The following is a 67,435-nucleotide window of genomic DNA, read 5'->3' as shown; positions in this document are numbered from 1 at the left end:
CCCTCCTTGCAACACCCTGTCCTCGTCTGCTGCGACTCTGTGCCCGCTGGGACATCGGTCTCTGTGCGAGAGTCTGGGGGCAGGTCCGTTAATTGCTTCGTATCAGAGCCGGGAATGGCAGCTGTGTGTGGTGGCTGCACCTGTGTTCCAACAGTCAATAATCAAGTTACAAAGGGCAAAGGTTAAGGGTCAGGGGCCAAGGCCCAGGTTGGTCTGTTTATATGTTATAAACGTGACAGAAATTCCCCTCCTGGCTAATTGTAATTGTAGGGAAGAAGGAGCAGTCAAATAAGATCTTTGATGTCCTCATCCTGAGGTGCTAGTGAAAGTCTGCGTGAAACTTGAGTACTAGCTGACAGCAAGAACAGGCGTGTTGGAGGTGCAGTGGAGTGTTAATACACCTTGTGAAGCAGCTTCTTTTTCCTCCCCTGATCTGTGTGTCGTGGGGCTGCAGGAGGACTGAACCCCACTCTGGTCTTGTCCAGTTTCTCTCTCCTCCCCTGATCTGTGTGCCATGGGGCTGCAGGAGGACTGAACCCCACTCTGGTCTTGTACAGTTTCTCTCTCCTCCCCTGATCTGTGTGTCGTGGGGCTGCAGGAGGACTGAACCCCACTCTGGTCTTGTACAGTTTCCCTCTCCTCCCCTGATCTGTGTGTCGTGGGGCTGTTGAATGGGAGTGGGGATGAAGTGAGTCCTCTCTTGTGTGTGAGACACTCTGTATGTGAAATTAATTACCTAACGAGGTGATCTGAGCAGTTGGGGAAAGAGCACACTCAGTCAATGTGAGTGGCAGCTCACTGCATTGATAGGATCAGGCGCTGACAGATGGTAACCAGTGGTTTTCTGATGCACTGCTTTTTGGTGTTTTTTCCATAAGTGTTCAGTGAAGCATGCTGTAAAATCTTGATGTGTCTTTCCAGCCTTTCTCCTAGATTCTGGCTCAAGGATGACTGTGCCTTCCCTCTCTCCCTCTCTCCCCACCTCTCTATCCCTCTATACCTCTATCTGTCTGTCCTACTCTCTCTTTCACCCTGTCCCCCTGTCCCTCACACGTCTGTCCCTCTGTCTCTCTCTCCCTCTATCCCTCTCCCTCTGTCCCTCTGTCTCTCTCCTTCTCCCTGTCCCTCTGTCCCTCACCCCTCTGTCCCTCTGTCCTTCTCTCTCCCTCTCCCTGTCCCCCTGTCCCTCACACGTCTGTCTCTCCTACTCTGGGCCCCCAGACTGCAGCAGCTCAGTCTTATCAGAGCTCTCCTGTGGTCTGACAGTTGGTCCCCGTTTGAACGAAAGACCAAATTTTATCTCCAATCCTAACCGGAAATTTAAGCTGTAAACTGCTGTAATAGACAGACGTTTATGTACGCAAAGGTAATCTGTCCCATGGAGCGGAGACAAGTCGCTGCAGGTTGTGAGAGACGGAGAGGACACACATTGCCTGAGGCAAGCCTGCTGACACCAGACTGCCACACACAGCTCCCAGCATTGCTCAACACACACCGACACACACACGCACACACATGCACCTGCTTGCAGGCACGCTGCCACATAATAATATCCTCAGACTTACATACCACTTTCCTGGACACTGCACTCAAGGTGCTCTACAGGTAATGGGGATCCCCTCCACCACCACCAGTGTGCAGCCCCACCTGGATGATGCTCCAGTACGCTCACCACACACCAGCTCTCAGTGGGGAGGAGAGCAGAGTGATGAAGCCAGCTCAGAGATGGGGATTATCAGGAGGCCATCATGGGTAAAGGCCAGGGGGAAATTTGGCCAGGAAGCCGGGGTTACACCCTTACTCTTTTTGAGAAACGCCCTGGGGTTTTTAATGACCACAGAGTCAGGACCTAAGTTTTACATCTCATCTGACAGATGGGCTCTTTTTTACAGTATTGTGTCCCCGTCACTATAATGGGGCATTAGGACCCAGACCGCAGGGTGAGCGCCCCCTACTGGTCTCACTAACACCTCTTCTAGCAGCAGCCTTAGTTTTTCCCAGGAGTCTCCCATCCAGGTACTGGCCAGACTCACACCTGCTGAGCTTCAGTGGCTGCTGGCTGGGAGTTGTAGTGATAGAGCCTGATAACACGCACAAACAGGCACGTGAGCACTCTGACAGTGACACATGCACACACACTGACAAACACACACAGACTCACACACTGACACACGCTCTGACAAACACACAGACTCATACAGACACACACACTGACACACACACACGGACTCACACAGACATACGCTCGGACAAACACACAGACACACATTGATACACAATCTGACACACACACAGACCCACAGACACACACGCTCTGACAAACACACACTTTGACACACACAGACCCACAAAGACCCACACAGACACACACGCTCTGACAAACACACACAGACACACACACACACTGACTCACACGGGTACACCTACACTGACACACGCTCGGACACAAACACACACAAACACGACACACCGAAGAGAAATGAAAAACTTCATGTCTGGACTCTGAAGCACAGCGAGAGACAAGCTGTGTGTCTGTGCCTCCTGTTCTTTCACATCCTCAGCTGCACTCTGCTCTGTCCCTCTATGGAAACATCGTTTTGTCCTCGATGAGGCGAGTTTGTCAGTCCTCTGCAGGAGCAGGATAAAGACACAGACACCGAATGCCCCAGGGAGTGGGGCTGAAAGTAATGGATTTATAAACACACACACTGCGCTCACTTTCTTTTCTGAAAAGAAAAACATGATCAATCATGAGGCCGGCATGTCAGGGGCAGAGCGCCACAGCCCGAGGCGCTGGGAATATTGCTCAACTCGGTGCGACTGCAATCAATAAATCTACAGGTACACCTGCTCTCAGGGCCATGGCAGTCTGCCATACACCTGCTCCCGCAGAACTGCCTTCACCCAGACAGCGGGAGTTCTGGAGACTCAGAGTCACAGGGTCACTGGGGAACAGAGTCAGAATATCAGAGTGTCACAGAGTCAGAGTGTCATGGAGTAAGAGAGTGTGAATATCAGAGTGTCACAGAGTCAGAGTGTCATGGAGTAAGAGAGTGTGAATATCAGAGTATCAGAGAGTCAGAGAGGCACAGTGTCACAGAGTCAGAGTGTCACACAGTCAGAGTGTCAGAGTGTCACAGAGTCAGAGTGTCAGAGTGTCAGAGTGTCACAGAGTCAGAATATCAGAGTGTCACAGAGTCAGAGTGTCATGGAGTAAGAGAGTTTGGATATCAGAGTATCAGAGAGTCAGAGAGGCACAGTGTCACAGAGTCAGAGTGTCAGAGTGTCACAGAGTCAAAGTGTCAGAGTGTCAGAGAGTCAGAGAGGCACAGTGTCACAGAGTCAGAGTGTCAGAGTGTCACACAGTCAGAGTGTCAGAGTGTCAGAGTGTCAAAGAGTCACAGAGTCACAGAGTCAGATTGTCAGAGTGTCAGAGAGTCACAGAGTCAGAATATCAGTGTCACAGAGTCAGAGAGGCACAGTGTCACAGAGTCAGAGTGTCAGAGAGTCAGAGAGTCAGAGAGTCAGAGAGTCACAGAGTCAGAATATCAGAGTGTCACAGAGTCAGAGAGGCACAGTGTCACAGAGTCAGAGTGTCAGAGAGTCAGAGAGTCACAGAGTCACAGAGTCAGAATATCAGAGAGTGAGAGATGGGGAAAAGAGAGAGACAGAGAGAGCGAGGGGGAGACGGGGAACATGGAGAGACAGAGGAGACAGGAGAAGACAGAGACAGACAGAGAGGCCAAAGACAGAAAGAGACAGGAGAGACAGGCTGAGCCCGAGAGAGACAGAGAGAAGGAGAAGACGGGGAGACAAACACAGACAGAGAGGCGAGAGACAGAAAGAGACAGGAGGAGACAGGAGCAGACAGACACAGACAGAGGAGACAGACCCCTGCTTCCTGAAGCAGTAGTAGTTGTAGTGACAGTGTGGTCTCAGGACAGTAGTTGTAGTGACAGTGTGGTCTCAGGACAGTAGTTGTAGTGGCAGTAGTAGTTGTAGTGGCAGTGTGGTCTCAGGACAGTAGTTGTAGTGGCAGTGTGGTCTCAGGACAGTAGTTGTAGTGGCAGTAGTAGTTGTAGTGGCAGTGTGGTCTCAGGACAGTAGTTGTAGTGGCAGTGTGGTCTCAGGACAGTAGTTGTAGTGGCAGTAGTAGTTGTAGTGACAGTGTGGTCTCAGGACAGTAGTTGTAGTGACAGTGTGGTCTCAGGACAGTAGTTGTAGTGGCAGTAGTAGTTGTAGTGACAGTGTGGTCTCAGGACAGTAGTTGTAGTGGCAGTGTGGTCTCAGGACAGTAATTGTAGTGGCAGTAGTAGTTGTAGTGACAGTGTGGTCTCAGGACAGTAGTTGTAGTGGCAGTGTGGTCTCAGGACAGTAATTGTAGTGGCAGTAGTAGTTGTAGTGACAGTGTGGTCTCAGGACAGTAGTTGTAGTGGCAGTGTGGTCTCAGGACAGTAGTTGTAGTGGCAGTAGTAGTTGTAGTGGTAGTGTGGTCTCAGGACAGTAGTTGTAGTGACAGTGTGGTCTCAGGACAGTAGTTGTAGTGGCAGTAGTAGTTGTAGTGGCAGTGTGGTCTCAGGACAGTAGTTGTAGTGACAGTGTGGTCTCAGGACAGTAGTTGTAGTGGCAGTAGTAGTTGTAGTGGTAGTGTGGTCTCAGGACAGTAGTTGTAGTGGCAGTAGTAGTTGTAGTGACAGTGTGGTCTCAGGACAGTAGTTGTAGTGGCAGTGTGGTCTCAGGACAGTAGTTGTAGTGGCAGTAGTAGTTGTAGTGACAGTGTGGTCTCAGGACAGTAGTTGTAGTGGCAGTAGTAGTTGTAGTGGTAGTGTGGTCTCAGGACAGTAGTTGTAGTGACAGTGTGGTCTCAGGACAGTAGTTGTAGTGGCAGTAGTAGTTGTAGTGACAGTGTGGTCTCAGGACAGTAGTTGTAGTGACAGTGTGGTCTCAGGACAGCCGCCCCTCCGGTTACCCACAATGCTCTGAACGCCTGCAGCTGTGGAGCTGTCCCTGCAGCTCATTTAGTTTAGTTGGGGTGGGGGTGCCCCCTCTCAGCCTGGGTCAGACGGCCTGGTCACCCGCCCCGGTGAGTCAACCCCAGGCGTGGGTGCCCTGCCCTCTTGGGACTCGGGAATGGCTCGGGAATAACGGGACTGCAGGTGGAGTGTGCCCGGGGCGTGAGGCGGCAGGCCGCTGTTGACAGGGTAAACACAGCGGCGATCCGCGCCAGCCCAAAACACAGCGAGAGGTGTGCCACCCCCCAGAACCCCATCACCTGCCCCCCCCCACCTGGCCCTCTGTTGTGAATATCAACAGCTTTATCACCTCCATCTGAAGCACACGGCACGCCAGCTCGGGGCCTGCAGCCTGCAGTCTGGAGCTCCTCAGCAGCAGGAGGAAACCTTCAGAGAGAGAGGAGAGAGGAGAGAGACAGAGGAGAAAGAGACGAGGGAGAGAGGAGAGAGAGGAGAGAGGAGAGAGGGGAGAGAGGAGAGAGACAGAGGAGAAAGAGGAGAAAGAGACGAGAGAGAGAGGGGAGAGAGGAGTGAGGAGAGAGAGGAGAGAGGGGAGAGAGGAGATAGACAGAGGAGAAAGAGAGGAGAGAGAGAGGAGAGAGAGGAGAGAGGAGAGAGGAGAGAGACAGAGGAGAAAGAGGAGAAAGAGACGAGAGAGAGAGGGGAGAGAGGAGTGAGGAGAGGGAGGAGAGAGGGGAGAGAGGAGATAGACAGAGGAGAAAGAGAGGAGAGAGAGAGGAGAGAGAGGAGAGAGAGGGGGAGGGGGGAGAGGAGAGAGGAGACAGAGAATAGACGAGAGAGAGAGGGGAGAAAGGCAAAGTCAACCAAATCAAAGCACAAGCCAAGCACCACTACCTCACCCCCTGGGACACACACACACACAGGGACACACACACAGGGACACACACGCTGCCAGCAGAGAGAAGAAGAGACAGAGATGCACTTTCTGCTGCACTGTGAGAAATACTCTGGAATGACACAAACATTCCTCCCTGAAATAACCCATCTAATCTGGGAATCTGGGATCTGGGAAATCTAATCCCAGAATTCCCACTCCTGCCAGAATCAGCTTCTGTTCCTACTGGGAGAGGAAACTCAAGAGAGCTGCAGCCCAGCGTGTGATCTCCTGTCACAGCCTGAGGACAGACAGTGAGCCTGTCTCCCAGTACTGCTCTATGTGCTGTATGTAAATGTTGTATCATGTCGGAGCTGTAAATGTCTGTAGACTTTGTGTTGATTCTATTTGCTTTAAAACTCTTAGAAGGTGAGTGTGACTTTGAGTGGCGAGAGGGGAGGCAGGTGGCTGTACTGTCAGTGTCTGGAGATGTGTTCATTGAATCTGCTTGGTCCACACTGTAGCTCACAGCGCGTAGCTCCCAGACCCGTCCAGCGGTGCAGCGGAGGGGGGCTCTGAGCCTTAGGGAACAGCCCTGCACGGCCTGTCCGCGGGCCCGGAATCCGCCGAGGTGTGGTAACAAGCGGGGCGTCCTGACGCGGCGCCAGGGCCTGAGACACGATGCCCACTGGGGATCAATCCACCAGCACCTCTCAAACACACACACACACACACAGGACTCAAGAATGAACGCGGAGCTCCAGGAAGGTTTCTCCTTTATTCGGTGACACAGTCAGGGCCGTGTGCCCCCCGGCCTGGCAGACACCCCCTGCTCTGCTCTGGGGTTCCCGGACAGGGTGGGGCGGGGCCCGCGTGCCAGCCTGCCTCTCCACGCTGCCCCTCAGCGCCGCCCAGGACACCCAGGGTAACGGGGTCCCTCAGGGAGCTCCAAGCTGTGGTGTGAGGTGATCTCCGCTCTCCTGCTCCCTGGGCTGAGGCTCTCACTCCTGGAGAGCACTAAATATTCTATTCTCTGATCTGGAGCACATCCTCCTGTTAAGTATTATTATTGTAAGAATTATTATTATTGTAATGGTGGACTGCTGTCCCGTCCAGCCTGGATCCTGCTTTGTGGCCGTTGCTTGCTGGGACTGACTCCGGCTCCCACGCGACCCTTTACTGGACAGAGTGGACAGAAGATGGAGGAGTGGATTGGTATTATTGCTGTGTCGATTATCACGCTCTCCACAGTCTTTGCTGCTCTGGGTACATTAACATCTGGGGATTCCTGCCATCTCTCAGATCTCTACACCACTGCACACCCCACAGGCATCTCCACGCTGCTCTGCTCTGTCCTGCTGGAGTGTCACAGGGAGGGCAGCCTGCTGGCACTGGATGAGCAGACGGACAGGCTGACGGACTGTCCAGTGAGATCGAGGTGAGATCAGGGTAAAAGCACAGTACAACACAGTAAAGCCCAGTGAGATCAGAGTAAAAACACAGTACAGTGCAGTACAGCCCAGTGATATCAGAGTAAAAACACAGTACAGTGCAGTACAGCCCAGTGAGATCAGGGTAGAAGCACAGTACAGTGCAGTAAAGCCCAGTGAGATCAGGGTAGAATCACAGTACCGTCCAGTAAAATACAGTGAGATCAGGGTAGAAGCACAGTACAGTGCAGTAAAGCCCAGTGAGATCAGAGTAAAAACACAGTACAGTGCAGTACAGCCCAGTGATATCAGAGTAAAAACACAGTACTGTGCAGTACAGCCCAGTGAGATCAGGGTAGAAGCACAGTACAGTGCAGTAAAATACAGTGAGATCAGGGTAGAAGCACAGTACAGTGCAGTAAAGCCCAGTGAGATCAGAGTAAAAACACAGTACAGTGCAGTACAGCCCAGTGATATCAGAGTAAAAACACAGTACAGTGCAGTACAGCCCAGTGAGATCAGGGTAGAAGCACAGTACAGTGCAGTACAGCCCAGTGTGATCAGGGTAGAAGCACAGTACAGTGCAGTACAGCCCAGTGAGATCAGGGTAGAAGCACAGTACCGTGCAGTAAAATACAGTGAGATCAGGGTAGAAGCACAGTACAGTGCAGTAAAGCCCAGTGAGATCAGAGTAAAAACACAGTACAGTGCAGTAAAGCCCAGTGAGATCAGAGTAAAAACACAGTACAGTGCAGTACAGCCCAGTGATATCAGAGTAAAAACACAGTACAGTGCAGTACAGCCCAGTGAGATCAGGGTAGAAGCACAGTACAGAACATGTGAGACCACGGTCTGTGAGCACAGGGAGAGCGCTGTACCTGGCAGAGAGAGGCGCTCCGATCTGCCTGGGAGAGCGCGGTTCTAGTGCCGGAGGCGCGTCTGGACCCGGGCCCGTTCCCGCCGAACTGCGCTGCCTGGAACCTGGCCTGGCTCAGCGGAGGCCCCTGGCTGGGGAGGGTCATTAACTTTAAAGGCCCTGTGCGGAGATGTAATCAGCGCGCCGGGCTCTGCCAGGGCCCTAGTCCAGAGGGCTGAGCTGGGCCTCTGCTGAGCACAGGACTCAGGGGGGACACTCGCACCCCGAGGCAGGGCCAGGGTGACCTGGGGGGCAGTGCACCTCCTCCCAGATCAGCTACAGCGAGCCTCTTCCAAGACTCCCAAAAACAGCTTTCCCCCAGTGCAAGGCAACAGAACTAGTCCAGGGGTCCCACTCTGTCTCGGACCCCTCCTGCAGGAGGAGCTGAGATGGGAAGAGATACACAGGGACCGGGCCTTGCCTTTTCCTTAAATATGGTCCTGACTCCAGTATTAAACATGAACCCCTTTTCTCTAAACTAGAGCCCTGACTCCACTATTAAATATGAACCCTTTTCTCTAAACTAGAGCCCTGACTCCACTATTAAATATGAACCCTTTTCTCTAAACTAGATTCCTGACTCCACTATTAAATATGAACCCTTTTCTCTTAACTAGAGCCCTGACTCCAGTATTAAATATGAACCCCTTTTCTCTAAACTAGAGCCCTGACTCCAGTATTAAACATGAACCCTTTTCTCTAAACTAGAGCCCTGACTCCAGTATTAAACATGAACCCTTTTGACTCTGGTGTTGGATCTGGGTTCTCTCCTGCACCCTTGACCTCCGGAGACAGGGGAGAGGAGGCCCTGTGTCGTTCTGGCTGGCACCAGCGGAGACAAGCCCTCCAGTGGGTTCTGCTCCTCCCAGTTTCTCCTCGGAGAAAGAGGAGCGAGTTCCAGGTAGAGGCTGGGCCGCCAACCCAAAACACAAACACACGCTGCTCGCGCCGAGCTGTTTACCCAACACCGTCCTCCGTCCCCGGCTCGCCCGCCTGTGTTTAGTAAACTGAGCGGAGCTTAGATGTCAGGCCATGCAGGCAGACCGGCGGCCCTGGGCTCGGCCCTGACCGCACGCCGCGTTGTGTGTAAACACAGACGCACGCAACCGAGCGCGTCAGGGACAGGCAGGCTGCCCCCGAGAGCACGCACAGCTCCCGTCCTCTCTCCTCTCCCTCTCCCAGTAGGACCGGGACCTGTTCTGATTCTGGCAGGAGTGGGAATTCTGGGATTCGATTTGTTATTTTAGGGAAGAATGTTTGGCTGATCCCAGAGTTTCTCACAGAGCAGCAGAAAGTGCATCTCTGTCTCCGTTTCTATGGGCAGGCTGTGGTCACTGAGCCTGTCCTCTCTGGACAGTCAGGTCTGTCTGAGTCCAGTTTCAATGGCCAGGCTGTGGTCATTGAGCCTGTCCCCTCTGGACAGTCAGGTCTGTCTGTGTCCAGTTTCTATGGCCAGGCTGTGGTCACTGAGCCTGTCCTCTCTGGACAGTCAGGTCTGTCTGAGTCCAGTTTCTATGTCCAGGCTGTGGTCACTGAGCCTGTCCTCTCTGGACAGTCAGGTCTGTCTGTGTCCAGTTTCTATGGCCAGGCTGTTGTCACTGAGCCTGTCCTCTCTGGACAGCCAGGTCTGTCTGTGTCCAGTTTCTATGGCCAGGCTGTGGTCACTGAGCCTGTCCTCTCTGGACAGTCAGGTCTGTCTGAGTCCAGTTTCTATGTCCAGGCTGTGGTCACTGAGCCTGTCCTCTCTGGACAGTCAGGTCTGTCTGTGTCCAGTTTCTATGTCCAGGCTGTGGTCACTGAGCCTGTCCTCTCTGGACAGTCACGTCTGTCTGTGTCCAGTTTCTATGGTCACTGAGCCTGTCAGGTCTGTTGCTCTTTGCTGTCTCTCACCCTGGTCAGATACTCACCAGTCTCCGCCTCTCTGCGATCTGGAGCAGCGCAGTTCTGGAGGGTCCCCTGGCTGGACGGTCAAACTCTCCCAGTGCAGGCTGGCAGGCCTGTCATCTCTGTATAAAACCAGCACCTCTCAATGAGGAGGGGGTTTCTGGGGAGCCCTGGGGGGGGGGTCTCTTGCACAAACACACACACACAGGAGGGGGAGACACAACAAACACCACTTGTCACCCCATGATCTGAAACCCCTCTGTCGGTCACTGCCCACCCACAAGTACCCAGAGAATCCCTCCGCTGCTGGGGACCAGGATGAGTGAACATCCCAGAAAACTGTCCCGAATCCCACCTCAGGCCTGGAAAGATCCGGCTCCTCCTCAACCCTGCTGTGTGACCTCAACCCTGCTGTGTGAGTCCAGAAGGTCACAGGAAGAGCCAGGAATGAAGAATACCTGAACAAACTGTCCATGTGATTTCCAGATTTCTGGAACGAGCTGGCTGCAGTCCTGTCCTGTCGGAGTCCACAGGCCCATGGAGACAGCAGGGCATGACCTCTGAACTCTCCCCAGGCGGTCCCAGTTCAGGGGAACACCGCACAGGAGGCGGTCCCGGATCGAATCCCTGGTGGACGCCCAGATTCCCGAGGGGAGGAGAATCCCCAGTTTTCCAGCCACGCCAGACTCCAGGGTCTTCCGAAAGGGAATCCCAGCAGACCCTCCAGTCCGACTCCAGTCCCTGCTCTCCCTTTCCTGAGCAGATCTGTGCTGCAGAGCCCACTCTCTCTCGGGCTTATATACAAGATTGAGGGAAAAACACAACAAACAAGAAAAAATCCTATTTGACCATAAAATATTTGAGATGTCAACATCGAATAAACAATTTTCCCAGCCCTGGCCTTGGTGTGGATGAGGAGAGCTGTGCGGAATGGGACACAGAGGCCAGCTGGATGCTGGCAGTGTCAGTGGTACCAACTGTTTATCAGTTTCAACAGCTAACACTGGGTGTTTCTTCACTAAATACAGGAGCCTGGGCACAGGCAGAGCCAAGGAGACAGAAAAGCAGAGCCACAGAGTGATATAAGGAGAGTGCAGGCAAGATGTTGAGAAAAGGCGTCTGCTTTTTTTAAAAAAAAAAAATCAAACCTTTTTCAGGGGAATTCGGAAGAACAGCGCCCTCTTGTGGACGGACATGGCCGGTGGTCGCAAACAGGCGGTGCTTGCTCGCCGGTGGGACGCCACTGCCACCCAGTGGTAGAAAAGTGGAACTGCACCACCTGCTGCCGAGTGACCAGGAATGCTCACGGGAGGCTCCCGCAGTGCAGCTCATTTTTCAGAAGCCCTTAGTGTACATTGAGACCCCACGTCTCCTCTCTTCATTTGCCGTTAGCGGTTTCCACCGATCCAGCTGTCCTGTGCCGGTTTCTCAAGCCAGAACAGTCCTGCTCACGCAGTGACCCCAGTGTCCAGCTCTCTGCAGGCTACGGTATGGGACTGTGGAGTAGACCAGCAGACTGCACCAGGGGTCAGTGCTCGAGCCTGTGGTCCAGAGGGTCCCAGGCTCGAACCCCAGGCTGAAGCATCTTGTACCATTGGGCAAGTTGCTTCTCCGAGGCTGCATTAAAGAGCCTGCTAAACTAATGCGTCGTGTTGTCAATTTTACAGAAACATGTTACTCAACTGCATGTAGCTGGTTAAACTGGGCATCAACCGAGGTTTTACCGAATTTACCTGCCTTAATGGATGGTGGGAGTGTGGAACAAGACGTTGAAGCTGATAGCCTGGCTCCCCTCACCAATCAGCTGGATGAGATCCTCCAGTCAGAACAGTTGGCTCTTCCTTACACAGAGAGTGGTGGGAGTGTGGAACAAGATGTTGAAGGTGATAGCCTGGCTTCCTTCACCAATCAGCTGGATGAGATCCTCCAGTCAGAACAGTTGGCTCTTCTTTACACAGAGAGTGGTGGGAGTGTGGAACAAGATGCTGAAACTGATAGCCTGGCTTCCCTCACCAATCAGCTGGATGAGATCCTCCAGTCAGAACAGGAGGCTCTTCTTTACACAGAGAGTGGTGGGAGTGTGGAACAAGATGCCCAACCATGTTATTAAGGCAAATACCCTGAAGAGATTCTAAGAAACAGCTGGATGAGACCCTTAGAATGATCATGAATAAAACTGGATTTCTGACTAATAATGGATTAGAAGAGGAAAGGGACAAAACACGAGTGTTTTTTCTTAAAAACAAGTGCAATTTGACATTCAAGATCCTTGTGTGCTAGTGGAAAAAGCATAAATGTTGCAAGAGTAGTTCAGGTAGGTAGCAGCGTCAGCATGCGTAGGCTGCATTTTCCCCTGCAACAGGGCTCACTGTATCACCAGCAAGTACATAAATAACACCACACTCATTTTCACATTTTGTTTTTCAGAAGCTCACTGGGGCCTGGGCACTGGGCACTGCACAGTAGTTGTATCCCGAAACTGAGTCGTTCAGGTTAAACATTGTCACCAAGCAAACTGAAGAGCTTTGATCAACGGTCTTGATTGTTTCCCACTCTTACCTTTAGGTTTGGGGAACAAGTCAAAATCCATAGATCGCAGAAATGCTCAGTTGACACCCGAGGTAGGGTCAGGGTTAGCATTCACAAACTACTTAGACAATATTTAAGCTCAGTGCTGGATTTTTTTCCCAGAACTTTCTTGGGCCCGGGTGGTGCAGTTCCACCTCAGGACCATTCCTGATCACTCGGATGACATCTTGTACCTCCAGCAACCTCGTTTACTGTATCTCCTGCAGTAAATGCCCAGCCGTCCACACTGGGGAAACAGGAAGGAGACTCGGAGACCGCTTCAGAGGACGTGTTAGGGCCACGAAGACTAAAGATCTCTCCAAGCCCATAGTTTCTCATTTCACCTCAGACGGCCATGATCACACTGATCTCTCCATCTCCGTTCTCAAAGTAGGGTTTAACTCCCATAGCAGAAAGACATCAGAAACGAAAATGATCCTGAAACCTGGCTCACACTTCCCCCTTCTCTCAACGACAGATTGTTTTCTTCCAATCCTCTCTGTTCATCTGTAGGTTTAGTTTCACCCCTCTCCTCACCCCTCTCGGCCTCACACCACCTGACTGGCCACTCTGCCTCCCCCTGCTCCCGCCTCCGCTCTCCTGGCTTGTGTTTTCCCCAGATCTATTATAATAATAATAATAATAATAATAATAATAATTGTTTACACTTATATAGCGCTTTTCTGGACACTCCACTCAAAGCGCTTTACAGGTAATGGGGTCTCCCCTCCACCACCACCAGTGTGCAGCCCCACCTGGATGATGCGACGGCAGCCATAGTGCACCAGAACGCTCCCCACACACCAGCTCTCAGTGGGGAGGAGAACAAAGTGACGAAGTTCAGTCCAGTTCAGAGATGGGGATTATTAGGCCATGATTGGTAAGGGCCAATGGGAAATTTGGCCAGGACACTGGGGTTACACCCCTACTCTTTTCGAGAAGTACCCTGGGATTTTTAATATCCATAGTCAGGACCTCGGTTTTACGTCTCATCCGAAGGAAGACGCCTGTTTACAGTAGTGTCCCCGTCACTATACTGGGGCATTAGGACCCACACAGACTGCAGGCTGAGCACCCCCTGCTGGCCCCACTAACACCTCTTCCAGCAGCAACCTTAGTTTTCGCCAGGTCTCCCATCCAGGTACTGACCAGGCTCACACCTGCTGAGCTTCAGTGGGCTGCCAGTTGTGAGTTGCAGGGTGATATGGCTGCTGGCGATATCACCCTGTAACTATGTGGGAATCACATAGATATGTGATAAATATCTATGTGGCAACCCACATAGATATTATCTTTGCTGACTGCCCTGTCTGTCTCACACACAAAGAAGGCTCCACAGCCGAAACGTCGTGTTTTCTTTCTTCTCTTTTCAGCATGGAATAAATCTATTACTTGTTCCAATGTTGCAAGAGACCTTACTTTTAACTTTATACCCTAACACTGGTTACGGCTTCAGCAGCAGAGTCAATATTAACACCAGGTCTTCAACAACAGTACAAAGACTAAACACTGGATCTTTATTGTGCAGGAAGGTATTTTAAAAAAGTAAGGAAACAGTTAAATGCTGTCCAACACTTGCTCATGAACACACATACAGGGGGGGCAGAGCCGCAGTTCCTCATAGCGGCCAGCAGGGGGCAGAAGGGGGCTGAAGTTCCTATTGCTCTGAGTGTCCAGTTACAGAACTTGAATCCCAAAGGAGCTTCATGCCTGGATTCCAGCCCGGGAATGGAGCCCTGCACCCGGCTGCACTGGGACAGACACAGACAGGCGTCCCGCCCGGAATGGAGAAGGAAAAGGGGACAGAAAGAGGTGGGAGATGTTGCTGCTGTTCACCACCAGCCAGCCACGCGCAGGGGACAGGAATTTTATAAGACTGGTGATAACGCGAACGGACTGGCTTTCCGCACTCCTCAAGAGCGTCCTTGTCAGGCCCCGTGAAAAGCACACAGGGCAGCGCTGCGGTGTTGGGGTCTGCTCCTTCGCGTGCTTGGTGTTGTGCCACAGCTGTGCTCTCTGTGCACAAGCCACTGTTCTCACAGAGAGAACCCGGACCGAATCGCAACAGCTAGGGGAAGGGAGGGGGGGGCAGGGCGTGTCCCGGGCAGGCTACTGGGGGGTGTGGCGCGGTCAGAGAGGCGCAGGAAGAGAGGTCACCTCCTCCAGGCACTCGTCATAGGCCTCCTGGTAGTCCTCGTGGGGCTTGATCATTATCACGCAGGTCGGGCGCTTGGAGCCAGCTGAGGTGCCCAGATCCTGCAGAGAGAGAAACGCAGGCTTGAATACCCACAAGTGTACTGGACTCCACAGGGACTGGAAGAGTCTAGAGCCCTGTGACTGGGCTGTGTCAGTGTACTGGACTCCACAGGGACTAGAAGAGTCTAGAGCCCTGTGATTGGGCTGTGTCAGTGTACTGGACTCCACAGGGACTGGAAGAGTCTAGAGCCTGTGACTGGGCCGTGTCAGTGTACTGGACTCCACAGGGACCGGAAGAGTCTAGAGCCCTGTGACTGGGCAGTGTCAGTGTACTGGACTCCACAGGGACCAGAAGAGTCTAGAGCCCTGTGACTGGGCAGTGTCAGTGTACTGGACTCCACAGGGACTGGAAGAGTCTAGAGCCCTGTGACTGGGCTGTGTCAGTGTACTGGACTCCACAGGGACTGGAAGAGTCTAGAGCCTGTGACTGGGCCGTGTCAGTGTACTGGACTCCACAGGGACTGGAAGAGTCTAGAGCCCTGTGACTGGGCTGTGTCAGTGTACTGGACTCCACAGGGACTGGAAGAGTCTAGAGCCTGTGACTGGGCCGTGTCAGTGTACTGGACTCCACAGGGACTGGAAGAGTCTAGAGCCCTGTGACTGGGCTGTGTCAGTGTACTGGACTCCACAGGGACTAGAAGAGTCTAGAGCCCTGTGATTGGGCTGTGTCAGTGTACTGGACTCCACAGGGACTGGAAGAGTCTAGAGCCTGTGACTGGGCCGTGTCAGTGTACTGGACTCCACAGGGACCGGAAGAGTCTAGAGCCCTGTGACTGGGCAGTGTCAGTGTACTGGACTCCACAGGGACCAGAAGAGTCTAGAGCCCTGTGACTGGGCAGTGTCAGTGTACTGGACTCCACAGGGACTGGAAGAGTCTAGAGCCCTGTGACTGGGCTGTGTCAGTGTACTGGACTCCACAGGGACTGGAAGAGTCTAGAGCCTGTGACTGGGCCGTGTCAGTGTACTGGACTCCACAGGGACTGGAAGAGTCTAGAGCCCTGTGACTGGGCTGTGTCAGTGTACTGGACTCCACAGGGACTAGAAGAGTCTAGAGCCCTGTGATTGGGCTGTGTCAGTGTACTGGACTCCACAGGGACTGGAAGAGTCTAGAGCCTGTGACTGGGCCGTGTCAGTGTACTGGACTCCACAGGGACCGGAAGAGTCTAGAGCCCTGTGACTGGGCAGTGTCAGTGTACTGGACTCCACAGGGACCAGAAGAGTCTAGAGCCCTGTGACTGGGCAGTGTCAGTGTACTGGACTCCACAGGGACTGGAAGAGTCTAGAGCCCTGACACAGCCCAGTCCCTGTGGAGTCCAGTACTGGGCTGTGTCAGTGTACTGGACTCCACAGGGACTGGAAGAGTCTAGAGCCTGTGACTGGGCCGTGTCAGTGTACTGGACTCCACAGGGACTGGAAGAGTCTAGAGCCCTGTGACTGGGCTGTGTCAGTGTACTGGACTCCACAGGGACTGGAAGAGTCTAGAGCCTGTGACTGGGCCGTGTCAGTGTACTGGACTCCACAGGGACTGGAAGAGTCTAGAGCCCTGTGACTGGGCTGCATCAGTGTACTGGACTCCACAGGGACTGGAAGAGTCTAGAGCCCTGTGACTGGGCTGCATCAGTGTACTGGACTCCACAGGGACTGGAAGAGTCTAGAGCCCTGTGACTGGGCTGCATCAGTGTGCTGGACTCCACAGGGACTGGAAGAGTCTAGAGCCCTGTGACTGGGCTGCATCAGTGTGCTGGACACCACAGGGACTGGAAGAGTCTAGAGCCCTGTGACTGGGCTGCATCAGTGTGCTGGACTCCACAGGGACTATCTGCAGCATTTAGTGTTGCCTTCAACACTAGAACCATGCAGATGTTACAATCTTGAGGACTGCGTTGAGGAGGGTGTAATGATGGCATAACGAGGGATTCTCACCACTTTAGAAGGGACGTAGGCGTAGGGCAGGCTGCGGTCCTCACACATGACAGGGATGTGACAGTACACATCGATAGGCAGTGTGTCCCCGGCCAACACCACAATCCTGCACAGTGACAAGAAGTCAGGAACACAGCATCACTCACTCTCCCCACACACACACAGCATCACCACAGTCCTGCTCAACAACACTCCCCACCTGACCCCCACACACAGCATCACCACAGTCCTGCACAACAACACTCCCCACCTGACCCCCACGCACAGCATCACCACAGTCCTGCACAACAACACTCCCCACCTGACCCCCACGCACAGCATCACCACAGTCCTGCTCAACAACACTCCCCACCTGACCCCCACACACAGCATCACCACAGTCCTGCACAACAACACTCCCCACCTGACCCCCACACACAGCATCACCACAGTCCTGCTCAACAACACTCCCCACCTGACCCCCACACACAGCATCACCACAGTCCTGCTCAACAACACTCCCCACCTGACCCCCACACACAGCATCACCACAGTCCTGCAACACCAAACACTCCCCACCTGACCCACACACACAGCATCACCACAGTCCTGCAACACCAAACACTCCCCACCTGACCCAGACACACAGCATCACCACAGTCCTGCACAACAACACTCCCCACCTGACCCCCACGCACAGCATCACCACAGTCCTGCACAACAACACTCCCCACCTGACCCAGACACACAGCATCACCACAGTCCTGCACAACAACACTCCCCACCTGACCCAGACACACAGCATCACCACAGTCCTGCTCAACAACACTCCCCACCTGACCCCCACACACAGCATCACCACAGTCCTGCTCAACAACACTCCCCACCTGACACCGACACACAGCATCACAACAGTCCTGCAACACCAAACACTCCCCACCTGACCCAGACACACAGCATCACCACAGTCCTGCACAACAACACTCCCCACCTGACCCACAGCAACACATTCGATTCAACCTGACACACTCACACCAAAGTCGCCTCTGACTTACCCCTTCTCCCCCTTGTTGATGAACTTCTGGACCTCCTTCACCCCTCTACGGATCTGCTTCTGCTTGGAGGCTGGGATAGAGTGAGAGAGTAAAAACTCTTGAATTACACAATTGTAGCTTCCGATCCTACTGGGAGAGGAAACTCAATAGAGCTGCAGCCCAGCGTGTGATCTCCTGTCACTCAATAATGCTCCATATTTAAATGTCTGTAAACGTGTTAGTTGTACGTGCTTTGGCATCACTGTAACTCATCGGCCCCGCCAATAAAGCTGTTTGAATGTAGGAGGAGTGAGACGGAGAAGAGTTGGGGAGGGAGAGAGAAAGGAGAAGGGATAGAAAAGCGAGCAAAATAACCAGTCTGCTCATTATCGCCAGTAGCCGTTCATTAGCACAGCTAATGAACAGCGCATTCACTCCGACGTGCACGGTACCCCGTCTCGGACCCCGGTGTCCGGCAGGCCCGGAGAGGGGCGTCCACACTCATGTTAGCAGCAGCAGCGAGGCGGCAGTGCTCCTACCCTTCTTGACGCACTTGTACAGTTTCTTCGTGAGCTTCCGAGACGCCAGCGGCTGGGCAATGGCGTTGATATTGGCGATGAGGTCCTGATACGTGTTCTCCGTGCTGCCGCTCTCCTCCTCCACCTTCTCCTTTTTCGCTTTGGTCATTTTTTAAAACAAATTCTGCTTATTCTGTTACTCGCGTGAATTGCGCCTGCAATGTTCAACCTTCTGGCTTTAGAGACGCGGTCTGCAGCCACAACACGTGTTGTTACTGGATCCTTGACGTCACTTCCCTTTCCTGCTTGATTTTTAACTCGCCATGTGGCCCGAGGGATACTCGCGCCCTCTGGTGCTACGGAGGAGTATTGAACACGAAACGGACTTTCTCGAGACGAACCGTTACATTCACTGAACAGCTTTTACCATAGCATTTTACAATTACATTTACAGTCCCTGAACAGCAGAACACGTTATGACAGGGGCTACAGTTCCAGTGCCCAGTCTTAGTACAGTGAACAGTTTTGTTACAATAGGAGCTATAGTCCCAGTGCAGTAGAACAGTCCTGTTACAATAGGGGCTACAGTCCAGTACAGTAGAACAGTCCCGTTACAATAGAGGCTACAGTCCCAGTACAGTAGAACAGTCCTGTTACAATAGGAGCTACAGTCCTAGTGAAGTAGAACAGTCCTGTTACAATAGGAGCTACAGTCCAGTACAGTAGAACAGTCCTGTTACAATAGGAGCTACAGTCCTAGTGAAGTAGAACAGTCCTGTTACAATAGGAGCTACAGTCCAGTACAGTAGAACAGTCCTGTTACAATAGGAGCTACAGTCCTAGTGAAGTAGAACAGTCCTGTTACAATAGGAGCTACAGTCCAGTACAGTAGAACAGTCCTGTTACAATAGGAGCTACAGTTGCAGTACAGTAGGACAGTCCTGTTACAATAGGAGCTACAGTCCCAGTGCAGTAGAACAGTCCTGTTACAATAGGAGCTACAGTCCCAGTGCAGTAGAACAGTCCTGTTACAATAGGCGCTACAGTCCCAGTACAGTAGAACAGTCCTGTTACAACAGGAGTACAGTAGAACAGTCCTGTTACAACAGGAGTACCAGATCCCAGCTCTCACATGGGACAGCTCAATCCACACAGGTCATATAGAAAGAACATTTTTAATATTTCTTTATTACAACATTCAGTAGTACATTAGCAAAAAAATGAAAATTGAAAATATGTACACAAGGGCAGTATGGTCTGTGCACACACTTGTGCCAACAGGACAAAATTCTCTGCACTCCTACAATCAAACAACAACAACAACAACACAACAGAGGGAGGAGACATCCCGGGACAAAGCGAGGGAGGGAGCAGGGAGACGTCCCGGGACAGAGCGAGGAGTGGAGGGAGTCAGTCAGGGAGGAGATGTCCCGGGACAGAGCGAGGAGTGGAGGGAGTCAGTCAGGGAGGAGATGTCCCGGGACAGAGCGAGGAGTGGAGGGAGTCAGTCAGGGAGATGTCCCGGGACAGAGTGAAGGAGCAAGGAGATGTCCCGGGACAGAGAGGAAGAAACAAAAATAAGTCACTTAAAAAACAAAGTGAAACAGGGAATTGGAGAGAAAACTGCATGTCCCAGTCGGGGCCCAGGCCAGAGGAGGAGAGCGAGAGGGGGGCAGCGAGACTGGCGTGAGGAGCGTTCTCCCCCAGAGCAACACTGTTCCAACGGCCCGCCGGCGCCCCTCCGCCTCTCTCTCCTCCCCGCCCACTCTCACTTCTTCATTTTCATGTCAGCTTCAATGGCACACCTCCGGCCCCTGGTTCCTCCGTCCTGAACAGGGCAGAGAAGAAGGAAATCTGAGCCTGCTGTCTGAAAGGCTTTGCCACCCTGCGGTGCACAAGGGCTGAAACAGTGACCAGCTGAAATTCACACGATTTCCGAGTCCCTCACACCCGGACCTAGACTGATTGACTGACACGCTGGCTTGTCAAGGAGTGTCAACACGCCACTTGCAGGGCTCTCTAAAACTTACTTGCATTATGTGCAGAGTCTGGCATTTAGCCTTGCCATGTGCAAGTGATCACACCACTCCTGTCCTGGAATCCCTGCACCGGCTTCCTGTCAGGTTTTGAACTGATTTCGAGATCCCTTTGCTTATATTCAAGGCTTCACATGCCTGGTCTCCCCCGGATCCATTCGTTCCCCTCCACCTGACCTTTGCTCAGCTGACTCGGGTTAACCGTGCGACCCCACCTTACGCGTCTCCACTCTGTGGGTGCAGGGCCTCGTGTCGCTGTACCCCAAAGCTGTGGAGCACCAACTCAAAAGAGACTAGAGACTCACATCAAGTGCTTTGAAGACAGGAAATGTTTTTGGAGTTGTTTTTTGTGACTGGTAATGTCCAAATTCCATAATAAGAAGAAGTTTAAAGCAGATGGCTTTTACAGGCCATACATGTACATAAGTATAAAGGTTTCCTATCCTAACTGACTGGCTCTCCAACTGGAGGTACATACCTCTCCTGCCCCTCTGTCTGTGCTGACCCTGTCCTGAAGACTGCTGCTGCCCTGCCTGCTGTCTGTCCCTCTTTCTGATCAAGGCAGAGCTCCTGCTCTGTCCCACCTCTACCCTGTCTTTCCACAGAGACGGATCTACTGACCCCCGTCTCTTCCAGGGACACTGACCCGGGTAAACAGAACACAAACAGGAGGGAAGGATGGTCAGGGAATGTTTGTCGATCTTCCTCTAATACCTACGCCATATGTACGCATAGCTGGATTACAGACTCTTACTGGAGACTCTGTACAGAGACACACAGCTGGAGTACAGACTCTTACTGGAGACTCTGTACAGAGACACACAGCTGGAGTACAGACTCTTACTGGAGACTCTGTACAGAGACACGCAGCTGAAGTACAGACTCTTACTAGAGACTCTGTACAGAGACACACAGCTGGAGTACAGACTCTTACTAGAGACTCTGTACAGAGACACACAGCTACAGTACAGACTCTTACTGGAGACTCTCTACTGAGACACACAGCTGGAGAGTCTATATGATATAGCATGGTAAGCTCTGTTCTGTAGCAGAGGAAGCTTTACTATGGTCACAGTGTCAGTATGATCTTCAAAAATGTTCACTTTGTTGCAGCCCCTCACAATCATAATTTCACAGCACACTGACAGCTGTAAAACTGTACTCTAAAATCACTGCATTCGGAAAACAACCTCACAGCACAAGACACTATCTGCTTGCATTTTCTATGACTCTGTATAAGTTTGTGTACAATGTAAACTGGTAATGTACGTAGGGCAGCTCTGTGTCGGGGTGATGGGCTCTGCGCCGCGCTGTGCGAGAGGGAAGGGCTCTGCGCCGCGCTGTGCGAGAGGGAAGGGCTCTGCGCCGCGCTGTGCGAGAGGGGAAGGGCTCTGCGGTGCGCTGTGCGAGAGGGAAGGGCTCTGCGCCGCGCTGTGCGAGAGGGAAGGGCTCTGCGCCGCGCTGTGCGAGAGGGAAGGGCTCTGCGCCGCGCTGTGCGAGAGGGGAAGGGCTCTGCGCCGCGCTGTGCGAGAGGGGAGGGCTCTGCGGTGCGCTGTGCGAGAGGGGAGGGCTCTGCGCCGCGCTGTGCGAGAGGGGAGGGCTCTGCGGCGCGCTGTGCGAGAGGGGAGGGCTCTGCGGTGCGCTGTGCGAGAGGGAAGGGCTCTGCGCCGCGCTGTGCGAGAGGGAAGGGCTCTGCGCCGCGCTGTGCGAGAGGGAAGGGCTCTGCGCCGCGCTGTGCGAGAGGGAAGGGCTCTGCGCTGCGCTGTTTTGGGGGCGATGGGCTCTGCGCCGCGCTGTTTTGGGGGCGATGGGCTCTGCGGCGCGCTGTGCGAGAGGGAAGGGCTCTGCGGCGCGCTGTGCGAGAGGGGAGGGCTCTGCGGTGCGCTGTGCGAGAGGGAAGGGCTCTGCGCCGCGCTGTGCGAGAGGGGAGGGCTCTGCGGCGCGCTGTGCGAGAGGGGAGGGCTCTGCGCTGCGCTGTTTTGGGGGCGATGGGCTCTGCGCCGCGCTGTTTTGGGGGCGATGGGCTCTGCGCCCTGCGCCGCGCTGTTTTGGGGGCGATGGGCTCTGCGCCGCGCTGTTTTGGGGGCGATGGGCTCTGCGCCGCGCTGTGCAAGAGGGAAGGGCTCTGCGCCCTGCTGTTTTGGGGGCGATGGGCTCTGCACCGCGCTGTTTTGGGGGCGATGGGCTCTGCGCCACGCTGTGCGAGAGGGAAGGGCTCTGCGCCGCGCTGTGCGAGAGGGAAGGGCTCTGCGCTGTGTTGTATCACACTGAAGGCTGCAGTCAGTACAATGGGCTGTGCATACAGAGTGATACTTACAAAGAGAGAGAGAAGGAAGGCAGGAGAGGCCATGGGCACACTGTCCTGTGAGAGGACAAACGACACAGTCAGAGCTGGAAATACACTGATACAGCACACACACTCACTGAAACGCAGTGACACAATGATACACACAGGGACACACACTGAAAACACCCTGATGCACTGACGCAAACCGACACGCCTGGTGACACAGCGACATGCCGTGCCGTCCCACAGGCAGGGCACCAACGGGCATGCAGACCGAAGGTCCCCCTCGTCGCTCCCGACAGGGAAGGGGGACATCCCGCAGGGCCGGAGAAACCATGCATGGGGGTGTGCTGATGGCAAGGGGGATGAGGAGGAGGGGCAGATGCCGGGGACGGAGGGCAGTGCGGAGTGAAATGTGTAGGGCAGTGCCCGCTCGGCAGCAGTGAGTGTGGACGGGCCTCACTGCAGATCACTGCGTGGGCCTGACCGGGCCGACGGACACACACGGCCACAAGCCACAGGGGGACACCCCGCCTTTCGGACTTCGGGGCTCGGAATCCGGATGAATGGGAACGCAAATTTAAAGCGATGCACGGGAACACGCGTGTATGCACATACACACAGGTGTAGCCGTTCTCTTGTCTTCCTCGCTCACCTTGTCGGACGAGTCCTGTTTCCGCGTGGAGTCCCGCCCTCTCAGGCTCTTGGCGCTGATCCCCGACTCCGAGGTCTGCATGATCAGCTGAGTGGCCAGGAATTGCTGCACGAGACAGAGGGCAAGGCCGATCATGCAGGGAAGGAGAGAGGAAGAGGGGAGAGAGGGGGGCAGGACAGAGAGAGGAGGTGATGGACAGGGGGACAGGTAAACGGAGAGGGGGCCAGGCAGAGAGAGCAGAAACACTGGGACACAGTACGAGGCAGCACTCTCAATCTGTCACTGCGTGACTCCCGGTCACAGGTCAGGTAGGAGAAGTTAGGAAATTGCTATATAAGGGTCTTATCCCCTGTAACACTACTTCAATCCCCCCAGAATCATGTCCCCCACAACACTTGTAACCACCCCCCCTTCCCCTCTACAGTGACTTTTATTTTGTCACTTCAAATGCATTTTTAAATGAACAAAAAAGTGTGATATCAATATCTGCTCAGCACACCTCCTGAATACACTGTAAAATAATAGTCTCCACATTGCCAAAAATTTCTCCTCTGGAACGACTGCAGAGAAGACCACCCAGGTGCAATCCCAGTTTTAAGGGAGTGACAGGCTAAAACTTCTTTAGTCTTGAGCAGAGAAGGCTGCAGGAGGACCCGATACAAGTCTTCACAATCCTCACGGGCGCAGTTACACCAGAGGTCTTCTTCAGAACCAGAGGAGCGTTTAACACGGAGAACAGGAGGCACTATTTTACACCATGGGAGGTGGGAGTGTGGAGCAAGCTACCAGGCCACGAGGCTGAAGCTGATACCTGGCTTCATGCAAGACAGAGCTGGATGAGGTTCCCAGATCAACGAGCTCCTAATGGCCACACCGACAAGATGGGCCAAGGGGCCCCCGTGACCTTGTGACCTGTGACCTCTCTGAGGTCACCGTGTACCTGTATCTGCTCCAGCACGTCCCTCTGCATCTCCAGCGCCATGTGGTAGACGTCGTGGTCGGAGCTGTTGTACATCACCGCGTTCTGGAACATCAGCATGATGTCCCGCTGGAATTCGGCCGTGGTCCGGATGAGCCCGTTCTCGATGTTCTTCTTGATCGTGGACAGATCCATCGGTCTGGAGACAGAGAAAGACACGCGCACGTTCACATCCAGGAACACCAGCAACGGATGCTCTCAGTGCATTCGTTCACATGCGGTGGTCATCCTCATATTCACACAGCATTTGTCTCTTCTCCCCACTAAGCCACTGTTTTCACTCTCCTCCCAGGTAACAGGCAGTCAGCCGGACCAACCTGTGCACAATACTGTGGTATCCTGGCGCAATGTCATCCGTCACAGGCTGGAGAAACACGTTGGCATACCTGGGCATGGAGAAATACACAGAAATCACTCAAAGTGGAAACAGCTACAATAGAGGCTACAGTCCCAGTACAGTAGAACAGTCCTGTTACAACAGGAGCTACAGTCCCAGTACAGTAGAACAGTCCTGTTACAACAGGAGCTACAGTCCCAGTGCAGTAGAACAGTCCTGTTACAACAGGAGCTACAGTCCCAGTACAGTAGAACAGTCCTGTTACAACAGGAGCTACAGTCCCAGTGCAGTAGAACAGTCCTGTTACAACAGGAGCTACAGTCCCAGTACAGTAGAACAGTCCTGTTACAATAGAGGCTACAGTCCCAGTACAGTAGAACAGTCCTGTTAGAATAGGAGCTACAGTCCCAGTACAGCAGAACAGTCCTGTTACAATAGGAGCTACAGTCCCAGTACAGCAGAACAGTCCTGTTACAATAGGAGCTACAGTCCCAGTACAGCAGAACAGTCCTGTTACAATAGGAGCTACAGTCCCAGTACAGCAGAACAGTCCTGTTACAATAGGAGCTACAGTCCCAGTACAGCAGAACAGTCCTGTTACAATAGGAGCTACAGTCCCAGTACAGTAAAACAGTCCTGTTACAATAGGAGCTACAGTCCCAGTACAGTAGAACAGTCCTGTTACAACATGAGCTACAGTCCCAGGGCAGTAGAACAGTCCTGTTACAACATGAGCTACAGTCCCAGTGCAGTAGAACAGTCCTGTTACAATAGGAGCTACACTTCCAGTGCAGTCGGACAGTCCCAGTACAGCAGAGGGTGGACACAAGAGACGGGGCTCACCTGTGATTGGCTGCAGCTCGCCACACCAGCATGATGGATTTCTTCCAGATTTTCTGGGCCTGGATTGCCTCCTGATCCTCACTGCACATGGAACTGAGAGAGGGATATTTGGAGAGGGTAGCAGATATGAGAGATACATCTAAAAATTCAACCATGGGAAAAATACAAAGAAGAATAAAAATAAAATTAACAATTTTAAATCTTCAGCTGCTAGTCATCAGGAACTGACAGCACGTGTCAGAGCACATTGATGGTGTGTGTCAGAGCACACAGCCAGGATCTATCAGTGTGTCAAAGAGCACAGTGTCAGAACCCAGAGTCAGGGAGTCACAGAGCGTATGCACAGAGTCAGGAACTAATAGTGTGTGTCAGAACACAGTGTCAAAGCGTGCCAGAGCATGTGAACAGGGTCAGGGACTGACCATGTGCCCAGAATCAGGACCTGACAGTGTGTGGAAGAGCAGAGTGTCAGAGCACAGACTCAGGTCCTGACAGTGTGTGGAAGAGCACAGAGTCAGGTCCTGACAGTGTGTGGAAGAGCACAGAGTCAGGTCCTGACAGTGTGTGGAAGAGCACAGAGTCAGGTCCTGACAGTGTGTGGAAGAGCACAGAGTCAGGTCCTGACAGTGTGTGGAAGAGCACAGAGTCAGGTCCTGACAGTGTGTGGAAGAGCACAGAGTCAGGACCTGACAGTGTGTGGAAGAGCACAGAGTCAGGACCTGACAGTGTGTGGAAGAGCACAGAGTCAGGTCCTGACAGTGTGTGGAAGAGCACAGAGTCAGGTCCTGACAGTGTGTGGAAGAGCACAGTGTCAGAGCACAGAGTCAGGACCTGACAGTGTGTGGAAGAGCACAGAGTCAGGTCCTGACAGTGTGTGGAAGAGCACAGTGTCAGAGCACAGAGTCAGGTCCTGACAGTGTGTGGAAGAGCACAGAGTCAGGTCCTGACAGTGTGTGGAAGAGCACAGAGTCAGGTCCTGACAGTGTGTGGAAGAGCACAGTGTCAGAGCACAGAGTCAGGTCCTGACAGTGTGTGGAAGAGCACAGAGTCAGGTCCTGACAGTGTGTGGAAGAGCACAGAGTCAGGTCCTGACAGTGTGTGGAAGAGCACAGAGTCAGGTCCTGACAGTGTGTGGAAGAGCACAGAGTCAGGTCCTGACAGTGTGTGGAAGAGCACAGAGTCAGGTCCTGACAGTGTGTGGAAGAGCACAGAGTCAGGTCCTGACAGTGTGTGGAAGAGGAGAGTGTCAGGTCCTGACAGTGTGTGGAAGAGCACAGAGTCAGGTCCTGACAGTGTGTGGAAGAGCAGAGTGTCAGGTCCTGACAGTGTGTGGAAGAGGAGAGTGTCAGGTCCTGACAGTGTGTGGAAGAGCACAGAGTCAGGTCCTGACAGTGTGTGGAAGAGCACAGAGTAAGGTCCTGACAGTGTGTGGAAGAGCACAGAGTCAGGTCCTGACAGTGTGTGGAAGAGCAGAGTGTCGGGTCCTGACAGTGTGTGGAAGAGCAGAGTGTCAGATCCTGACAGTGTGTGGAAGAGCAGAGTGTCAGGTCCTGACAGTGTGTGGAAGAGCACAGAGTCAGGTCCTGACAGTGTGTGGAAGAGCACAGTGTCAGAGCACAGAGTCAGGACCTGACAGTGTGTGGAAGAGCACAGAGTCAGGTCCTGACAGTGTGTGGAAGAGCACAGTGTCAGAGCGTGCCAGAGCATGTGAACAGGGTCAGGGACTGACCATGTGCCCAGAATCAGGACCTGACAGTGTGTGGAAGAACAGAGTGTCAGAGCACAGACTCAGGACCTGACAGTTTGTGGAAGAGCAGAGTGTCAGAGCACAGAGTCAGGTCCTGACAGTGTGTGGAAGAGCACAGAGTCAGGTCCTGACAGTGTGTGGAAGAGCACAGAGTCAGGTCCTGACAGTGTGTGGAAGAGCACAGAGTCAGGTCCTGACAGTGTGTGGAAGAGCACAGAGTCAGGTCCTGACAGTGTGTGGAAGAGCACAGTGTCAGAGCACAGAGTCAGGACCTGACAGTGTGTGGAAGAGCACAGAGTCAGGTCCTGACAGTGTGTGGAAGAGCACAGAGTCAGGTCCTGACAGTGTGTGGAAGAGCACAGAGTCAGGTCCTGACAGTGTGTGGAAGAGCACAGAGTCAGGTCCTGACAGTGTGTGGAAGAGCACAGAGTCAGGTCCTGACAGTGTGTGGAAGAGCACAGAGTCAGGTCCTGACAGTGTGTGGAAGAGGAGAGTGTCAGGTCCTGACAGTGTGTGGAAGAGCACAGAGTCAGGTCCTGACAGTGTGTGGAAGAGCAGAGTGTCAGGTCCTGACAGTGTGTGGAAGAGGAGAGTGTCAGGTCCTGACAGTGTGTGGAAGAGGAGAGTGTCAGGTCCTGACAGTGTGTGGAAGAGGAGAGTGTCAGGTCCTGACAGTGTGTGGAAGAGCACAGAGTCAGGTCCTGACAGTGTGTGGAAGAGCACAGAGTAAGGTCCTGACAGTGTGTGGAAGAGCACAGAGTCAGGTCCTGACAGTGTGTGGAAGAGCAGAGTGTCGGGTCCTGACAGTGTGTGGAAGAGCAGAGTGTCAGATCCTGACAGTGTGTGGAAGAGCAGAGTGTCAGGTCCTGACAGTGTGTGGAAGAGCAGAGTGTCAGGTCCTGACAGTGTGTGGAAGAGGAGAGACAATGACTCACAACTGAGAGGAGGCTGGGCTGCTGGGGATGGAGTCCGCTGTCGTGTGCAGCTGCAGCGAGGTGTTGTGGACACTGTAGCCATCCTCGCTCTCGCCTTCCGCCCGCTCCATCTCCGCCTCGGACAGGTACGCCTCCCCGCCCTCGCTCTCCTTCATCTCCGACATGCTGCCCTCTGCCTCGCTCCCGCCATCCTCCTCCTTCACCTCCTGCACGGGAGAGCGAGAGCCGCGCGTGAGAGGCGGCCAAGTCAGGACAGGGGCCGAGGAATGAGGACTACGACGATGAGGGGAGATGGAAGGATGAGGATTCTGCCAATCGGGGAAATAGGGGTGGGGAGATCAAATGGAGAGATGAGCAATGAAAGAATGAAGAGATGGAGGAGGAGGAGGGTGAGATGGAGGGATGAGCCATGAAAGAATGAACAGATGGAGTAGGGGGAGGATGAGATGGAGGCATGGGCAAAGGAAGAATGAAGAGGTGGAGTAGGGGGAGGATGAGATGGAGGGATGAGCAATGAAAGAATGAACAGATAAGAGTAGGGGGAGGATGAGATGGAGGGATGAGCAATGGAAGAATGAAGAGATGGAGGAGGAGGATGAGATGGAGGGATGAGCAATGGAAGAATGAAGAGATGGAGGAGGAGGATGAGATGGAGGGATGAGCAATGGAAGAATGAAGAGATGGAAGAGGAGGATGAGATGGAGGGATGAGCAATAGAACTATAAAGCGATAGAGGGATGAAGAGAAAGGAGGATAAAGAAATGGAGGAGGAGAATGAGATAGAGGGATGGGGAGATGGAAGAGGGAGGAATAGATGGAGGAAGTGCATTACTTTTGCATGCTCCTTTCCAGATGCCGAGCTGTCCTCTGTCACAGTTTCTACAAGAGACAAACACAGCGTTAATGCTCACACAGTGGGGGACAGAGGTCGGTGGTCAGTCCTGTCAGTGTGCTTCTGAGGCGAGTCAGACCCCAAGGGTGTCGCCGTGTCAGACTCTATCGAACCCCAAGGGTGTCGCCGTGTCAGACCCTGTGTAACCCCAAAAGTTTTGCTGTGCCTGTGACTGTGCTAGGGATTCTGCGTCAGACACGGTATCTAAGTGTCCGTAAGCAGGTCGCAGACTGTGCCAGTGTGTCAGAGTCCTACACTCACCTGCACAGTGGGAGTGTGTCTCGGGTCCAGGCTGTGTCCAGTCGTCACTCTCACACTTGATGTTGACTATGGGGGAATGGGCTCTGGGAGAGACCTTTGGAACAGACAGACAGATCATTCAACACGATGTTACAGCACAGGGCTGTTCAGTGTGTAGTAGTGTGCTCCAGACAGCACAGCACAGGGCTGTTCAGTGTGTAGCAGTGTGCTCCAGACAGCACAGCACAGGGCTGTTCAGTGTGTAGCAGTGTGCTCCAGACAGCACAGCACAGGGCTGTTCAGTGTGTAGCAGTGTGCTCCAGACAGGACAGTACAGGGCTGTTCAGTGTGTAGCAGTGTGCTCCAGACAGCACAGAGCTGTTCAGTGTGTAGCAGTGTGCTCCAGACAGCACAGTACAGGGCTGTTCAGTGTGTAGCAGTGTGCTCCAGACAGGACAGTACAGGGCTGTTCAGTGTGTAGCAGTGTGCTCCAGACAGCACAGAGCTGTTCAGTGTGTAGCAGTGTGCTCCAGACAGGACAGTACAGGGCTGTTCAGTGTGTAGCAGTGTGCTCCAGACAGGACAGGGCTGTTCAGTGTGTAACTGTGTGCTCCAGACAGCACAGAGCTGTTCAGTGTGTAACTGTGTGCTCCAGACAGCACAGTACAGGGCTGTTCAGTGTGTAGCAGTGTGCTCCAGACAGCACAGTACAGGGCTGTTCAGTGTGTAGCAGTGTGCTCCAGACAGCACAGTACAGGGCTGTTCAGTGTGTAGCAGTGTGCTCCAGACAGGACAGGACGGGGCTGTTCAGTGTGTAGCAGTGTGCTCCATACAGCACAGGACAGGGCTGTTCAATGTGTAGCAGTGTGCTCCATACAGCACAGGACAGGGCTGTTCAATGTGTAGCAGTGTGCTCCATACAGCACAGGACAGGGCTGTTCAATGTCTAGCAGTGTGCTCCAGACAGCACAGTACAGGACAGGGCTGTTCAGTGTGTAGAGATATGATCAGACAGGGTGGAGAGATATTCTTTACCTCCTCTCTGACGAGACGCTCGGCTGCCTCCTGGCTCTCAGCTCTGTGAAGTGTCTCTGGGTTGCTGCCCGAGGAGGCGAGGGGATTATCAGGGGTGACAGGGGGAGGCAGAGGGAGAGAGGGGGCTGTGGTGGAGGCCGTGCTGTCCTGAGCTGGAGGAGGCTGGGCTATCTGCGAGGGAGGGGGAGAGCTGAGCATCCTGCTCCCAGCCCCTGCCTCTCTTCCCACCTCCTCCTCGATCAGCTCTTTCTTGACCTCCAAGCTGCTGTGCACGGAAGGCCCAACAGGGGGCGCCGTGGCAGGGTCGGGGGCCTTGAAGGAGGGCTCCCAGGGGCCTGAGAGGGAGTGGGAGTCAGCAGCCTCTTCACACAGAGACAGGGCCGCCTCCACGGCTGCAGCATCCAGGGCCTCAGCATTGTCATCAACCTGGAGAAAGGAGAGGATAGGAGGGACGAGGAGAAGAGAGCAGGAGAGGAGAGCAGCGCAGGGCAGGAGAGGAGAAGAGGAGAGCAGGAGAGGAACAGAGGAGAGCAGGAGAGGAGGGCAGGGCAGGAGAGGAGAAGAGGAGAGCAGGAGAGGAGGGCAGGGCAGGAGAGGAGAAGAGGAGAGCAGGGCAGGAGAGGAGGGCAGGGCAAGAGAGGAGGGCAGGGCAGGGCAGGAGAGGAGAGGAGAGGAGAGGAGGGCAGGGCAGGAGAGGAGAGGAGGAGAGGAGAGCAGGGCAGGAGAGGAGGGCAGGGAAGAGCAGAAGAAGTTCAAGCCGACAAAAGAGGCAAAAGAGGAGAGGGTGGAGAAAGACAGAAGGAGAACAGAAAAGAAGGGAAAGGCGAAGCAATGGGAAGAAAGTGTGAGTTTGTCTCCATGCAGCCCGACTCCATTTCATCTCGGAGCGAGCACGCAGCAGCTCCTCACCCACCTTCTCCTCGATGATGGCGATGATGTCCCCCACTGTCTCCAGGTCCAGCTCGTCCCCCATGTAGGACACGGCCACCAGGTCCTCCTCCTCTCCCAGCTCGCCCTTGACCTCGCCCGGGGCGGGGCTGCCCTGGAGCTGCCCGCTGGCCCCCTCGTCAGCACCTGCACCCACACAACACATGCCGTCACTGGCGCTGCCCCGGCCTGCCCTCCGCTGAGGCCTGACCCCAGGTTCACGCGGCCCTGCACCCTGTTCGGGGACGGGCACCCCGACACCCAAACTGGCACAGCGAGTAACTCGTCGAGCCCTGAGCCCGGTCCACGCCAGAGACAGAGGGAGGGCGCAGACGGACAGACAGATGGGGGAGACGGGGAAAGACACAGGGACCAGGCACCCAGACAAGGCTGACGGAGACCTGTGGCGCGCGTCTCGGGGGCGTCCGCAAGGTGGGTGGAGGGGTCCGGCTGCGGCAGCGAGGGCACAGCGCTGGCAGCGCCGGGGGGCTCGGCGCTGGTGGGCAGGGTGGAGCCGAGCTGCACGGTGAAGTGGGTGGGGCCGGCCTCCAGCAGCCGAGACAGCGTGGGAGCACCTGACACAGAGCAGAGCAAGCAGTCAGCAGGCCAGCAACACACACACACACGCACGCAACTGACACAACAACACAGCTACACAAGACAGCAGTGATTCTAGTTAGCACGCAGAAGAGCAAGATGGCACGCAGGCACACTGACAGCAGTCTCAGCATCCAGGAGGCTGGCTGGATCACAGCAGAATCAGCACTGACCGGAGGAGAGACAGGTCTCACTGACAGCACTGTAGGATCACAGTAGAGTCAGCGCTGACCGGAGGAGAGACAGCTCTCACTGACAGCACTGTAGGATCACAGTAGAGTCAGCACTGACCGGAGGAGAGACAGCTCTCACTGACAGCACTGCAGGATCACAGTAGAGTCAGCACTGACCGGAGAGACAGCTCTCACTGACAGCACTGTAGGATCACAGTAGAGTCAGCACTGACCGGAGAGACAGCTCTCACTGACAGCACTGTAGGATCACAGTAGAGTCAGCACTGACCGGAGGAGAGACAGTTCTCACTGACAGCACTGTAGGATCACAGTAGTCAGCACTGACCGGAGGAGAGACAGTTCTCACTGACAGCTTTGTGGGAGCATAGTGTTTTCTGTGCTCTTTTGTGGAGAAACAGGTTCTGACCCCAACCAGATGGTGAATGGCTGATTTGGTGGGATTTTAAAGCAGTATTTTCTTGGTTGGAGTTAGCCGAATATAGTCTGAAATCATTGTGTTGCTGTGGGTCGTTGGAGCAAACGTCTTCTGTGTTATGCTTAAACAGATTCTGGCCTGGATCACACATTTCAAGGTTGACCCGTTTAATTGCTGACATGTTTATCATGTAATTCTGCAGCACATTGCTGAATTTGGACTTTGCACTTTTAGAATCAAGGTTTCCAAAATTCTGATGGTGTAGATTTAGTGTGGACAGCAGTGTGTGGAGCTCGAGTGTACCCGCTGTGAGGGAATGACGTCGGCATGGTTACCTGTGGCTGCTTGGGATGCTGGGATAGCAGGACCGTTGACCTGAAGATCTGCCCCATGCACACCTGCTCCAGTCATGTGACCCGCAGGTACGTCTCCGTCCCCCACCTGTGGAACAAGCACATGATAATATCCCACCAGGAACAGAGAGAGGTGGACTGCCAGCCTGCGCTAGTGACCCTCTTCAAACTTTCCCGTCAACCCACTCCTCCTCTTCCTCGCTCACCTCCTCACTCGCCAGCCACGTTCTGCCACTAGCCCTCCTCCAGGGGCTCAGACAGGAGGCAGACTAGGCTGAGCATCAGAAGAAAAGTATCGCTCGTGCCTACAGCACATTTACTATTACTATCAGGAACATCACAGTCTTTTGTAGCAGGTGCTCTTGAACAGGCATGGCAGGTTAGCATGTCACAGCAGTGATGATCACCAGGGGCTCCCTGCTGTGAAAATGGCAGCACGGGGCTCCTGCTGGAATCAGCTCAAGCTGTAGGTCTGTGACTCGCACTTTGTGTCTGGTTAGAGATGTTGTGCTGTGGGACTCTCTCCTACCCTGGGCCATTGTGTGAGCCCCAGGACTTGATCAATATAGCACCCAGCCCTCAAGTTGCTCTTGCTCACTACAGGTGGGGTTTCGGTGGGGATCAGACACTTCTGCTCAAATGTTCACACTAGAACCTCCCTATCGGCGGTCAGCTGTACTCTACAGTTAGCAGATCTGTGCCACACTTGGTCAACACACAAGCCTGACTCATCTTCACAGAGGACTGAGCTCCTTGCATGCCCAGTCTACCTGAGGTTCAGCCTCCCAGAAACGAATGGCACGAACATGCTATTCTCTTGAAAACTGGGACATATTTGTTCACCAGGCGTGACATTCGACAGGCAGAATCACCCCCATTACCTGTGCCCAGTCCACTCCTCCACCCGTGAGGTCATTCAGAGCTCACACACCAGCCAGAGATCGGAGAGAGTGTATCATCAATTAAACAAAATGACAAACCTATCATTTAATCAATTTCCAAAATATGAATACTTTCTTTAAAAAAACACTGTCAAAAATGCTGTCTTTGTTTGATGCTACAGAGAGCAGCTCTGACAGGCCCTGTGAAGGCACTGATTATATACATAAAGATTACAGAAGAGATGATGGCCAGATCACTCACCCAGCCCGTTTGCTTGTAGTTACCTACCAAGCTATTGTAGTTACTCAGTAGAAATTTGATCTGACTATCCTATCCTACTCGTTCCACACCCTCATCCCCCTTTGTGTAAAGAAGTGCTTTCTGTTCTGACTGGAGAATCTCATCCAGCTGTTTCTTGTTAGAAAAGTGTATCAGCTTCAACTACGTTGCTTGGCAACTTGTTCCACACCCCCACTATCCTTTATTTAAAGAAGTGCCTCCTGTTTTCAATGCGCTTGCTGTAGTTTGCACTGGGGTCCTCCGGCTCGTGTTTCTCTACTCGTTAGGAACAGAAATGTTTGGACGGAGCCCGGATTTGGGATTATTCGGGATCCTGAAAGCATCACGACTGCCCCTATCCCACCTCCCCACACCACTCACCAGTCTGGGGCTGGTTGGCAACAGGCTGCCTTTCTTCAGCAGCTCGGAGAGCAGGGGCGAGGGGGGCGGGGTGACCTTCTGCCCCAGGACCTTCTTCTGCGGGGAGTCATCTAGGAGAGGCCCCAGGCTGGGCTCCAGGGGCCCGGGGCCTGCTGACTCTGTCAGGGGCATGAAGACCGGCGCCCCAGGGGTCTGTGGGGAGGGGCAGGGAGGCAGGATCAGCAGTTGTAATCATATCCGGAGACAGAATGCAAGAAGAGGAGGGGAAACAGGGAAAGAGAGAGGGGGCGCAGGCGAGAGAGACAGGGGGAAGGGGGCGGGGGACAGACTCACGCTGGCGCTGGCCTCCTCGGGGACCGGCTGGGGGGGGTCGGCCATGGGAAAGTCCAGGCCTGGGGAGCTGGAGCCCAGCGGAGAGCGAACCGTCACGCTGGGGACGCGCTTAGGGGTGTTCTTCACTGCCTGCCGGGCTGCAGACACAGACAGAGGTGGAGACAGGAGTCAGGGAGGGGAGGACCGAGCGCCTCCTATTCCACGGTGGCAGAGATCTGAGGACAGTTGGGGCAGGTGCTGGCTGGCAGGCCGGCCATCCCAATCCCGGTCCTGCTGGCCCACGTTCCTGCTGGCTCTCATTCCCGCCCGGCTTAATCACTTTCCTGAAGCTTCACTGAACCAACCAGACACTCGAGCAGAACGCTGGAAAGGCTTTTTTTTATATATGCAGTGTTTTCCCCCTTCACTTTTTCACACAGGGCCATGTAGGTTTGGATTTTTTTTTCCCCTTAATAATAATAACCTTCATTTAAAAACTGCATTTTGTGTTTACTTGTGTTATCTTTGTCTAATATTTCAATTTGTTTGATGATCTGAAACATTTCAGTGTGACAAACATGCAAAAAAAAAAGAAATCAGGAAGGGGACAAACACTTTTTCACACCACTGTATATATACTCGGAAGTTTGGGGTTTGATCTTACTTATGAAATGCAAAAGAGAAAATGAACTCTCCAGCATGTTTAAGGGTTGAACACGTTCAAGCGGTTTAATTTGATCCTAAGTCGACTAACGGTTCAGCTGAGCAACTGAGCGCTGGGCTGGAACGGAAACCAGCAGGGATGAGCTCTACATCTCCAGCAGGACCAGGACTGGGGTCCCCTGCTGTAGCAGGACCGACAGTGGGCGTGTCCCTGTACTGTACCCTGATAGGCTGCATCTGTGGCCTTCCGCTTCAGCTCCGCCTCTTCCTCGTCCTGTTTCTTCTTCCTGGAGGCGGGAACAGTAACCGCATCAGTGACGCCGCCACCGCCTGCCGACCGCGCCACAACCACAATCAAATCACAGACATCTCCTGAGCCAGACGCACAGGCAACGAGACCCAGGCAAGTACACAGAAGGACAGGCGGCCTTTCACAGACACTGGGAGATGGACAGACTCACAGGACGATCTCCCCCCACAGCTCCTCCAACTTGTTGTCCAGATGTCCAGCCTGGATTAGTTCTGCCTCCTTCTTCAGCTTCCTGCAGGGAGAGACGCAGTAAGAGTGGACTACAGTGAGGACCATCAGGTCACAACACAGCACAGCATACAGGGACACAGGTTAGAGTAACAGTACACAACAGCACAGGCTACCAGGACAATACTGTAGAAAACAGTGTAGAGTAATATTACACAACAGTTCAGGCTACCAGGACAATACTGTAGAAAACAGTGTAGAGTAACATTACACAATAGTTCAGATTACCAGGACAATACTGTAGGACACAGGATAGAGTAACAGGACAAAATAGTACCTGTGCAGTTCCTGAGTGTCTTTGATCAGCCTCTTGAGCTCATCTATCCTCTCTGCTGTCAGTCTGCGCACAATCACGTCCTCCACAGTCTCCACCACCTCACCCTTCTCTCCCCTCTTCCGCCTGAGAGAGACACAACATTACACAACACTCCTGCACTGTCTCCCCACCACCTCCCCCGAGACACAACACAACACCGCACTCTCTCTCCCTCACCCCACCCTGCTCACACCCGAGACACAACACAACAACAAGGCACTCTCTCTCCCTCACCCCACCCTGCTCACACCCGAGACACAACACAACAACACACTCTCTCTCCCTCACCCCACCCTTCTCACACACCAGACAACACAACACCGCACTCTCTCTCCCCCACCCCCACCTGCTCACACCCGAGACACAACACAACACAAGAACAAGGGATGGGGAGCTGCACTCACTTGGGCGTCTCTGTGGTCTCCAGCAGCTCCGAGTACTGGGAGGCACAGTGCTGAGAGAGACAGACAGGAAGGAGGAAAAACACACTACCGTCACGGCGCTGAAGAGGTCGAGGAAACACTGCAGGAGAACGAGCATCACTGTGTCTCCTACCTTCTGAGAGAACCAGTCCGGAGGGCGGCCTGCTTCTGCAAAGGGCTTGATGGCTCTGCTGACCGACACCCTGGCAGAGGGAGATGTATCTGTTACTGTGGAGTTAACTGTACCTGCCTTGTGAACACTGCGGCTGATCGGTCACGCCAGTGAAGCTCTTTGAATCTGATAGGCTGGGAGAGAGAGAGGATGAGGAGAGACATGGAGACGGACGGAGAGGAGAGGGGGGACAGCTGGAAATTGAGAGAATGAGAGGAGAGAGACGGGGACACAGGCAAAGGAGAGAGAAGGGAGAGGAGCAAGAGGGGACAGTTCTGGAGGGAAACTGTCTGGCAGCCATGAGCGCCAGACAGAGAGACAGGAAGAAAGAGCCCCTCTTACCAGTTCTGGTCTCCACTCCTCATCACAGACGAGGCCAAACACAGCTTCTCCCTCACAGACCAGGGCTCTGTGGGGCCCAGCGACATCAGCTTGTGCTCTGGAGAGAGTCGGGGAGAAGACAGGGGACAGGGCAGAGAGAAGATAGGAGAGGACAGGGGACAGGGCAGAGAGAAGATAGGAGAGGAGGGAGAGGACAGGGGACAGAGCAGAGAGGACACAGGAGAGGAGGGAGAGGACAGGGGACAGGGCAGAGAGGACACAGGAGAGGAGGGAGAGGACAGGGGACAGGGCAGAGAGAAGACAGGAGAGGAGGGAGAGCACAGGGCAGAGAGAAGACAGGAGAGGAGGGAGAGCACAGGGCAGAGAGAAGACAGGAGAGGAGGGAGAGGACAGGGGACAGGGCAGAGAGAAGACAGGAGAGGAGGGAGAGGACAGGGGACAGGGCAGAGAGTAAACAGGAGAGGAGGGAGCGGACAGGGGACAGAGCAGAGAGGAGACAGGAGAGGAGGGAAAGGACAGGGGGCAGAGAAGAGAGAAGACAGGAGAGGAGGAGACAGGGGACAGGGCAGAGAAATTATAGGAGAGGAGGGAGAGAGAGAAAGGTCATATTAAAACAGATAAACTGTATGTGTGAGCAAAATGACAGTCTCCCTCTCACTGTACCAGACACTGAAACCTGGCTCTTTAATCACAAAAGGAGTCACTGACGCTGAGGAAATGATAACAACTGTGCCACCATGCCGCCTGCTGAGAACAAACAGCCCGAGTCAAACCTGGTTCAGTCAGTTAAGAGTTGGATCGTGTACCTGAGGTCTGGCTGGAATAAAAGGCAGCAAGCGTTCGGGCTCCAGGAATATTCTCTACAGGACTGGGGACCACTGGTCTAAAAGATACTCAACCGGCCATGGCGAGAATATTTCTAAAGGATATTTACCCGGCTACCGATCATGGATAGTTAGTACTAACTGGTACTAAAAACGTGGGAAGTGTTCAGTAATAAACAAGAGATACGCGCACGCCTAGCGGTGTCGTAGGAAGTAACAGCCAGCCCCTATCAAGCGTTAGTACAGCTACCAGCGTGGTTTCTCTTAACTTTCTTTCAGGTTCAGACTCTGTATGACACACAGACCGAAAACTGAGACGCTCTCGTACACCCCGGGCCAAATCCTGAACTACAGTCTTTGTGTCTGCGTTACGTTACTCCTAATGTTACGTTAAAAACCGTCCGTTACCAGAATACCACTTATTTCTGGGGAAAGTCACGGTAACCTTACATAAGGAGTAAGGAGAAACATCCGTTCATCGCGCAGAACAGACACACAAAAACACAGAAACAACTCCAAAACACTGATAAAGGTACAAAGACACAATTAAAATATAAACAACACCTACTCCCTATGCCGCCCGCCATCTTGACTCCTTGCCCCTCCCACACCGCCACTGAGCACTTGCACTTCCAGGTCAAAGTGCTTTTCTAGCCCCGATGCTGCCTGGGAAATGAAGTCTTTGGCTTTGGAGGGACATGTACAGTATGACCAATTTATATATCGCTCATGGAAAATACACTTTATCTATAGAAATACAAATAAGGTGGGAATATTGTACTTTCTAAAGTCTTTGTTTCTGTAAACTGTACTGTTTACATTAGTTTATATACAGACTTCAGGGCCGGCCCAATAAGAAAGGGGGATTAGCTCAAATGGTAGAGCGCTCGCTTAGCATGCGAGAGGTAGCGGGATCGATGCCCGCATCCTCCAAAGACTTTTTCTGCACTGCAGTATCACCTATATTTGCATTTCTGGGGTGTTATATACTGTAATTCTGCAAAATCAACTGCATTCAACTTTCTACAGTATCATCCGTGTTCGCGTGTCTACACGATTATATATTTTACATTACTACCTATATTTGTTTCTATAATACTACATACTTCTAAGTTGTGTCCTATATTTGGATACCTCTGCCTATGTTAATCTGAGTTTACACTTTTAAACAGGCGTCTATTTGCAACCCCTAGTATCCCACAATCAAAGGCGCCTTTCCTAACACAACGGGCTGGGACAGACTTCGCCCGCAGATCAGCGCCATCAAGGCAAGACGCGGCCCAGAGGGGGGGCGACAACAGCGACTCCTGACGGCGATGCTGGGAAGTGCAAACTCCCGACCGGCCGACCCACGTGACCCGCTGTGCCCTGCGGCTCCTCAGCTGCCAACAATGCGCCGTTTGTGTGGGACAGGCGGTCCAGATGTTTATCAAATCGATGTGGGTTCACATCAATGCTTCTTTAGTACCGCCGAAGTGAATACTGTTCACATTTATTGTTCAGTCCCCGAGGGAAAGAGGTGCTTGCCCACACACTAAACGAATTTGCACGGCTGTCTAAAGATGGCATGCTGTTTAGATAATCTATTAGCACAGGAAGAATAACATATCTGTAAGGGGGCGAGAAACGCTGGCTTCTCTCGACTAAATTCACACAGCAGGTTTATTCAAGTAGATAAGTACAATATCTACTCATGTGGGAATAAAGCCGATGTGAACATGAATACGTAGCTCTTAGAGGCTACTCTGTAGCGATGCAAAGGAACAACTAAAGGTTTAAACGAGCACCCACCAGCTGCGGTAGATCGCCATGTTGGCTCAGCTCGCCACGGTGCTTCTTTTTTTGAGCCAACATGGAGCCAGTTTCCATTGGTCGCACTCTATTTCTCCTTCACAGAGGCACGCCGCCGCGCCCTTTCTCCGCCTGCGCCTTGGGCGAGGGTTCAGCGTGCCGTCCGATTGGCTGGAGCGGCGGCCCTCGCATTCCGAGCGCTGCCATTGGGCGGCTGCGGGCGGCACTCGGAAGGTGATTGGCTGTCCCTCCGGGGCGCGACGTTTGAATCGGTTTGCTGAGGGGCTGAACGCTGGTCCCAGAGTTCTTAGTTCAGCGCGGTTGTTAATTTAAGTTTAGTCGACAGAGGAAAGGGTTTATAGGACTTTTAATGTGCCTCTATTTAAACTTCTAGAGAGGACACTCAGTCAGAAGACGTCAGAACTTTACGGAAAAACCTGCGTTTGTATTTAAAGAAGGTTAGTGTTTTGTTTTGTCTTTGAACTAAATGAGGTTGCGTGTTTTCTCTCGATAGTGAATGTGGGTAATTTTCAGATTGAGGACACACCGCTCGAAGACATAAATGTCCTACACCCGATTGCTGTTACTGTATGAAGTATTACAACAGTAATTCGTCGGTCACGCCAATAAACTTCAGTAAATAAAAAAAAAGACCAAGAGAGCGAAACCTTAAAATCACTGCGGACAGTGTGGTCGTGTAAATTAATCTGTGGACCCCCCGACTGCGTGCGCTCTTTCTACCGTAAACAGACTTCCGACCTGGTAAGATACAGTTGCTATAAACACCCCAGTGTTCCTCTTATTTCTAAATTTGATGGTATATTGTGTTCTTACAGTTTTTATTGCATGACTTTTGTGAACTGACAAAAGAAAGCCCTGTATTGAAGAGGTTAGAGAATAAAATCGAGAGTATCAGACTGCGAGGCGGGCAAAAACCCTTTTTAAAAGGACGCGTGCGCCTGACCCCCCGTGTGCATGTTCTTCGCTTCTCGGCATTGAAATTGCCCCAGCCTGCTGGTCCGCAGAGAGAGGGTCGTGCGCGGTCTGAGTGGGTTGTCCACCCGCGGAACTGGTTTGAAACGGCCGGGTTCTCCACAGACTATCCCTGTATCTGTGCGGGTTTCCTTTCTCCGGGGGTGGGTGGGGGGGCGTGCTCGCCTGACTTGTTTATCCTCGTGAAAGTGAGCTTCACGCACAGGCTTGCAAATTAGGAACAAACTGCAGCACCGCAATACCAACACTGCTGTTAATTCCTGGACCCGGAGAGTCCCGGGTCCGATGCGGTTTTTCACTCCACACCGCGCTCTAAGACTTGATCTGAACCAGGGCTAACAAGCGAGAGGAGGGCCCGTCTGACCGCTTTGATCGATAGTAGCTAATTGATCCCGGGATCAGTGATCAGCTGTTTCTTGTAAAAAAAAAAAAACAGGGTATCGGCTTCCACAACGTAGCGGGACAGCTTGTACCACACTCCCACCACTCTTTGTGTACAGACGTGCCTCCTGTCCTGACTGGCTGGGCAGCTTGTTCTACGGCTCTCTTTGTGTAGAGGGGGTGTGGGAGAGCCTTGTGGGACGAGCTTGTCCCCTTGGAGTTTCTGTTTTTCCCCCTTGTCCAGCTCTCTCGCTGGGATTAGCAGTTACCTGTGGAATTTAGTGGACTGGCCCCATGTGGAATTTACCTCCACTGCTGAGAGAGAGGGAGGCAGCTCTGAAGCTGGTCTGTGTTCAGTGAGGCAGCCCTGTGCCCTGCAGGCTGCTGGCTCCTTCCAGACTTCTCTAACCACCTACCTGCACCTGACCCCTGTGACACTGTCCCAAGCCTCTAACTTGGCCCCTGCAGGGCCTTGCGCCCTCTGTAGTCCATTCATTAACCTAATTAACCTAAATTGGACACGGGAGTTTTCCTAAGGTTTTGAAAAGCTGATAGACGGACTGTAACAACAAGGAATTAAACTCGAGAACTCGGAGGATTCTTAAGATTTAGACAGCATTCGGGACTGGGCAAATACTTGTGAGTTCTGAAGAGCAGGGTTCTCGGTACAGATCCCTGTGGTGCTCCACTGATTACATCCGCCATCCTGAGTGTCCTGCCCATTGACCAGTTCCCAATCCCAACACATCCATGAATACCTGCTGCCAGCAGTGGGATTATGCCTCTACCGAGACCCCATGTATCCCATGCTGGATGCTGTCTGTTACTGTTGTAGCTCTGCCCGGCTGAACAAGACCCACCTTTTCTGAGAGTCTCGCAGAGACGATTGTCTGGTGTAGTTGTAGTAGGTGTTAACATTGATCTGAAGCGTAGATCAGATTGACTTGCCTCCGTTTTTTGCCCTTTCTGTGCCTGAGCGACTATTTGGAAGAGTTCTGCTAATTGCCTACGGAGAATCGGGTCTCTCGCCTCCTTATGTGCTACTGCTAGAACACAAACAGGACCCAGTAAACAATAGAAGCTCGGAGTTTGAGCCAGTGGTTTAGAGCTATTTTTCTGGACTGATGCTTTGCTATTATTCCTATTTGTTGGAGCGAAACTTGTTAGCGTGAGACTTGTACTGCTGTGCACTGGGAGTGTGACTGACAGCACTGTAAAGCCTGGAGTGATTAGCTTTATTGTAAAATCATCACTGGCTGTCTGCTCTGTTGTTATACTGCTGATTTTCATTTATTTGAAAAAAGCTTCAGTCTCCCTGCTGTTTGTGGGTATATGGACCAGTGTGTGTCCGTTCAGTGGGCAGTGGCTGCAGGTGTAGGGGGCTCAGGGACCGAGGGGGGTGTGAGTGGGTGTGGGTGTGTGTCGGTTCAGTGGGCAGTGGCTGCAGGTGTAGGGGGCTCAGGGACCGAGGGGGGTGTGAGTGGGTGTGGGTGTGCGTCCCTTCAGTGGGCAGTGGCTGCAGGTGTAGTGGGTCTGGGAGATGGTGGGGTGTCACCCCTCTAACCTGAGGCTGTCTGCTGCTTTCGCAGTGGTTGTCATGGCGACGTATGGGGCCTCACCGCGCGGCCTGCTGTCGGACGAGGAGGAGGCTGCGGTGTTCGAGTCGACGGCGGCCGAGACCGGCGGCGGGCAGAGAGGGGGTCATCGCCTCGCCGAGCTGTCAGTCATCTCCCCTGGAGCGGACGCCCCCACGCCGGTGAGACAGGCGACGGGGCAGCGCAGGCGGAGCCGTGCTGGGATATCAAACCCCTCGCAGCGTGTGCAAGCTCTCCTGCTCTCGTGTGAACTCTCCCTCTCTCGCACACTCACATCACGCTCTCTTGCTCTAGTGTGAACTCTCACTCTCTCGCACACCCGCATCACGCTCTCTTGCTCTCGTGTGAACTCTCCCTCTCTCTTGCTCCTGGGCGTGCTCTCTCGCACACTCACAGCACACTCTCCTGCTCTCGTGTGAACTCTCCCTCTCTCTTGCTCCTGGGCGTGCTCTCTCGCACACTCACAGCACGCTCCTGCTCTCGTGTGAACTCTCCCTCTCTCTTGCTCCTGGGCGTGCTCTCTCGCACACTCACAGCACGCTCCTGCTCTCGTGTGAGCTCTCCCTCTCTCTTGCACCTGGGCCTGCTCTCTCGCACACTCACAGCACGCTCTCCTGCTCTCGTGTGAACTCTCCCTCTCTCTTGCTCCTGGGCGTGCTCTCTCGCACACTCACAGCACGCTCTCCTGCTCTCATGTGAACTCTCCCTCTCTCTTGCTCCTGGGCGTGCTCTCTCGCACACTCACAGCATGCTCTCCTGCTCTTGTGTGAACTCTCCCTCTCTCTTGCTCCTGGGCGTGCTCTCTCGCACACTCACAGCACGCTCTCCTGCTCTCGTGTGAGCTCTCCCTCTCTCTTCCTCCTGGGCCTGCTCTCTCGCACACTCACAGCACGCTCTCCTGCTCTCGTGTGAGCTCTCCTTCTCTCTTGCACCTGGGCGTGCTCTCTCGCACACTCACAGCACGCTCTCGTGTGAACTCTCCCTCTCTCTTGCACCTGGGCGTGCTCTCTCGCACACTCACAGCACGCTCTCCTGCTCTCGTGTGAACTCTCCCTCTCTCTTGCTCCTGGGCACGCTCTCCTGCTCTCGTGCGCTCTCTCGCACACTCGTGGTGTATGCGGTTTTGCTTTCCCCTCTCACCTGCACTCGCTCTACTGTGCGTGCACTCTCTCCGGCATGCTTGCGGCACGCACACACACTCTCCCCCCACTCTCTTGCTCCTGGGCATGCTCCCAGCTCCTCATCTCACGCGCTCTTTCTCTCCCTCTCTCTAATCCTGACACCAGTGTTAGCCAGCCATGTGCCAGACGGAAAGTAAAAGTGCAAACGGACGAACTTCGTTGCTGTTATGAGTTTTGGTCAATTGCACTCAAAAATGCAAAGCGATTTAGTCATCGTCATTGCGGGCTATTGTCATGAGCCTCTCAACTTCGTTAACTAAAACCAAAAAACAGGTTGTCAGGGAACTTTTTCGTCTAGATTTCCATCGACTAAATTAACACACACACACACACACACACACACACACACACACACACACACACACACAGAGGTGCGTATTAACACCGGGTCCTCTTCCTGGTCCCCAGCTGAGCGCGGAGGCCGGCGTGGAGAAGGTGAAGGTGTTCCTGCGGATCCGGCCGCTGACAGAAGCGGAGCAGGAGCGAGGGGAAGACCAGGTCAGCCGCCGGCCGGCCGGGGGTTCGGGGCTCAGGGTTCTGGGGTTTCTGCTCTCTCTGTGTGTGTGTGTGTGAAACGGGAGCGAACCCTCTTCCCCTCCCCAGTGCTGCGTCAGCGTGGAGGGCGAGGACACCCTGCTCCTGCGGGCCCCCCAGGACTCCGCCGCCATGAGGAACACGGAGCGGGGCGTGGGCCAGGCCGTGCACAGGTTCACCTTCACACAGGTGAGGCGCAGGGACGCCGGGGGGGGGGGGCAGGCCGTGCACAGGTTCACCTTCACGCAGGTGAGGCGCGGGGACGCTGGGCGTGGGGGGCGCAGGGCCAGGCCGTGCACAGGTTCACCTTCACACAGGTGAGGCGCAGGGACGCTGGGCGTGGGGGGGGCAGGGCCAGGCCGTGCACAGGTTCACCTTCACACAGGTGAGGCGCAGGGACGCTGGGCGTGGGGGGGGCAGGGCCAGGCCGTGCACAGGTTCACCTTCACACAGGTGAGGCGCAGGGACGCTGGGCATGGGGGGGGGGAGAGGGGCAGGGGCGGGCCGTGCACAGGTTCACCTTCAGGCAGGTGAGGCGCAGGGACGCTGGGGGTGGGGAGCAGAGGGACAGGGGCGGGCAGTGACGGCCTCCTGCTCTGCACGGTGCAGATCTGCCGTCCCGACACGAGCCAGAAGGAGTTCTTCGAGCGCACGATGAGGGAGACGGTGAGGGACGTGCTGAGGGGCGAGAGCTGGCTGGTCTACACCTACGGGGTCACCAACTCCGGCAAGACCTACACCGTCCAGGGTGAGTGGCCCGGCGGGGCGCCTGGGGGGGGGGGTGGACCTGCGGGGTCCCCGGCGGTAACGGCCTCTCTCCCTCCCCCAGGTGTGGGCAGCGACGGCGGGCTGCTGCCCCGCTCCCTGGCGACCGTGTTCGGCAGCCTGCAGGGCCGGCTGTACCCCTCCCTGGACCTGAAGCCGGTCCTGTGCCAGCAGGTGCGCTGGCTGGACAGCGCCGAGGTGCGGATCGAGGAGCTGAGGCGCGCGGCCCTGCTGCAGGAGGTGAGGGGGGTGGGGCGCAGGGGGAGTAGGAGGGGGCAGGTGGGTAGTAGGGGTGGGGCAGTGGGTTACCGGGTCAGGGCTCTAGGCGTGACACGGGTGGCACAGGTGGGTTGTAGGGGTGGGGTTCTGGGTGGGACAAGTGGGGGTATGGGTGGAGCTATGGGCGGGGTCACATGGTTTCTGGGGTGTGGCATGTGGGTGGCAGGGGTGGGGTTCTGGGTGCGGCATGTGGGTGGCTGGGGTGGGGTTCTGGGTGGAACAAGTGGGGGGTATGGGCGGAGCTATCGGGGATCATGTGGTTTCTGGGGTGTGGGCTTTGCTGCCCACTGGCACGATGGGGTGTGAGCCGTTGCCACGGCGTGCTCACAGCTGTCCTGGGTGTGGATACCACGAGCGAGCCAGGGCCTTACACTGTCTCTTCCCTCCTAGGATGAATGCCAGACACCCCAGCGGTCCCGCGTTCGAGGGGTGACCAGTTACGACAGCGGCATCGCTAGCCTCTCTGCCAACAGCTGCAGTGCCACCCGGCTGGACGGTGAGTGAGGGCAGCCCTAGTGACGCACTGTGTCCCCTCGGTAAAAGACCTCACCCCCATTTTCTGTGAGGGGACCCCCCTCCTGAAGGCACCTAGGGCCCAGGTTAGGGGGATATGGGCACCCTCGTTTAGACGTGCCTCTTAGTTTGGGAGCCGGTAGTGGGAGCTTGTGTCATTCTGATTCTTGTACAAGTCTCTTGCAGCTCAATGTCCCCAGTGCTCAAACTGGGCAAAGAGCGCCACCTACTGTTCCACTGACTGACCTGGTGCTCCTCTGAGGTCTCCCCCACCTTCCCAGCACTGACCAGAGCAGACCGATACCCACCTTCTCAGTGTCTTCTAGCCCACTAGGGAAACAGCACCACCCTTAATTCTGCAGGCTGCAGCTCCTCATGTCAGATGGCCCTTTCCGCACTTACTGACTCTGTCCTCTCTCCAGAGCCGGACAGCGTCTGTCTGGACTTCGACGGCCTGTCCCTGGACAGCAGCGCCGGTGCCGAGGGCGTGCGCTACTCCATCTGGGTCTCCTTCTTCGAGATCTACAACGAGTTCCTGTACGACCTGCTCAACACGCCGCCCGGCCAGCTCCGCAAGAGGGCCACCCTGAGGCTGTGCGACGACCGCCACGGGAACCCCTACGTCAAGGGTGCGGGGGCGCTGAGCAGCACTGACAGCTGGGATCTGGGGGGGGGGGGGGGGGCAGGCAGCAAGCTGGTCCTGGTGGGGGCAGGAAAGGCCCTCCCTGCGTCAGTCTGAGGGTGCCGCAGTTCCGGGGGTGAGGGTGGATGTACAGTTTGGGGGGGCAGGGCGAAGGAAGAGGTGGCGTTTCGTAAAGAGGCAGCTTGCGAGAGGAGCGCAGAAGGTGGAGGGCAAGGGATCGGGGCTCTGCTGAAGAGCCACTGCTGGAAAAGTAGAGGGAGTCTGTTTAGGACGGAGAGGAGGAAGAGCCTCTGTACCCAGAGAGCTGCGGGTGTCTGGAACAGCTGTTGAGGCCTAACCACTGAGTTCCAGGAAGAGCCTGGCTGAAATGAAGCTACGATTTGTCGATAAACTGCTAGATGGGCTGAATGGCCTGCTGCCTTTTGAGGTCTTTGTGTTTTTCGATGCCCAGAGTGGCCAGGCTGTGTGTCTGTGTTGACTGTATGTGGTGCCAGCGTGGCAGATGGGAGGCTGCTCCTGATTGGTGGATGGTCACCGTGCCGGCGCTCTGATTGGCTCTCTGTCCGTGTGTCTCAGACCTGACCTGGGTGAACGTGCGCAGCGCGGAGGAGGCGTGGCGCGTGCTGCAGGTCGGCCGCAGGAACCAGAGCTTCGCCAGCACCCACCTGAACCAGGCCTCCAGCCGCAGGTACTGGGGCCCGGCCCGGTCTCGTGGGGGAGGGGGAGAAAGAGGCTGCTCGGTCCGGTCCAGTCCGGGGGGAGTGGGCTCAGCTCGGCCCGGTCTGGTCCGGTGTGGGGGAGGGGAGTAGGGGAGCCGGCCCGATCTAGTCCAGTGTTCGGCGGGGGGGAGTTTTAGACTGCGCAGCACCTGGCCTCTCTCACTGACTGTCTGTCCCTCTGCAGTCACAGCATCTTCTCTATCCGGATCCTGCACATCAACCCGGACGCCCCGGACGGACAGGGAGCGCGGATCAGCGAGTGAGTGTCGCTCCTCTCTTGCGATCGCGGCCGGTGTCGCCGCACTCTGCCAGCCCGCCCTGTCACGCCCTGCCCTGTCCCACACTGCTGCCCTGACCTGACCTGTCCTGCCCTGATCTGTCCCACACTCCCACCCCACCCTGACCTGTCCCGCTCTGTCCCCAGGCTGTCCCTGTGTGACCTGGCGGGGTCGGAGCGCTGTAAGGAGCAGCGCTGTGGGGAGAGGATGAAGGAGGCCAACAACATCAACACCTCCCTGCACACGCTGGGGCGCTGCATCGCCGCCCTGCGGCACAACCAGGCCCACAGGTACCCCTCTCTCCTGTCCCTCCTCCTCCTCTCTATTCAGTTCAATCCAAGGTGCTTTATTGGCATGACTGATGAGCACAATCAGTGTTGCCAAAGCAAAACAAATACAATTGGCATAAAAAAATCTACTGTCCTCTCTGGACAGTCAGGTCTGTCTGTGTCCAGTTTCTATGGCCAGGCTGTGGTCACTGAGCCTGTCCTCTCTGGACAGTCAGGTCTGCCTGTGTCCAGTTTCTATAGCCAGGCTGTGGTCACTGAGCCTGAGGGTTCTGTTTCTGTTTGCTGTTATTTATCTTGGTTAGACATTCGGCTAGTGTGTATTGTCTATTTAGGGTTCTGTAGCATTCCAGTTTGCGTGTGTGTGTCCGTCCCAGTGTGTGAGAGATTGCTGGTTGACCTGTGCTGTGATGTGGTTGAGTTGTGGTGCTCTAGCAGTGCTGTCCTGAGGCTGGCTGGTGTCGGTGTGGCTCGGGCCAGTGAGCTTCAGAACCAGCTGGCTCACAGGGCTCTTTGTTGAGCTCAGTTGTCTCTCTCCTGTGCCCCTGTGTGCTCTTTCTGTCTCTCTGTCTCTCCCCGTGTGGCTGATGGCTGACTCTCTCCTGTGCCTCTGCCTGCTGCAGGTCAAAGCCTCCGAAGGTGGTCCCGTTCCGGGACAGCAAGCTGACCCGCGTCTTCCAGTCCTTCTTCTGCGGCCGCGGGCGCTCCTGCATGATCGTCAACATCAACCCCTGCACCTCCACCTACGACGAGACGCTGCAGGCGCTGAAGTTCTCCGCCATCGCGACGCAGGTGGGGCTCGCCCTCTGCCTCTCTCAAGCCCCTCTCCCTCGTCTGTCCCTCTTGTGTCTGGCCGTCCATCTTCCGTCTTGTATGAGCTCCTTCCCATCCTCCCTTCTTTCCCACAATGCACCGCTAAACCGAGACGTGGTCAGACTTTTCATTTTGGTCCGGTGTAGTTCCCCACTCGCCCAGCAGGGGGCGGTGTGACATACCTTGTTTCTCTCCTCCAGCTTGTCCACGCCCCCCCCACCAGGACCAGAGTGGCCTACATCCAGTCGCTGCTGAGGGAGCACGGGATGAAGATCAATGAGAGCAAGTGCGAGGAGGAGGGCGGGGCGACGGAAGAGGAGAGCGAGGAGGAGGAGGAGGAGGAGGAGGAGATCGCTATGTTCGACACGAAGGTCAGTGTCCGCCTCGCCTGTGCTGGCGCGTATCCGCAGGCCCTCCCTGACGCTCTGTCCCTGGGCTGCAGGCGCTGCTGCGCGCGGTGGAGGTGCTGAAGCAGACGCTGCTGGGCGAGAGGAGAGAGAGGGCTGCGCTGGAGGCCAACATCCGGGAGCAGGTGGTGTCCGAGATGATGGAGCTCCTGAACCGCAGGGAGGAGGACTTCAGGTACCGGGAGAGGGGAGGACTTCGGGTACAGGGAGAGAGAGAGGGAGGAGAGAGCAGAACTTCAGGTAGAGGGAGAGAGGGAGGATTTGAGGGAGGGGGGGAGAGGAGGACTTCAGGTAGAGGGAGAGGGAGGAGAGAGGAGGACTTTGGGTACAGGGAGAGAGGGAGAGAGAGAGGAGGACTTTGGGTACAGGGAGAGAGAGAGGAGGACTTTGGGTACAGGGAGAGAGGGAGGATTTGAGGGAGGGGGGAGAGGGGGGGCGGAGAGAGGAGGACTTCAGGTAGAGGGAGAGAGGAGGACTTCGGGTAGAGGGAGAGAGAGAGGGAGGAGAGAGGAGGACTTTGGGTACAGGGAGAGAGAGAGGGAGGAGAGAGGAGGACTTTGGGTACAGGGAGAGAGAGAGGGAGGAGAGAGGAGGACTTTGGGTACAGGGAGAGAGGGAGAGTGGGGGAGACTCTGACGCTCCCCTGTCCGCACAGCGAGACGCTGCAGAGCGAGCGCGAGCTGCTGGAGGAGCAGTACGAGGACAAGATCCAGAACCTGCAGGAGTCCCTGACGAGATACTACAGCCGGGAGATCCAGGTGAGCTCTCCGAGCCCGGGTTCCAGCCTGGGGGTGTGGTGGGAGACCTGGTGCTCTCCGGATTGGGGGGTGCGGTGGGGGCCCCTCTCCGGATTGGGGGTGCAGTGGAGTCTAAAGAATGACGACCGGTGAAGAAAGCGGAGCACAGCTGAGACCCCCTCTCTCTCTCTCTCAGGAGCGGGACGAGCAGATCGAGGAGATCTCCGCAGCCCTGCAGGAGGCGGAGAGGAAGGAGCCCCCGGCCCCCAGCCCGCCCCCCCTGGCGCTGCGGCGCTCCCGGCGCCTGGCCTCCCAGGGGCCGGAGCAGCGCCGCCTGCAGGCCGAGCTGGAGCAGAGCCGGGCCGAGCTGGAGCAGAAGACGAAGGGTGAGGGGGGGAGCCGGCGGGGGGGCTCGGAGCCGCGGCCTGGCCGCCGGGGTGACTGACCCACGGGTGTGCCCTCTCTCCCCAGAGCTGCAGCAGTACCACGACCTGGTCCGGCTGGCCCCCACCGAGACCACGCTGACCTCCAGGGTGGACAGGAAGCTGGAGGAGAGCCAGAGGGTGAGTGATGGGTGAGTGATGGGTGTGGGCTGTGTGGTGCTGACTGCAGTGTCCGGCAGCGGTGTGACAGGTGTGGGCTGGGCTGTGCTGACCACAGCGGTGTGACAGGTGTGGGCTGGGCTGTGCTGACCGCAGTGTCCGGCAGCGGTGTGACAGGTGTGGGCTGGGCTGTGCTGACCGCAGTGTCCGGCAGCGGTGTGACAGGTGTGGGCTGGGCTGTGCTGACCGCAGTGTCCGGCAGCGGTGTGGACTGTGCAGTGCTGACCGCAGCGGTGTGACAGGTGTGGGCTGTGCCGTGCTGACCGCAGTGTCCGGCAGCGGTGTGAGAGTTGTGGGCTGTGCTGTACTGACCGCAGTGTCCGGCAGTGGTGTGACAGGTGTGGACTGTGCTGTACTGACCGCAGTGTCCGGCAGTGGTGTGCTGACCGCAGTGTCCGGCAGTGGTGTGACAGGTGTGGACTGTGCTGTACTGACCGCAGTGTCCGGCAGTGGTGTGACAGGTGTGGGCTGTGCTGTGCTGACCGCAGTGTCCGGCAGCTGTGTGAGAGGTGTGGGCTGTGCTGTGCTTGCAGAATGTCCGGCTGCTGCGCCAGGAGCTGTCCACGCTGGGGACAGGACTGCAGTCCGCAGAGAGAGCCTGCTGCCACAACACGGCTGGAGAGAAGCTGAGACTCGCACTGGAGGCCTGCGACAGCATCTTGGCCAAACAGGTACTGTCCCTGACCTGGCTGGACTAGACACTGTCCTACTGTCCCATACTGGAGTGTCTCTCTCTCTCTCTCTCTCTCTCTCTCACACAGGACTAGACACTGTCCTACTGTCCCATACTGGAGTGTCTCTCTCTCTCTCTCTCTCTCTCTCTCTCTCTCTCTCTCTCTCTCTCTCTCTCTCTCTCTCTCTCTCTCACACTGGACTAGACACTGTCCTACTGTCCCATACTGGAGTGTCTCTCTCTCTCACACTGGACTAGACACTGTCCTACTGTCCTGTACTGGAGTGTCTCTCTCTCTCACACTGGACTAGACACTGTCCTGTACTGGAGTGTGTTTCTCCACTATACACTGTTCTACTGTGTTGTACTGGGTGCCATACTGACCTGCTGTCCCCCATCTCTCTTTGCAGGATCAGACGCTGGCGGACCTGCAGAACAACATGCTCCTGGTCAAGATGGACCTCAAGAGGAAAGCCGAGAGCCTGGCAGAGCTCCAGCGCAGTGGACACTACCCCCCTCTGGCTGCCTCCGGTACTGCGAGCTCCTGCAAGAGGAGGGGGTGTGGGGTGGCAGACCTGGAGAACGTGCGCCCCCAGAAGCGGCCCCTGCTGCACGGCCTGTTCCACAAGCGCAACACCCCCACACCCCAAACCCCCAGCACGCCCTACAGCTGCATCCTGCGCTCGCGCCAGCAGACGCCCACCCTGGCCACCCCCAGCAAGTACCGTTTTAAGCTGTGACGGCCCGGGCTGGCCGCCTCCCAGTTCTGGTTCTGATCCCTTCTTCTACCAGTCCCGCCAGTCCAAACCTCTCTGCTCCCATGAGGCCCGAGTGCCTGCCGGCCCCACAGGTTCCCTCCTGCATGCAGGGGCTTGTGTTTCGGCTCCTCTGGCTTCCCTTCCTCGCCAGGCAGCTCTCGCTGTGCTTAATTAACCCAGACGCAGGTGCCTGGTGATCACCGAGCGTCTTCGGCCAGGGACCCCCGAAGATCCCTGCTTGTATTTGGAGAGGAAACCAGCCAGGATTCTTCTCCAGAGCTGTGCCAGAGTGCACTGTGCCAGCATACAACCTGGCACAGAAATGAGCAGTCTCCAACACCACAGCACTGCAGTGGGGTGTGCAAGCTAGGGACTGGACAATTCAGCTCTGTGGGCAGGTCTCGTTACACAGAGCACAGCCTTTGCAATTTAGTAAGACAGTATCTTTTATACACTTTCATATCACATTTGTAGCTTTATTTTTATGGGAGTTTTTATGTACCTGCTCCTCTTTTTATTGGTGTTTTTTATGTATTTTTTTTTAATACTGTGGCCCTCTGCAGGCATGCTTGTCCCTCCAGCTGTGGGATGGTGGGGAGTCATGTGGGTTTGCTGTCGAGAAGGGGACTGGGCAGATTCTGAACACTAATGGACAGATCCGGCTGACCCCAGCACATCACCAGGGTGACCAGCTAGTGCTTGCGTCTGTGAACCTGGGCCCTGTGTATCCCAGCATGGTGGTCTCCACATGGGTGAGATCTGACACCATTGATCAGTGTCCAAACCGAAGGCAAGATATTAATGCGGACCAGCTTGAATGATACCCGAGTTAAAGGTTGTTTTCTCTGTGGGTCCAGAGTTCTGGTGCAGCCTAGCATACCCGAGTTAAGGAGGTGGAGGGCTGGTGTTGCTGCAGTGTCTGTGAATGCTTTGCACCAGTATTGTGCTGTTCTGTATACGTGTGTGTGTGTGTGACGTGTCTACACCAGTGTCTGGTTCGCCTGCTGGGTGAGGCAGCACCAGCTGTGGTCTGTTCTCCTATGCATGTTCACGGCGTTGTGCAATATTCTAACTGCCAATAAAACAATGAGAGTGCAAACCCTCACCCTGATGTTGTGCCTTTGTTACTCAGTGTGACACCCCGTTCACCCTGTGAGCAGGAGGGTGTGTCTTATACTCACATTCTCGTGCACGGGGAGAGCAGCAGCACCCCAGCCATGCCGATTCTCCTGGCAGCTGGGACTGGTGCTCACCCCGCACCAGGGGTTGGTATCTCAGAGCCTGCACTGAACATCAGCTCAGTAAGCGCTGGTGCTTTTTTATCTCTGTCATGATCTCCCGTTTCCCCAACCAGTGCCTCTTGGGTGTAAAGTTAATATTAGAAGAAAAAAAAAACAGACATCCTGAAATTCAGAAAACCACTTAATATATATTTTTTAATGTCCACAACTGAACTGTGATTATGGGAAGACCCCATGACTTTACCTGGTTAATTGGCACTGCTGTGTGAGAACAAGGACAGACTAAATTGGGAGCAGTCAAGCTTGGCCCCCGGACTCCTGCCCATTACAAGTCTTTTCTCCAGCTACTCCTTAATTACAGAAGTGAGCTGGAGCCCGGTGGTTGTTTAATTACAGAACATTCAGCCCTCACTACACCAATAAGAGTAGGCAGTCGATGGGCACAGAGGGGCTCCAGCCCCAGGTTACAAGTCCTAAATAGATCCGCCCCACTCCGAGTCTGTGTTCTGATCCAGGCCGCAGTCGAAAATCTGGGCTGTGTTCGAGGCCCAACCGCAGTCTGGAGATCTGGGCTGTGTTCTAGGCCCGGCAGCAGCCGGAAGATCTGGGCTGTTTGAGTCCTGGCCGCAGGTGGGAGATCTGGGCTGTGTTCTAGGCCCGGCAGCAGTCTGGAGATCTGGGCTGTGTTCTAGGTCTGGCAGCAGTCGGAAGATCTGGGCTGTTTGAGTCCTGGCCGCAGGTGGGAGATCTGGGCTGTGTTCTGATCCTGGCCTGAAGGAAGGAGTGCCTCAGAGGATCAGGAGTTCAGGGACAGAAGCACACCAGGCTGTTGCAGTTGTGAGTGGCTGCACTCTTCTTGGTAAAAGCTGGGAGAAGCCAGTGAAAGCGCCGGCCCCCAGCGCCACAGCTGTCCAGAGGGGCTTTATTGGGAGGACGGGGGGCTGTTCAGGTAGGCCTGGCTGCTGCCCCCACAGAGGACCAGCACAACAGCAGAAAACACATGAGGAGGAAAGAGGGGGCCTAAGCACACCAAGGGCACAGCCTGGCTCATCACAGGCACCCCAGGGGGCACCGCTGGGGGGGGGAGTGGGGGAGAGGCGGAGGATACCGGCGTGCCATCAGGGGGTGACGGAGGATAGGTTAAGGGGAGACACTCTTCGAACAGGGGTGTTGTTGTTGGACAGCGGCCCGAAGACAAATGGCAGAGGGAGGTCAGAGGACGCGGCCTCGCCCTGACCTCTGACCTGAGAGATCTGGCGCAGGAGTGCCTTCCCATCCTCCCGGGCCTGGGGAAGACGACATCACGGCTGTTAATTACACGCACTCACATGACAAGGGGCGTTAGTTTAATCTGAGCAGCAGCCAGCCAGAAGCCAACAACTACTTAAATATCACAGCTACTGCCAAAACAGGCAATATTTACCACACTGCACCACGACACACTGGCCGCGGTATAAAATATTTAGCACACAGCACCGCCACACACCGGCCGCAGTGTGAATATTTATCACACGGCATCATGACACACTGGCTGCAATGTGAGATTTCAGACTAGGAAGATGCAGGTCATTACAATATGGACATGGATGATGCCCATTAAGTCCATTCTGCTGACACAGTCCCCATGGACTGGACACTGCGCGCGACTCTTGAGGAATGCTGGGAAGGACACGGGTCGCAGGCTGACTCACGTCATTGTAGTCGCAACAGCGCTGGGCACAGAGAGAGGCCTCGTCGTAGCGCTTGTTCTTGAAGTAGTACTGGCCCAGATACCTGAACGCCGTGCTCAGCTCCACATGCTCCAGCTGCTCCTACGGAGTGGAGATACGGAGTGACACGTTAGGACATTGTCCTCACAGCAATTGTGATCTGATCATCTAATGAACATGTGCATTGCTTTGTGTGCTTACACTGTACAGTAGGCGTGTATTAGTTCAGTAGGGTTGCGCAGTTGTACAGCTGTGCACAAATGCCCTACCATGCAGCATGTGCAGTTGTGCAGGAAATAGGCAGCGCAGACTCACCCCACAGGAGAAGATATCCTGGATGTAAATGACGTAGCACTGAGCTGCCTGGTCAGACTCGTTCAGCTGCTCATGAAGCCTGAAAAAAGCCACAATGTAGCGCACACTGCACATCGTACCACACGCACACACTGAACTGCACATCGTACCACACACACTGCACATTGTACCAAGCACACACCACACCGCACTGTACTACAGCTGTAGTGTACACTGTACTGCAACACTGTGCTCAGTGGAACAAACCCCTTGTCTCTGACACACATGTGCAGTAGACACACCCCTCATGTACTGTACCACGCAGAATGAAAGCTCAGGAAGACAGAGAGACAAGGGTGCAGGCGAAGACTACGACAAGGAGACACGGGCGGAGACGGGCGTGACGGACAGGTACTCACTTAGCCAGCTTGAGCAGGGCCATCCTCTCCACATCTCCCACCGAATGCGCCCTCCAGTAACACTGGCACACAGAGCACAGAAACACGTCACCACCACCGCTAGCAATGAGCTCCAGACTGCAGCCACAGTCTGAAACCTGGACACCCCATCGTGCCACTGGGACACGGACCTCCCCAGGGCTGTCCCACTGACTCTGGAGCGAGAGGCGCTCCTGCCTGTAAACAGTCTGAAACCTGCACACCCCATCATGCCACTGGGACACGGACCTCACAGACCTCCCCAGGGCTGTCCCACTGACTCTGGAGAGAGCGCTCCTGCCTGTAAACACAGTCTGAAACCTGCACACCCCATCATGCCACTGGGACACAGACCTCCTCAGGGCTGTCCCACTGACTCTGGAGCGAGAGGCGCTCCTGCCTGTAAACACAGTCTGAAACCTGCACACCCCATCATGCCACTGGGACACAGACCTCACAGGCCTCCCCAGGGCTGTCCCACTGACTCTGGAGAGAGCAGCGCTCCTGCCTGTAAACAGTCTGAAACCTGTACACCCCATCATGCCACTGGGACACAGACCTCACAGGCCTCCCCAGGGCTGTCCCACTGACTCTGGAGCGAGAGGCGCTCCTGCCTGTAAACACAGACTGAAACCTGCACACCCCATCATGCCACTGGGACACAGACCTCACAGGCCTCCCCAGGGCTGTCCCACTGACTCTGGAGCGAGAGGCGCTCCTGCCTGTAAACACAGACTGAAACCTGCACACCCCATCATGCCACTGGGACACAGACCTCACAGACCTCCCCAGGGCTGTCCCACTGACTCTGGAGAGAGCGGCGCTCCTGCCCTTAAACCCCAGAACAGCGCCACCGCCTGGTCGAACACACGGCCCAGTACCTTCTTGGCCTCCACGTGCTGCGCCAGCTTCTCGTAGCACTCCCCCAGCGCCACCAGCATGCGCGAGTCGTTGGGCCTGCGGGACAGACGCACTGTGACAGGACGCGGGGGTTACAGGGCGCGGGGCGGCCGGCCCACACGGGCGCGCGGACTGACCTCAGCTGGTGCGCTCGGCGGTAGTAGTACAGGCAGTAGAAGGGCATCTTGAGGATCTCGTAGGTCTGTCCCAGCCCGTACCAGGCCCGGTAATCCCTCTTGTTCACCTCGATCGCATGCCTGCAAAAATCAACACGTCTGTGTTACAGGTGCGCACTGGCGTCGCCCTCAGAACAGGGGAGCTACCCACCCACCACCCCTCTTCTCATCGCCTCATGCAGCACCGGGTCGCAGGGTAGCTGGAGCCTATCCCAGCAGGCAACGGGAGCAAGCCTGGGAACACCCTGGATGGGACGCCAGTCCATCGCAGGGCACACGCAGACACAGACCCGTGCACTCTCACACCAGGGCTCATTTTTCAAGAAGCCAATTAACCTACAAGCGTGCCTTCAGACTGAGGGAGCACCTGGAGGAAAGCCAAGGGACCATGGGAAGAACATTCAGACTCCACACAGATGTGCAGAGTTCTATCTGTTAGGTAACATGTGTGATATGTGGGTCCGTTTTATAGATGTGCTGTACAGTATTACCTGTACTGCAGGTGTGTCTTACCTGTATTAGAGTTGTGCTGTACAGTATTACCTGTACTGCAGGTGTGTCTTACCTGTATTAGAGGTGTGCTGTACAGTATTACCTGTACTGCAGGTGTGTATTACCTGTATTAGAGGTGTGCTGTACAGTATTACCTGTACGCCGGGTGCGTATTACCTCTATTAGAGGTGTTCTGTACAGTATTATCTGTACGCCAGGTGTGTATTACCTGTATTAGAGGTGTGCTGTTCAGTATTATCTGTACGCCAGGTGTGTATTACCTGTATTAGAGGTGTGCTGTACAGTATTATCTGTACGCCAGGTGTGTATTACCTGTATTAGAGGTGTGCTGTACAGTATTATCTGTACATTACCTGTATTAGAGGTGTGCTGTACAGTATTATCTGTACATTACCTGTATTAGAGGTGTGCTGTACAGTATTACCTGTACTGCAGGTGTGTATTACCTGTATTAGAGGTGTGCTGTACAGTATTATCTGTACATTACCTGTATTAGAGTTGTGCTGTTCGGTATTATCTGTACGCCAGGTGTGTATTACCTGTATTAGAGGTGTGCTATAGTGTATTATCTGTACGCCAGGTGTGTATTACCTGTATTAGAGGTGTGCTGTAGTGTATTACCTGGACTCCAGGTGTGTATTACCTGTAGGCCTGTATGGCTGCAGACGTGTTCTTCATCTCCATGTACTCATGGCCCATGAGTGTCCAGGCACCCAAGCAGCGTGGGTTCAACTTCAGTGCTCTCTGGAAGTACAGCGCAGCCTTCTCATGCTGTGAGCGCAGACTGTAGTAGTTACCTGAGAGCAAGAGAGCACTGTCAGGACCCTCAATGAATCCCACCACCTAGACCCGTGTGCAGGGCTAGAGTGAACCTTGCCCTCTCTCCCTCACACCTGTCCAGACCAGCCCTGGGTGTTCTCTGGAGCACACTCACCGATGACACAGCAGGTCTCCACACGGTACTTGTCGATCTCACACAGGTTGTGAGCCAGATAGCTCAGCTCTGGTTTCATACTCTGGCAAAAGGTAAAAGAGAAGGATCAGAAGGTTCCAACCCTGACAGTGAAAGCAATTAATAACAGTAACGACAACAACACCAGGGCAAGGAGAGGCACATTCTGGTCTTTCATGCTGCAGACAGTAGAGTCTAGTGTTAAGTCTGATGAGGCTGTAAGGAAAAATAAAGCTGAACGCTAAGGAGCCTCACCCTGACATACAGCAGGTTGGAGAAGGTGTCCATGTTCTCGATGCGATAGGGGTCCTGCTCTCTCAGCTCATTGAACACAGACAGCGCCTGGTCAATATCTGGGAGAGGAGACAGACAGACAGGGGCTCACACAGATGAACTAGACATTAAACACAGACAGAGCCTGGTCAGTATGTGGGAGAGGAGACAGACACACAGGGGCTCACACAGATGAACTAGACATTAAACACAGACAGAGCCTGGTCGGTATGTGGGAGAGGAGACAGACAGACAGAGGCTCACACAGATGAACAGATTACCTATCAGGGAGTGAGAAGAGGAGAGAGGCGGAGCGAGGGAGAGGGAAAGCGCTCACAGTCCTTACCACGGATGTTGTGGTAGGCAACAGCGATCTGGGAGATGATGTAGGTGCTCTTGGAGAAGCCGATGTCAATCAGGCTCTGGTATTTCTGCAGGGCCTCTGTGATCATCTGCAGCTCTGTGTACATGTGGGCCAGGAAGAAGTCCTTGATCCAGCAGTCTGGGAGAGAGAGGGTCTTCAGCTGCAGAGGGAACCAGGGGGTATGCATTACATGGCTGCTGTTTCAGTGTGCAGCACTACCACATGACTACTGTATTAGAGTAGATCACAAAATATACCTACTGTATTAGTGGACCACTACCACATGACTATTATATCAAGAGTGCACCACTACAATATACCCACTGTATTAGAGTGCACCACTACCACATGACTACTATATCAAGAGTGCATCACTACCACATGACTACTATATCAAGAGTGCATCACTACCACATGACTACTGTATCAGAGTAGATCACTACATATAACTACTGTATCAGAGTGCACCACTACTATTACTACAGTCCCGAGTGTGCTGCAGGACTGCGCCAGGGTGTGCACTGCAGTCCGAGGGTGCTGCAGGACTGCGCCAGGGTGTGCACTGCAGTCCCGAGTGTGCTCCAGTAATGTACCATCTCTATGCTGGTGACGAGGTTGCACAGCTCCAGCCAGGCGCCCCAGTGCAGAGGGAGACAGTGAGTCGCCTCCACAAACACCTCCACAGCCTCCTTCAGCAGATCCAGCTTCCGCAGAACCACCCCATACCTGCAGAGAGGGACAGTAGTCAACATGACCCTGTAATCCCTGTGCACAGAGAATAAGGGATCACAGGGAATCAATGTGTACACAGTACCTGCTCTACAGTATTACAGCAGGACAGCGTAGTAGTGTGAACCCGTCCAGCTCTCCTGCTGCTTCTCTGAGCTACAGTGTCACTGGTGCACAGTATTACAGTAGTACAGTGTTACTCACAGGTACAGAGTGAACCCGTCCAGCTCTCCTGCTGCTTCTCTGAGCTACAGTGTCACTGGTGCACAGTATTACAGTAGTACAGTGTTACTCACAGGTACAGAGTGAACCCGTCCAGCTCTCCTGCTGCTTCTCTGAGCTACAGTGTCACTGGTGCACAGTATTACAGTAGTACAGTGTTACTCACAGGTACAGAGTGAACCCGTCCAGCTCTCCTGCTGCTTCTCTGAGCTACAGTGTCACTGGTGCACAGTATTACAGTAGTACAGTGTTACTCACAGGTACAGAGTGAACCCGTCCAGCTCTCCTGCTGCTTCTCTGAGCTACAGTGTCACTGGTGCACAGTATTACAGTAGTACAGTGTTACTCACAGGTACAGAGTGAACCCGTCCAGCTCTCCTGCTGCTTCTCTGAGCTACAGTGTCACTGGTGCACAGTATGACAGTAGTACAGTGTCACTCACAGGTACAGAGTGAACCCGTCCAGCTCTCCTGCTCTGTGTTTCTTGCTCAGCTCCACTCTCAGCTCCCTGAGGACCTCGTTCCGCACCTGACCCTTCTCCAGCGGCCCTGCGAATCACAGCACACACACGCACACGCAGCCTTGAGCCGGGGGCCACCCCGCAGCCAAGCTGGACACAGCAGCGAGAGGCACGGCGGCGGGTCCCCTCACCCAGACTGTCCACGGTCTCGTCGTCCTTCTTCTTCTCCCCGGACTGCGGAGAAAGGAGAGACAGCTGGACTCAGCGCCCTCCCTCACAGCCCCCGAGAGGCTGGCTTCCCCCTGCCCGTGGGAGCAGTGAGGACAGCGCCGCCTGTCTGCGCCTACGAGAGAGGGGCTCTGCGCAGGTGCCGCATTCCCAGCGGCTTCTCCCTACGGATACAGGCCACAGGAATGGACACCCAGCACTGGGAGAGCTCAGAAACTGCAGCAGGGGGGCAGCTGCATCGGAGACTTCCTGATTGCCCAACTGTGCCTGAGATTCTACTGCCTGCGGCACGCACAGCTCCTGTCCCTGCTCCCATCTATCAGCCCCCAGCTGCAGAATAAACACACAGCCGAGAGCTGCTCCGTCTCCTGTCCCTGCTCCCGTCTATCAGCCCCAGGGCACAGGATAAACACACAGCCAGGAGCTGCTCCGTCTCCTGTCCCTGCTCCCATCTATCAGTCCCTAGGTGCAGAATAAACACACAGCCAGGAGCTGCTCTGTCCCCTGTCCCTGCTCCTATCTATCAGCCCCAGGCCACAGGATAAGCACACAGCCAGGAGCTGCTCTGTCCCCTGTCCCTGCTCCTATCTATCAGCCCCAGGCCACAGGATAAGCACACAGCCAGGAGCTGCTCCGTCTCCTGTCCCTGCTCCCGTCTATCAGCCCAGGGCACAGGATAAACACACAGCCAGGAGCTGCTCCTTCTCCTGTCCCTGCTCCCGTCTATCAGCCCCAGGGCACAGGATAAACACACAGCCAGGAGCTGCTCCGTCTCCTGTCCTTCAGCCCCTGGACACAGGATAAACACACAGCCAGGAGCTGCTCCGTCTCCTATCCCTGCTCCAGTCTATCAGCCCCAGGGCACAGGATAAACACACAGCCAGGAACTGCTCCGTCTCCTGTCCTTCAGCCCCTGGACACAGGATAAACACACAGCCAGGAGCTGCTCCGTCTCCTATCCCTGCTCCCGTCTATCAGCCCCAGGGCACAGGATAAACACACAGCCAGGAACTGCTCCGTCTCCTGTCCTTCAGCCCCTGGACACAGGATAAACACACAGCCAGGAACTGCTCCGTCTCCTGTCCTTCAGCCCCTGGACACAGGATAAACACACAGCCAGGAACTGCTCCGTCTCCTGTCCTTCAGCCCCTGGACACAGGATAAACACACAGCCAGGAGCTGCTCTGTCTCCTGTCCTTCAGCCCCTGGACACAGGATAAACACACAGCCAGGAGCTGCTCTGTCTCCTGTCCTTCAGCCCCTGGACACAGGATAAACACACAGCCAGGAGCTGCTCTGTCTCCTGTCCTTCAGCCCCTGGACACAGGATAAACACACAGCCAGGAGCTGCTCCGTCTCCTATCCCTGCTCCCGTCTATCAGCCCCAGGGCACAGGATAAACACAGCCAGGAGCTGCTCCGTCTCCTGTCCTTCAGCCCCAGGGCTCAGTCCCAGTCTCAATCCCGCGATAAGGGCAGAAGCCAGAAGGAGGGCGCCCCGCCTCACCAGGTAGCGGGAGTACATGTACAGGAAGTAGGCCTTCTGGCTGCGGCAGCCGCGCAGGAAGTAGGCGGCGCGGTCATACTCCTTCAGGTCGAAGTAGGACTTGGCCAGGGCGTAGGTGTCCAGATCCTGGGCGTCCTCCTGCAGAGAGGAGACAGCGATGCTGATGAAACCAGGGACCCGGGGCCACGGACAGAGAGCACGACTGCAGGGGACGCGTCACAGAGAGAGACGCGCACACACACACTGTCAGACAGAGAGACACAGAGAGAGGCGCACACACACACTGTCAGACAGAGAGACACAGAGAGAGGCGCACACACACACTGTCAGACAGAGAGACACAGAGAGAGACGCACACACACACTGTCAGACAGAGAGACACAGAGAGAGGCGCACACACACACTGTCAGACAGAGAGACACAGAGAGAGACGCACACACACACTGTCAGACAGAGAGACACAGAGAGAGACGCACACACACACTGTCAGACAGAGACACAGAGAGAGACGCACACACACTGTCAGACAGAGAGACACACACACACACACACTGTCAGACAGAGAGACACAGAGAGACGCACACACACACTGTCAGTCAGACAGACACAGAAAGAGACGCACACAGAGACCTACCTCTGTGAAGGGGGGTGCTGGGGGCAGCTCACTCATGGGGAGGGGGCTCAGGGCAAAGGCCAGCTCCGACGCCCTGAAACCCACCGAGACAGACAGACAGAGCAGTGTCAGGGGCCGGAAGACAGACAGGAGGAGAAGACGAAGGAACAGATTCCAGTGGTCGCTGCTGGTCAGTAACTGTCTCCCAAGTCTTTGCTTGAGAACACCTGAGTGACGGACCACGAAGAGAAAGCAGCAAGGCAAATAGCAAAACAGAACACTGATTCATGCTCTTAAGGAACAGAAACGAGAAGAGAATGAGTTAACTGCATGAGCTCTGCTAAGAGGCAACAAGATGCAGCCTCGACTTCCCACTGCAAATAAGAACAGTTTATGCAAACAGCAACAGGATGCGACACAAGCCCACCTCTGCCTCCACACAACCTCACAGAACAAACTGACACTTTCCTTGGCTATAGCTGCGCTCACGAAAAGAACGTGGAAATAAGATCATAAAATCCCGCAATAACGACCAGTGCCGGAGCCCCTCCGTCACCTCACAGACACCCCGGCCGAACCGCTTTCACCATTTCACGCTGTGCGCCAGCCCTCTCTCCCGGCACAGGGCGACCACGGCGATCAGGTCCTTCTTTATCTTCACTAAATCGTTGAAATCGCAGCTCAGCGTCTCCATCTTTCCATAAACACACCGTTCCACTACCCGCGAGCCCGCCACGTCCCAGCAACGCAGACTGCGATAGGCCTTCCCTCGTCGGGGAGTGTCCAATCACCACGCAGCAACGACAAGTGAAGTCAGCGTGCCGCCATGTTGGTGAAGGAGTACTGTACACCCGCCGGAATCAGATCAGAATCAGAGGGGGGGAGGAACTCGGTTGCACTGGCAGCCTAGAAAGTGAACTCCTGGTACAGCCTGAGGAACAGCGAGCCTGTCTCTTAATAATGCTCGATGTTTTGTTAATTGTATTTGCTTTAGCTACACTCTAATTCATTGGTCATGCCAATAAAGCTGTTTGAATTAAAAATTGGAGTGCTAATAAGACCATCAGAAAACGAGGACCCAGTCCACTCATTTGGGCGCTGCTATATAGATAACGGCTTATAGATACGATATAGATTTGTCCTCGATGACATGGCTGGGCAGCTTGTTTCAGACAGCTTCTGTGTGAAGAACTACCTCCTGGACTCAGTTTTAAATCTGAGTCTGAGGGTCTCATCCAGCTGTTTCTTAGAAGCCTGGGTATCATCTTTGTCAATTTTACTGGGCAGCTTGTTCCACACTCCCACCACCCTCTGAGTAAAGTTTGAAACAACTGATCTGAGGCTCTCATTCAGCAACACTGACGTCTATCGTTATCATGTTGCTTGAACAGGATCCGCCTATTCCCTAGAGAGATTAATATCACCAAGCAAAATCCATCCATTCGCACTGTATTTAACCATAGCTTGGGTTGTGACCACTGTAAGACCCAGTGGTCTGTATTGTTTGTCCAAGATCAGACCCCTGCCTGTGGATGGGTTTAAGATGCTGATTTCTCCCAGTATCTGAACACAGCTTGGTGAGCCCCCAAAGATCCTACTCTTATGAGCAGTATCCTGTCTTTACCAGAGCTCCACTGACTGGTTTTAAGAGCTCTCAGTCCTCGTACCTCTTCAGTATGAAACCCGGCCAGTCCGGTCTCGGTCCTCGTCCCTCTTCGGCGTGGCTTTGAGCTGACTGTGCTGCGCTGGTGTTGTACATTGGACGCACTGCTCTGTGACAGAGCTGACATCCTCTTCCCTCCCGGCTCTCCTGACCCGCCCTCATGTCCTCTGCGGCCCCTGCAGGGGCTCCACAGGGGGGCCCCTGGCTCCCCCCACCTTTCTCAAACACACTCTGGCACCCTGGAAGCCAGCGTTGCCAAAGGGTCTGTTGGCTCAATTGCGCGTGTGTGTTAGACACCGTGGGGCTGTTCCCCTGTTAAACAGTAAAGGGGAGCTGTGCAAAGCCCCAGCCCTGTGATCAGCTGGCCTCCAATTTCCTCCAGCTCCCTGCGGGTGAGGATTCTCGAGGAACATACATAAGTCAGGCAGCAGGGGGCGCTGTTTACCACACTTCAGGCATGAGAAGGATTTAGCTCCGGTTGCTCCGCTTAACGTCCGTGTATTCACTTTCAGGGGTTAACTGAACTCCATAGAATTTCCATGAACTGCCCACTCATGGGATCTGTAGTGGTTCTGATACTTTTCCTGAAGCGTTTGGGAAAAGATGTAAAAGTCAGTGTTGTCGTTTGCAAGGCAGGGGGAGGTGTCCTGGACATGCCGTTTGTGTGCAGAATGCGAGTTCTACCACTGGGCAGACCGACAGATTGATGCTGCGGTTTTCAAAAACTCTTCTGTGTCCATTCAAAAGAGTATGTACAGCAATTCACACAGGTATGCAATTGGTCTGAGTCCATCCATCCATTAAGTTTCCAAATACCAAATCCAGGATCATGGGGAAGCTGGAGCCTATCCTGAAAGGCACCAGGCACAAGGCAGGATACACCCTGCACAGGACACCGGTCCAACACTGGGCAGACATACACACACCTGGGCCAGTTTTCCCAGAAGCCAGTACCTTACCAGTTTCCATTTGGACTGTGCAATTAAACCAGAGCACCCAGAGGAAAGCCACACAAACACACAAACTCCACACAGACAGCACCCAGCGCTGTAAGGCAGTAATGGTAACTAATGCAGCACCAGGCTGCCCCTGGGCTGCATCATGTGACTCAATCAATCAATCAAGGTTTATTTATCAGATGCACAATAATAGCGCATACAGCGGTGGTTGAGACGCTTTTAACGCAGTTCAGTGGAGTCGTGGCTCTTGCTGAACAACCAACGAGGGGATGAAGGAACTTAATCTCTTCAGCCCCTGAGATGTGGAGCTGTGTAAATGCAGCTGAGCCAACAGTTTTATTTCAAGCCGAGTGAAAGCACACAGGAAGAGGAGAAAGAACCCGAGATGTGTCACTCCTGGGGCCTAGCAGGGTCGCTGGCAGTCTGTCTGCTGGTTCAGCGTGCCCCAGCTCCTCTCCGCTCCCTAAAGACAACACAGCTGCCTGACCCTGCACTGAACCCACCTGGAGCCCAGATATCTCTCTCCCTCTCTCTCATCCTCTCTGCCTCTCTCAATCCCCCTCCAGAAATTCAAGAGTTATAGTGTTGCCAGGGCAGATATAATGAACACCACACTTACAGCAAAACAAACTAATATTATACATGTCCCACATAAAACATATTATGACAGAGACTCTCTCTCTCTGTTCATCAGGCAGTGACAGGAGATCACACACTGGGCTGCAGCTCTATTGAGTTTCCTCTCCCAGTAGGATTGGGACCTGTTCTGGTTCTGTCAGGTGTGGGAATTCTGGGATTAGATTTGTTATTTTAGGGAAGAATTTTTGTCTGATCCCAGAGTATTTCTCACAGTGCAGCAGAAAGTGCATCTCTGTCTCTGCTTCTCCATGCTGGAATTAAGAGTACAGCCTGTCCTCCCTGGACAGTCAGGTCTGTCTGTGTCCAGTTTCTATGGCCAGGCTGTGGTCACTGAGCCTGTCCTCTCTGGACAGTCAGGTCTGTCTGTGTCCAGTTTCTATGTCCAGGCTGTGGTCACTGAGCCTGTCCTCTCTGGACAGTCAGGTCTGTCTGTGTCCAGTTTCTATGTCCAGGCTGTGGTCACTGAGTCTGTCCTCTCTGGACAGTCAGGTCTGTCTGTGTCCAGTTTCTATGGCCAGGCTGTGGTCACTGAGCCTGTCCTCTCTGGACAGTCAGGTCTGTCTGTGTCCAGTTCCTATGGCCAGGCTGTGGTCACTGAGCCTGTCCTCTCTGGACAGTCAGGTCTGTCTGTGTCCAGTTTCTATGGCCAGGCTGTGGTCACTGGTTAGCCTGTGTCTCTCTTTCCTCTCTGTTTTCATCTTTTTTCTGTCTTAATAAAGTCCAATTTAAAGTCACAGAGCTTCTCTCTTCACTCTCAGTCCTCCCATCTCCTCTCTCTCTGTCTTCCCTCACTACACTCTGAAGACTGATGTTTCCGAGGGATGAGGTAAGAGTTTTATTGCTCTTCTGAAGTTTTTAGTAAAAAGGATTTACAGTACATCTCAGAAGAAAAAGTCTTTGTGTCTCTGCCCTCTCATTTCCCGTTTCTCCCCCTCCCTTTCTGTATACTCCCTCTCTCTCTCTGTACCCCTCTCTCACTCTACCCCTCTCGCACTGTAGCCCACTCTCTCTCTGTATCTCCCCTCTCTCTGTACCCCTCTCTCACGGTACCCCACTCTCTCTCTGTATCTCCCCTCTCTCTGTACCGCCTCTCACTGTAGCCCCAGTCTCCATTTGTATCTCCCCTCTCTCTGTACCCCTCTGTCACCGTACCCCACTCTCTCTCTGTATCTCCCCTCTCTCTGTACCCCTCTCTCACCGTACCCCACTCTCTCTCTGTATCTCCCCTCTCTCTGTACCCCTCTCTCACCGTACCCCACTCTCTCTCTGTATCTCCCCTCTCTCTGTACCCCTCTCTCACCGTACCCCACTCTCTCTCTGTATCTCCCCTCTCTCTGTACCCCTCTCTCACTGTAGCCCACTCTCTCTCTGTATCTCCCCTCTCTCTGTACCCCTCTCTCACCGTACCCCACTCTCTCTCTGTATCTCCCCTCTCTCTGTACCCCTCTCTCACTGTAGCCCACTCTCTCTCTGTATCTCCCCTCTCTCTGTACCCCTCTCTCACTGTACCCCACTCTCTCTCTGTATCTCCCCTCTCTCTGTACCCCTCTCTCACTGTAGCCCACTCTCTCTCTGTATCTCCCCTCTCTCTGTACCCCTCTCTCACTGTAGCCCACTCTCTCTCTGTATCTCCCCTCTCTCTGTACCCCT

At 54.5% G+C, this 67,435-nt stretch overlaps 4 protein-coding genes, 1 long non-coding RNA gene and 1 other non-coding gene across 14 annotated transcripts; 2 read left to right on the top strand and 4 right to left on the bottom strand.

The window, feature by feature from the left end:
- Positions 1 to 6,606: 6,606 nt before the first annotated feature.
- On the bottom strand, positions 6,607 to 10,833 carry LOC107077634 (uncharacterized). Its single transcript, XR_011191173.1, has 2 exons — positions 8,156 to 10,833; positions 6,607 to 7,026 (listed from the first exon to the last, which is right to left on the bottom strand). It is a non-coding gene; the product is annotated as an uncharacterized lncRNA (long non-coding RNA).
- A 3,308-nt stretch (positions 10,834 to 14,141) lies between these two features.
- On the bottom strand, positions 14,142 to 18,649 carry nhp2 (NHP2 ribonucleoprotein homolog (yeast)). The gene is made up of 4 exons (XM_006631700.3): positions 18,377 to 18,649; positions 17,859 to 17,928; positions 16,825 to 16,930; positions 14,142 to 14,901 (listed from the first exon to the last, which is right to left on the bottom strand). The coding sequence occupies exons 1-4, from the start codon at positions 18,522 to 18,524 to the stop codon at positions 14,776 to 14,778; spliced, it is 450 nt and encodes a 149-aa protein (XP_006631763.1). The 5' UTR covers positions 18,525 to 18,649; the 3' UTR covers positions 14,142 to 14,775.
- An 865-nt stretch (positions 18,650 to 19,514) lies between these two features.
- Positions 19,515 to 38,617, bottom strand: LOC102685126 (bromodomain-containing protein 8). 7 transcript variants are annotated; one of them, XM_069196052.1, is made up of 23 exons: positions 38,527 to 38,617; positions 37,135 to 37,231; positions 36,754 to 36,823; positions 36,603 to 36,652; positions 36,160 to 36,282; positions 35,806 to 35,886; positions 35,567 to 35,631; positions 34,703 to 34,839; positions 34,370 to 34,561; positions 32,810 to 32,915; positions 31,670 to 31,843; positions 31,255 to 31,415; positions 30,342 to 30,767; positions 29,328 to 29,421; positions 29,007 to 29,053; positions 28,175 to 28,482; positions 25,493 to 25,585; positions 24,630 to 24,698; positions 24,274 to 24,451; positions 23,334 to 23,438; positions 22,709 to 22,753; positions 20,870 to 21,032; positions 19,515 to 20,183 (listed from the first exon to the last, which is right to left on the bottom strand). In XM_069196052.1, the coding sequence occupies exons 1-23, from the start codon at positions 38,543 to 38,545 to the stop codon at positions 20,149 to 20,151; spliced, it is 2,838 nt and encodes a 945-aa protein (XP_069052153.1). In that variant the 5' UTR covers positions 38,546 to 38,617; the 3' UTR covers positions 19,515 to 20,148. The 7 variants fall into 7 exon arrangements, with proteins under 7 accessions (XP_069052153.1, XP_069052155.1, XP_069052156.1 ...); XM_069196054.1 differs by having other exon boundaries at positions 28,175 to 28,380; XM_069196055.1 differs by lacking the exon at positions 20,870 to 21,032.
- Positions 38,618 to 38,818: 201 nt separating this feature from the next.
- Positions 38,819 to 38,891, top strand: trnaa-agc (transfer RNA alanine (anticodon AGC)). Its single transcript has one exon. It is a non-coding gene; the product is annotated as a tRNA-Ala (tRNA).
- A 1,148-nt stretch (positions 38,892 to 40,039) lies between these two features.
- kif20a (kinesin family member 20A) lies at positions 40,040 to 53,012 on the top strand. Of its 2 annotated transcripts, none has more exons than XM_069196050.1 (19): positions 40,040 to 40,207; positions 42,713 to 42,879; positions 44,308 to 44,397; positions 44,503 to 44,622; positions 45,043 to 45,181; positions 45,263 to 45,438; positions 45,868 to 45,973; positions 46,413 to 46,619; positions 47,210 to 47,321; positions 47,537 to 47,611; positions 47,777 to 47,920; positions 48,541 to 48,709; positions 48,931 to 49,101; positions 49,173 to 49,312; positions 49,793 to 49,895; positions 50,071 to 50,260; positions 50,346 to 50,437; positions 51,010 to 51,147; positions 51,560 to 53,012. In XM_069196050.1, the coding sequence occupies exons 2-19, from the start codon at positions 42,721 to 42,723 to the stop codon at positions 51,887 to 51,889; spliced, it is 2,661 nt and encodes an 886-aa protein (XP_069052151.1). In that variant the 5' UTR covers positions 40,040 to 40,207; positions 42,713 to 42,720; the 3' UTR covers positions 51,890 to 53,012. The 2 variants fall into 2 exon arrangements, with proteins under 2 accessions (XP_069052151.1, XP_069052152.1); XM_069196051.1 differs by lacking the exon at positions 40,040 to 40,207 and adding an exon at positions 40,230 to 40,511.
- A 304-nt stretch (positions 53,013 to 53,316) lies between these two features.
- Positions 53,317 to 63,278, bottom strand: cdc23 (CDC23 (cell division cycle 23, yeast, homolog)). 2 transcript variants are annotated; one of them, XM_069196048.1, is made up of 16 exons: positions 63,112 to 63,278; positions 62,546 to 62,618; positions 61,912 to 62,049; positions 60,369 to 60,411; positions 60,160 to 60,265; positions 59,360 to 59,492; positions 58,749 to 58,926; positions 58,385 to 58,482; positions 58,112 to 58,193; positions 57,821 to 57,974; positions 56,626 to 56,745; positions 56,470 to 56,545; positions 55,571 to 55,632; positions 55,173 to 55,251; positions 54,840 to 54,959; positions 53,317 to 54,434 (listed from the first exon to the last, which is right to left on the bottom strand). In XM_069196048.1, exons 1-16 carry the CDS (start codon positions 63,216 to 63,218, stop codon positions 54,267 to 54,269), a joined length of 1,737 nt encoding a protein of 578 aa, XP_069052149.1. In that variant the 5' UTR covers positions 63,219 to 63,278; the 3' UTR covers positions 53,317 to 54,266. The 2 variants fall into 2 exon arrangements, with proteins under 2 accessions (XP_069052149.1, XP_069052150.1); XM_069196049.1 differs by having other exon boundaries at positions 63,081 to 63,169.
- Positions 63,279 to 67,435: the final 4,157 nt, after the last annotated feature.

The sequence above is a fragment of the Lepisosteus oculatus genome, chromosome 11 (assembly GCF_040954835.1).
Source record: "Lepisosteus oculatus isolate fLepOcu1 chromosome 11, fLepOcu1.hap2, whole genome shotgun sequence".
NCBI lineage: Eukaryota > Metazoa > Chordata > Actinopteri > Semionotiformes > Lepisosteidae > Lepisosteus > Lepisosteus oculatus.
This window is presented reverse-complemented; position numbering and strand designations above follow the sequence as displayed.

Excerpts from the sequence above, each read along its gene's own strand:
- nhp2 (XM_006631700.3), bottom strand. The coding sequence starts at position 18,524 with ATGACCAAAGCGAAAAAGGAGAAGGTGGAGGAGGAGAGCGGCAGCACG. Across the intron at positions 17,929-18,376 it reads GTACAAGTGCGTCAAGAAGG|CCTCCAAGCAGAAGCAGATC; the intron begins GTAGGAGCACTG and ends ACTCTATCCCAG. Across the intron at positions 16,931-17,858 it reads ATCAACAAGGGGGAGAAGGG|GATTGTGGTGTTGGCCGGGG; the intron begins GTAAGTCAGAGG and ends GTCACTGTGCAG.
- LOC102685126 (XM_069196052.1), bottom strand. Across the intron at positions 34,840-35,566 it reads CACAGATGCAGCCTATCAGG|CCCGGCAGGCAGTGAAGAAC; the intron begins GTACAGTACAGG and ends CTGTGTCTGCAG. Across the intron at positions 29,054-29,327 it reads GACACACTCCCACTGTGCAG|AAACTGTGACAGAGGACAGC; the intron begins GTGAGTGTAGGA and ends TGTCTCTTGTAG.
- kif20a (XM_069196050.1), top strand. The coding sequence starts at position 42,721 with ATGGCGACGTATGGGGCCTCACCGCGCGGCCTGCTGTCGGACGAGGAG. Across the intron at positions 47,322-47,536 it reads AACCAGGCCTCCAGCCGCAG|TCACAGCATCTTCTCTATCC; the intron begins GTACTGGGGCCC and ends GTCCCTCTGCAG. Across the intron at positions 49,313-49,792 it reads CGCAGGGAGGAGGACTTCAG|CGAGACGCTGCAGAGCGAGC; the intron begins GTACCGGGAGAG and ends CTGTCCGCACAG.
- cdc23 (XM_069196048.1), bottom strand. The coding sequence starts at position 63,218 with ATGGAGACGCTGAGCTGCGATTTCAACGATTTAGTGAAGATAAAGAAG. Across the intron at positions 62,050-62,545 it reads CAGCACCCCCCTTCACAGAG|GAGGACGCCCAGGATCTGGA; the intron begins GTAGGTCTCTGT and ends TCCTCTCTGCAG. Across the intron at positions 56,546-56,625 it reads CGCCGAGCGCACCAGCTGAG|GCCCAACGACTCGCGCATGC; the intron begins GTCAGTCCGCGC and ends TCTGTCCCGCAG.